Below are 72,089 nucleotides of genomic sequence, written 5' to 3' on the forward strand. Positions count from 1 at the left end.
AGAGAGAGAGAGAGAGAGAGAAAAAAAAGATGATTGTGGATGTGCCCATTGTGTAGGAGTTTACTGAGGTATTCCCTGATGAGTTCTCAAGGGTCTGACCCATGCGACAGGTAGATTTTCACATTGACTTGGTTCCTGGTGCCGCACCTATGGCCAAGGCACCTTACCGGCTACCCTCACCGGAAATGAAGGAGTTGTAGGAGCAGTTGCAGGAACTCTTGGAGAAAGAGTTCATCAGACCTATTTGCTCACCGTGGGGAGCCCCGATCCTCTTTATGAACAAGAATGATGGATCGCAGAGGATTTATATCGTTTATCGCAAGCTAAATAAGCTTACGGTGAAGAATCGATACCCTTTATCAAGGATTGATGCCATGTTTGATCAATTGTAGGGGGCATCATGGTTCTCGAAGATCAACCTAAGGTCGGTTTATCACCTGATGCATATTACGGATGAAGACATAGAGAAGACAATGTTTCACACATGCTATGGTCATTATGAGTTTGTGGTGATGCTTTTAGGGCTCACCCACGCACCTGCAGCCTTCATGGATCTCATGAGTCGGGTGTGTAGACCGACATTGTACCGTTCGGTGATAGTATTCATCGATGATATTCTTATCTACTCGAAAACAATGTAAGACCACGAGGTGAATCTACAGGAGATGTTGGAGACACATTGGAGGGAGAAACTTTACGCAAATTTATCTAAGTGTAAGTTCTGGTTATGAGACGTTCAATTCCTTAGAAATGTCTTGGACCATAAGGATATTATGGTCGATCCTGCCAAGGTTCCGACAATGATGTAGTGGGAGGTATCGAAGACTCCTACTGAGGTTCGGAGTTTTCTTTGATTGGTTGGGTATTATCGCAGATTTATCCAGGACTTCTCCAAGATAACACTAACTTTGACCCGAATGACAAGGAAGACATCGACTTTTAGTTAGGGTAGCAAGCATCAGGAAGCTTTTGAGGACCTACGGAGACGATTGTGTGAGGGCCTGATTCTGACTGTACCAGACGAGATGGAGGATATAGTATTTTATTGTGATGCTTCGCATCAAGGCTTGGGTGTCGTGCTTATACAATGCGGTAAGGTTATAGCTTACACTTCAAGGAAGCTGAAGCCCCATCAAGAAAAAAATGAAATTTACCCAACACATTATTTGGAGTTCGAGGGGGGGAGGGTAGTGGTTTTTGCCCTCAAGATTTGGAGGTGTTACCTTTATGGGATAAAGTGCACGAATTTCATTGATCATAAGAGTTTGAAGTACATGATGGATCACCAGAATTTGAATATGCGTAAGAGGAGATGGTTAGATGTAGTTAAGGCCTACGAATGTGAGATACTTTACCACCCAAGTAAAGCAAATGTAGTTGCAGATGCTCTTAGCCAGAAGTCGACTAGTGATCCGATTCAGGGGATTTATCTGCGAATGTTGGTGGTTACTCCATTGCTTGAGCTGATTGGCAACGCTCAGGAGGTGGCAGTTCTATATAAGAATGGCAAGCATGAGAAGGTTTCAGGTGATATTTTGATATTCTCCTGATAAATTAGGGGTTTATTGACCCGTTATGGATGAGTATAGGTTCCTTTCACAAGAGGGAACATGCAGATACTGATGGACGAGGCTCATAAGTCCAAGTTTTCCATTCACCTGGGGGAAAAAAGATGTATCGGGACCTTTGGGAGAATTATTAGTGGACCTGATTGAATTGGGATGTTGCTAGATACGTGGAGAAATGATTGACGTATAGGAAGGTTAAGGCAGAGCATCAAAGGTGGCATGGTAAGTTGCAGCCTTTAGAGATTCCCGTTTGGAAGTGGGAACACAACATTATGGATCTAATCACCAAACTCCCAAGGACATCGTGAGGTGTTGATGCGATATGGGTCATCGTGGATCGATTGACCAATAGTGCCCACGTTTTACCTATTCTGGAGAGCTCCTCGGTGGAGAAGCTGGCAGATATTTATCTGAAGGAGATCGTCGCCAAGTATGGAGTTCCAATATCTATTGTCTCTAACTGGGATACATGTTTCACCTCCAAATTTTAGAAAACGTTTTAAGAGAAACTGGGTACTCAGTTGCGCTTTAGTATAACTTTCAATCTGCACACTGACGAACAAAGTGAGCAGACGATCCTGACGCTCGAGGATATGCTTCGAGCTTGTGTCATTTACTTCGGTGGCAGTTAGGATCAATGTCTCCCATTGGCAGAATTTTCATACAATAAAAACTTTCATTATAGTAATGGAATGCCGCCATTTGAGCTGTTGTATGGTAGGAAGTGCAGGACGTCTGTTTGCTGGCACGAGGTTGGCCATCGAGTCTTGGGGAGCACAAAGATAGTGCTTAAGACAAATGATTTGATCCAGATGGTGAGAGAGACATTAGCTACAACACATAGTCGGAAGAAGAGCTACACCGAAAAGAGACGGTCATATTTAGAGTTCCATGTGGGAGATTTTGTACTCCTGAAGGTCTCACCATGGAAAGGGGTGATCTGGTTCTGTAAGAGGGGGGAAGTTGGGACCCCGACATATAGATTCTAATAAGGTCATTGCCCGGTTTGGTAAGCTAGTGCATCAGTTGTAGCTACCAGAGGAGTTGATCTTGATTCATAACACTTTCGACATATCCCAGTTAAGGAAGTGTTTAGTAGACGAGATAGTTGTAATCCCTCTAGAGGATATTCAGATTGATGAGAGACTTGACTACGTGAAAAATCATGTTTCCATTTTGGAAAAGAAGACAAAGACACTGCAAAACATAAAATTGGGTTGGTGAAAGTGCAGTGGAAACATAGGAAGGGCTCTGAGCAGACCTGGGATCCGGAGTCAGAGATGCGGATACATTACCCTGAGGTATTTACTAGCAGTGACTGCGACGATAAAGTTTGATTCAAACGAAGGAGAGTTGTAACGCCCCTATTTTTGGTACGTAATTACTCATCCACTTCAAATATTTAATGCATTTTTATAAAAAAAACAACAATAACAACAACAACAACAACAACAACAACAACAACAACAACAACAATAACAACAATAATAATAATAATAATAATAATAATAATAATAAAAATAATAATAATAATAATAATAATAATAATAATATTAATAATAATAATAATAATAATAATAATAATAATAATAATAATAATGACAATAATAATAATGACAATAATAATAATAATAATAATAATAATAATAATAATAATAATAATAATAATAATATGAAGACTTACATCATTAAATCCATTTTTGTGTGCAAAACTTTTGAGTCTTTGGGAAGGAAGTGCCATTATGTGAATGTGGAGGGGCCGAAGTGTAAAGTTGTGTAAAATAGCCTTGTGGCCTATTTTAGGCTCATAGACTGATTCTTATGAGGCCTAACTATTTAAGAGTACAAGCTAACCTAGAGTTCAAAAAAAAACTTAAGAGTTTTTGCTTTGGTGTGGAAAGGCCGCAAAAAGAAGAAAGAGGGAAACGAGGGAGACACCGACGATCAAAGGAGAGAAGAAGACTTTAAATCAAGGGATGAAGAGGTAATAGGAAGTAGCTAGAAAGATCAATCAATTAAGCACCCAAACTCTCACTATTTTCTTTTCTTTTGGCTCGAAAATCCTTCTCCTTTTCTCTTCATGTGAAACCACAACCATCACCAAGGTGGTGGCAACCACTGTCAACCACCACTGTCATGGTGGCAGTGGGTGGTGGTGCTCCAAGTTTGTTGGGGTTTAGGTGGTGATAAAGGTTGTTCTTGTGCAAAAGCCCTAACCCTAGTTTGATGATTTTACTATCGAGGCATTGTACTCTGTTTTGCCCTTTTAAAGCAATGTACTTCAAGCTAAGGGTCAAAATTCACTATAGAGGAGGCGTCGGCAGTGCGTAAGATGGTGACATGTATATTTTACTTACGTGCCTTATTTGCCCTATCTTGTTAGACTGTGATATGTATGCTTCGCTTGTTATGTGATTATGTACTTTCCTATTCAACTTTATACCTGCCTTAGTGTCATTTTATAGTAGGGCTACTCACTCGTTCGTATCTTATGCTTTTGGTGAGAGGTTGGGCCGTGGTGTTGAGAGCCTAGGAAATTCCCTAGTAGTTAATATTGTAGACGATAGGACAATAACAGTCACCCGAGTTTTCAGGGGTTGTATGATAGAGGTATGTGGTGAGGGGTTACCAATTGATTTGATTCTGATCGTGATGTGGGAGCTATGTGTGATAGTAAGGATGGACTGGTTTGATACATACGATGTGAAGATCATTTCTCGCCACAAACAAGTGTGGGTTCAAACCCACAGCCGGGGAGAACTACTGACTCAGGGGGATTCCCCTAGGCAGAGTATGGCGATTTGTTCAACTGCGAGGGCTCAAAGCTACTTTCAGCGTAGTTACCGGGAGAGCGAAGACGATTGGAGACATGCCCATTGTGTAGGAGTTTACCGATGCATTCCTTGACGAGTTGTCGGGGGTCCCACCTGAGCATCAGGCATAGTTTTAAACTGAATTGGTTCCAGGTGCCGCACCGGTAGCCAAGGCACCTTACGGCTAGCCCCACCGGAAATGAAGGAGTTGTACAAGCAGTGGCAGGAACTCTTGGCGAAAGAGTTCATCAGACCTAGGTGCTCGTTGTGGGGAGCCCCGATCATCTTTGTGAACAAGAAGGATGGATCGCAGAGGATGTGTATCAATTATCGCGAGCTGAACAACCTAATAGTGAAGAATCGATACCCTTTACCGAGGATTGGCTACCTGTTCGATCGGATATAGGGGCATCATAGTTCTTGAAGATCGAACTGGGGTCGGGTTATCACCAAATGCGTGTTAGGGGTGAAGACATAGAGAATACGACGGTTCTCACGTGCTACGATCATTATAAGCTTGTGGTGATGGCTTTTGGTCTCATCAGCGCACCTGCAACCTTCATTGATCTTATAAATCAGGTGTGCATACCGATGTGGGACTGTTTAGTGATAGTGTTCATCAATGATATTCTTGTCTACTCAAAGACAAAGGAGGAGCACGAGGTACATCTATAGGAGGGAGAAACTTTACACGAAGTTCTCCAAATGTGAGTTCTGGTTATGAGAGGTTCATTTCCTTAGACATGTCGTGAACCAGAAGGGTATTATGGTCGATCAGGCCAAGGTTTCAGTAGTGATGTAGTGAGAGGTACTGAAGACTCCTAAGGACCTTCGTAGACAATTGCAGGAGGCCCCGATTCTGACTCTACGAGATGGGATGGAGTTTAGTTTATTATTTATAATTAGAACATAAAGTACTTATATTTTAAGACAATGTTTTGTATTGGAGCAATGTATGTTTTAAATTTGGCATGTCTAAATATATATATATATATATATATATATATATATATATATATATATATATATACATATATATATATATATATATATATATATATATATATGTCTCATTTAATTTATTAAATAATTGATTATTTATTTAATCGTTTTTCATACTGATCACCTTCATATTCTGTAATGATTAAGTTATGTTTCTGAGGACTAGATCTTTTAATAGAATTATAAAGTAAATATCAATGTTTTCTAAGTAATAAGTTCTATCAACAAACACTTTTTACTCAAGCAGAATTTGAATCAAAATTATTCAAGACATTGTTATCTTTATTATATAAATGACATACACATATTCTAACTTCAGGAATTTGATTTTTGAAGGAAAATAATGTAGTTTATTTGACATATGTGAATATTATTTATATATAAAAGATTACTAATTATATTTTCACTAAATAGTACAAAAAATAATTATTAAGGAACCATACGTTGTGATGTATGACTTCCTTTCTAATGAATGTCTAGATTTAGTACAAGATACCTAATCCACTTTATTAACAACTATAGTCGTTGTAATTATATTGTACATGTTAAAATATAATTGTGAAATCTTTTGAAGTTTTCAAATATAAATTTGAGATACAAATCAGTAGAACCATCTAAATCCTTACATATAATAAAGGATGGCCTAAAATTTACTTGATATGGTTTACTTTTAATTGGTAGAAATTGTCTTCCTTTATTCTTTTACGATCTTGCCTTGGATTATTTTATATAAACCCACCAAGAATAATTCTTCTTATTCCTATAAGAGTTGAGTTATCAGAAAGTAAGCTTCTAGTGACAAAGCAAGTGCGGGGAGCACACAACTCGAAGTAACTCAAGAACCATAGCTTAATGTAGCAATAGTTGGCACTGGTTTTTACAAGAACTTGTTAAACATGGATAATAGTTATTCATAAACACAAAATGTGTTCATATATGGTAGAGATCATCTACAACATGAGAACTATGGAATCTCTCATTGATGAGTCTTCTTAATGGTTTCTGGTAAATCTATCAACTACCAAAAATGATATATCAGATCTTGAACATGATCAATAACTTAGAGTCATGAACACTGAGAGGTAATCCATGTATAATAATCAATTTTGGGCTTGATTAATATTCATCCATACAAGGCTAAAAGGAGTAAGTTATTCTTTTAGAAAGAATACATACATGAAGATCTATACACATTTAGCAAGACTTGTTAAAAAAGGCTTTAATCATACTCATGTTAATGACTATGATCAAACCTTTTGTCAAGTAGCTAAGATAAGATCAACAAGGATATTATTTACCACAACAACATATTGTGATTATGAGATATGTCAAATAGATTTTGGGAAAACCGCTTTCTTAATAGACACCTACTTGGAAGATGTCTATATATTTTCTCCTGTAGGTTTTCTTAATCCAAGTTATCCTAACAAAATGCATAAGCCTTAAGATCCATTTGTGGATATAAAGCAAACATCTCAATGTTGGAATCGTCATTTTAATATGAAAACACATGGTATCCTTTTAAATCAAAATGAAGAAAACATTTGTGTTTACTAAGAACTAGTGAAAGCATAGTGATATTCTTAATCTTGTATGAATGAAATATACTTAATCATTTGAAATTGCATTCCGACTATGCAAGGTCGTTTTACCTTGACTCGAGAAGTGTTTCTAAAATGAAAGACTTAGGAATGACAAGATATATTCTTGGAATGTAAAATCTACAGATATAGATAAAGGTGAATATTAAAATTTTAAATTCTTTATGCTAAAGTTGACAATATATTGAAAGAGTTCAAGATACAAGATTCCTTTGGAGGACTCTTAGTATTGCCACATGGCACCAATTTTCAGCTAACCTCAAAAGGACCTAACACTTAGGTTTGTGCTAGATAAAATGATTTATATTCTATTTTCTTTGAAAAACGAATCTATCATTTGTAACATATTATGCACAATACTAGGTATATGATTATGCTATGAACATATCATAAGATACCAATTGCATACAAGGGTAAGTCACTGGATGACTATGAGAATGCTCTAAGAGTAATTAAGAAGAACTTAAAGAATGTACATGAAATAATCATTTTAGAATAAGAACTTTATGTAAATGAGCTACATAAGCTGCTAACTTCAAAAAAAATATAATTATGAATTATAATTGGATTGACTTCATTATGGAATGAATAGTAAGTTTTATTGTAATAAGGTCTAAGCAAAACGTAATTGCACAGTCTAATACATAATTAAAATACCATGATAATTCAATAGTTGTAATCAAATATGATTGGATAAATAAGTTTATTTAAAAACTAGGTTGAATCCCTCCATTCAGGGATAACATAGAAATCTTTTGTAACTTAAAGAGTATACTTAATCAAGATAAGAGACTCTAAATCACATCAAAACACTAATCATATTCTCCAATATATTTAACTCTACTTAGAATAAAGTCAAATATGGAGATGATAGTATTCACAAAATTCACATAAATTAAATTTAGTGAGACCTAATAATAAAGTCTTTCATTTAAGCTAAGCATGAATGGTCACACTTGAGCTGCAAGATTTGTGATTCTAGAAATGGGACCAAGCGTGCAAAAAAACAAACAGTAGGGACCTTCCGAGTTAAAAAAATAAGTTAGGGACCAAACGTGGAAATTACCCCAAACCATAGGGACCATTGTTGTAGTTTACTCTAAAAACAAATATTATATTGTTTTGATATATTGAGATATGATCATCACATTACTTGTTGTGTTCTATATTAACATGTTGAATCCATGAATAATCTTATTATTCTAAAATTTCATGGTCGATTAAAATTGTGGGAACAATTATGAAGTAAGATGAATATGAATTGGATTGGTTGAATCTCACAACATTAAAGTTGGCAAGTGGTTGTAACCAAGATTCATAGGCACTTGTTTGAGAACTGGTATTGGACAAACCCACATCAAGATCACCTCATGGATCGTTGTCGGGAATGATACTTGATAAAAGGTATTATATTTGTATCCTTCATACCTGAGATACATAGTGGTACTTAAGTATAGGGAGCGTTGTGCTTTATATGGTTAAATATTGATACTTAACCGAGAAATTATAAAGGCCATTGCCAGGTATGGTGTGAACTATGCAAGAGGCTTATATACTCAAGATGGGATTTCTTCCTCTTATGTGTTAAGAGTTAGACATCTAAAGCGCGTTACCCAAAGTTGAACACCAAGTGAGAATGATTGTGATCCAAGTTTCATGTTCAACAGGAAGTCTGTAGCAAAGGGATAACTAATATAACTTACCTTATACTTCAATTGAAGCTTTGAGCTTTTTGGAATCAGATGTTGTTAGATGGCACAAAGTCATATATTACTAGTGACACTGAAATGTTACTATACGTTCACCACTTATATAGGAATCTAGAAGGAGTCTTGCGCAAGTGGGAGATAGAAAAATCTATATGCTCAATAGTCATTATAGAATGATATTTCTAGATAATTTATGATCCTAAAGGGTCACACTAACAACAACTTGATGCAAATATATTATTTATAAGAATTTGATCATTGATAAACAAATATAACTCTTGTAATTAATTAGAAATTATTTATTTCATGGAAATATTAATTTTCAATGTTTCGTATCAAAACATATCATAATATATCATAAGGTATGATTTATCATGACATGTACATCTTTTTGGACTAGAAAGACTTTTGTCTTTTAGCTAAAAGGGTAATGCTTTAAATCTTATAAAAGACTTGAAGATTTTTATAAAATCTTCTCTTATTCTTTATAAAAAAACATGAGTTAGTCATAGTGTAAGAGAATGCGGTCTTTTGATTATAATATTCAAGGGGACATTCTTTACAAGCATGTCTTGAAAGTATTATTAAGATATATGTTTTAGAGGCATGTTGCTAAAAGTGTTAAGACTCATGGGATAAATATTTGGTTAAACGCCTTAAGAAAGGCTTTCATTAGATGATTTAAACTAGCCAAATTTTGTGGTTCTCATGATACACTCTCACTCTATCTAAAAGTTAAAGGATTAAAAGTTCATGATACTTGCAAACTCTCTTTAAGTCATTACTTTGTTTTTCTTTTTTACTTAAAGCTTAAGAATGTTATTATTATAACAAGAAGGACTTGCATCCATACCAAGTTGACAAATTGTTGGTGGATATCTAAAGTAGGGTTCTATTCTACATTCTTCATGGTTGTATTCTTTTCTTCCTATGGTTGTTTTAATCTTTCCATGTTTACAAAATGATCATTAGTTGGTTAAAATGGTTATAAGTTTATTAAACAATTTTAAGCTTCCATTGCCGTTTTTAGTGTTTTTAGAAACCTAATTTTTGATTAAAACCCAACATCATTTTATTTTAAGGGTTTGATATGCAACGACCTGAATTCTCCATTCCTGCATCGAGGTTAGTTTTTAAACTATCCTTTTTCATTTATTAAAGTTTAAATATGAGGGCCAAAGTGTAATAAAATGATTCGTGAATATGTACATGGGTTTAGGAGTCATTTTGTGATACTTTGATGGCCAATTATGGAAGTTATAGGGTGTTTAAGTGAAATTTCTTATATTATTTTTGTTTGATTCAAGTGAAGAAGTGTTGTATTTTTCAAGGATTTTGGGTGGATTTTGGTAGTGTAGTGATTGACTTCATCTCTCCATAGTGTTCCTTTGTGTCACCCTAAAGTTTTAGGAGCTAAGAACATATTTCTCAACTCATTTTTCTATGTTGGTTCAATGGGAATTGGAGTTTTTGAGTTTATGCACAAATATATTGATTTTTGTCAAATGTTAGAAATTTGGACAGAATTTTAGACCTGTCTTGTGAGGACCGTTGAGGTCATTCTATTCCGACTTAAAAAAAATCACTACATGAACAAAGTTGTTGGATATCGAGTCTAGTTTATAGAAATTCTTATGCCAACAAATTTGGAGTTGTAGATTATGTTTTATGCTCAAAACACTGAACATTGGTCAAGATGGGAAATTCTAACACTCTAACATAAAGCATAGATCTAATTGTAATATCAAAATTATATTTGTGAAGTTAGTAACTTGAAAACACCTAGTAATATGATTGTTTGTGTTGTATCAGGGGAGGTTGTGATAAGGTCAAGTGTTTATGAGACTTGAAGTGGGAAAGAGTGTGTTTGTGACTATGGTGAGTCAATCCTTATAGCAATTCTATAACATTATTGGGGAAAATTCATACACTTGGGAAGAATTAATTGATTTTATATTGATATGTTGTAGTGCGTTCCCTGTTTGTGTATGATATATGCTTTAGAAATGTTAATACCCTACTGTGTAAAAAGTATTTAGGATGAATTACATGCTAGATACTTTGTATGTATTTTAGTATGAAATGTGTTGATAGGTTCATCCTAGTCTAAGGGATATGAATTGATTGTGTCGTGTGATGTTATGCATGTTATGTTTTTACTGTAAATCAAGTTGCATACAACGATAGGATAATGCATGCTAGTGATGTGATACGCTTTAATATTATGATGATGTATTATGCATGTTTGCATAGTGATGAGAAAATGATGAAATATGAATGTCCCTTTGTATGTAAATTAATAACAAATTAACAATAGGGAAAACATACTTTGAGGGGAAAGGGTACTAACCTAAACTTAGGGGCGTATCTTATCCGGATATTGTGATGACCTAATAGGTGTAAATAGAACCTATAGGAAAGAACTTAAGCCATTAGCAAAGTCGAGTGATTTTGTAGACGTTTATATCAGTACATGGTTCTTTTATGTGAGGACTGTTGGGGTACAAAGTTTTCATTGAATGACTTTGTAAAACCCACTTGCATGTGGTGTATTAGCCTTGTGACACATGAGAGATATAGAGTGAGAGAGAGACATGTAAACACCTCTATATAAGGTGGGTTTAGTCCACTTGTAGAGGTGTGCTTGAGAGATGTAAAAGTGAGTGTGTAAGTGTGTGTTATTTATGTAGTCTAGATCTAGATCCTTTTTGTGTAACACCATATACAATCAATACATCTCTTGAACACCCAAATCACCATGTTCATTGTGCAATCTTTAATTCCGCATGCCAAAACATGTTCTTATGTCACAACAATTGGTATCAGAGCGGGTCTTCAAGATCAACGTGATTTTTGAAGAACGATTCTCGGTTTGGCAACATTTGTCACAATTGGAGCACTTTTTTGTGAGTCTCTCTCTATGATCTCTCTTAATTTCATTGAATTTGTGCGTTGCATTCTTGATTTGTGATCGTTTGATTCGTTGGATCAAATTTTTCTTGAAAAACCCCCTTGATGATCCAATAATTTTTTTTTTGATCAAGCCAAATTAAAAGTTGTATATGTTACTATTCATCAGATTAAGTCCAAATAATGAGTATGTTACAATTCTCGTAATCAAATGTTTGGGCCCAATATCCAATTCATTTACTGTTCTTCTTGAATTCAAAGCCCAAACTAAATCGAAATCAATTTTATCAAATAATGTTCGGATACTGTTCATGATAAATTTTTGAGTCCATAAACAAATGTGGTTGATCCGATATCCTAAATGATTGAGCCTATATCAAATTGACTTGTACACCAGCTTTATCTGTTGTACAATTGCATTCTTCATCGTTTCTTCAATTACACATCTGTGTAAAATCAATTTCTTTTCGTTCTATTGATTTCATTGAGTCGTTCTAATAATTGATGATTTGATTCACATCAAGAAAGCTCGTGATTGAATTTAAATCTAAGATCGATATAGTTGATTTGATTTGTGTTGACTTTCTGAAGTCAAAATCGGTGTTCTTGAGAAATTAGAACTGGAGTTGATTAAAAAGGAAAATAAATCTGATTTGTATTTGATTTCGAAATCACACTGACGATTGACGAATTGATTGTTAATGATGAAGGATTAATTTCGTTTTTCAAAAGTTGTTGCTTGAAATTGAAATCAGTCGGTGGTGTCGATGGATGTTGGATTCATTTTCAATGGAAGATTATTTGATAATCGAAGTTGTGTTTGGTTACACAAAAGCGAAGCTAGATGAATGAAAAACGAAATCGATTATGTATTGGTTTATTAGTTGAGAACGAATCGAGTGGTCAAAAGTTACTGGGAGTCGATTGTTTTGAGGTAAATGTTTGGGTTCGTGTTTGAAAAGCGAAGTGACTGGAATCGATTATTTTGATTTCGTTGATCGATGGTTTGGGGATGAATATACAAGTTCAATAGCTTGAGGTCGACTTTGGAGTCAAGATTCGAAGGATTGATTTGGAGTCAACTATTGAGGATCGATTAGGTGTTTAATGGTTGTTCGATAGTTTGGGTGTCTGTGATTCTCATTATTTTCGATTGTTTTGAAAATAAGTGAAGATTTTGGTTTGGGAAGAACTGTAAGAAAGAAAGTTGGAATTGATGGATTAGCAAATAGCCGTTAACGATGAAGTGAAAAGGCAGCTATCAGATTTTTTAATCGATGATTTTCTTTGTTATCTGGGTTTGGCTTTTGAAGACTAGATGGGTCGATTTCTTCGAAGATTTGGGAATCGATGTTGGCTAATGTTGTTTGCTGTTGATGATTTGGGTTGATACTTGAACGAACGAAGCCTTGGTTATTTGATCGATGAATTGGAGAAGAACTGTAAGGAACAAAGGGATAAAACGAGTAGTGAGTTAATTCGATTCCGAGGATGGATGATTAAAAGGTTACTGTTCATTAAGAGGCTTCGTTATGCTTCGATTTCGTATGAAAAATTTCGTATGCTTTGTATGTTGAGAAATTTCTTTTGATTGGGGAAGACGAAGTTTCATACGAAGAGGAGAGATAAAATTTTGGGTGAAGATGATTTTCGTACGAAGGGGAGAGAGAAGGAAAAAGTTTCGTGTGTTTGGGTTGCCTGATTTCGTGTGAATTGAGGACAAATAAAGCAATGTTACGTAAATGGCCCCTGAAATTTCGTTAGTCTAACACCTTTCCAAATTTTCGTATGAAGAGGAGATGCTTTCGTACAAAATGTTGAAAATTTTGTATGTTTAGAATGGAAAAGCAAAATTTTCGAATGTAGTCCCTCAAGTTTCGAATGGTTGACAAATGGAAAAAGGCTTCGTATGAATGATCAACATTTCGTATGTTTTGATCAAAAAGCAGAACTTTCGAAAACAGTCCCTGAACCTTCGAAAATTTGGCACTTAGAGAATTAATTGAAGTTTCGAATGTTTGACACTTTTCACCAAAATTCGAAAATTTTCTGAAGCTTCGAATGTTTGGGACAACTCTTCGTATGTTTGGTGCACAAAGACAGAATTTTCGAAAATAGTCCCTGAGGCTTCGAATGTTTGGCGGTTCATACCCAAATTCGAAAAAGGACTGTTTTTGCTGAAAATTGAAGAAAATGCATTTCAAGCCCCTGCAGTTTGTGCAAATTGACGCTTTCTACCCAGCTTTGAAAAAGGGGGAGAGTTTTGCATATTTTGCTGTTTTGGGCGCACCGGGTCACTGCAGAATTTTGAAATTGACAATTTCTACCCATTTTTGAGAAATTTTGTCAAAGGTGATCCGTGAACGAAGCTAAAAATTGATTATTTTTTGGATTTTCCGGATTGAAGCACAAAGTTTATGCCACATGTTAAGGGGGAGTTTTGACACGAAAAATTCCGAATAGAGCACGTTCTCTTTCCTTGAAGGTTTTATAATCAAATTTCGATTATAAAAAGGGGAAGAAATTTATATGGAAATTCGAACTTGAATTTTTCATATTACGCGGATTTGACGACCGAAGTGACCTTGATTTTTGAAGAATACGAAATGATGAAATTGGAAGTTCGAAAATGATTTATTTTTTAAATGGGTTTGGTTTTATTGAAGATTTTTGGGGTGTGTTTTTATGCTCAACTTTTGGTGATCAATTTGGAGTTTGAGAAGCTCATGATCATTCGTTGATGCTCGGTTTGTATGGTCTCACATCCTAGAGCCCAAATTGAAGAATCATGGAAGAATTGAAGATTGAAGTTCATTTCGACATGTGTCACCCTTGAGGCTCAGATCGCGTAGTTGCTCGATTTTGGAAGATTTGAAGTGGGTCATTCATTCCTAACTTTGAGGGGGAGAATGTTGGGGTACAAAGTTTTCCTTGAATGACTTTGTAAAACCCACTTGCATGTGGTGTATTAGCCTTGTGACACATGAGAGATAGAGAGTGAGAGAGAGACATGTAAACACCTCTATATAAGGTGGGTTTAGTCCACTTGTAGAGGTGTGCTTGAGAGATGTAAAAGTGAGTGTGTAAGTGTGTGTTATTTATGTAGTCTAGATCTAGATCCTTTTTGTGTAACACCATATACAATCAATACATCTCTTGAACACCCAAATCACCATGTTTATTGTGCAATCTTTAATTCTGCATACCAAACCATGTTCTTATGTCACAACAAGGACTGGAGCGGTGTTGGAAATTGGAGGATGCTAGTACAAAGATCAAGTTTGAGTGAGAAGTATCTAATGATGGAAATGTATCGATAAGTGCCATTATTGAATGAAAACACATTGTACTTATACATGTATCATTGGAGTATCAAATGTAACAAATCAGGGGAAATGTTATAGGTGAGAGTCACATATCACTTAGTGCAAATTTTCGAGTCGGTTATGTTATTGGTGAATGGATACTTCCTTTTGGGTTGGCTATAAACATTAGGATCCATAATATTGATGTTAAAAGATGATAAAGAAGATTAACATTTAATATATTATACTGATGAATAATGATGAATAATTACAAAGATGAATACTAGTGGGTAATTATAACGAAAATTAAAATGAAAATTAATATTAACATAATATAGTGATGTTTGTATGGTGTATGTGATGATATGAAATGTGTGAAGTTGTATACACTATAAGTGATGAATTATTGACCCATTTTGGGATATTAATGTTTTCATTTAACATTGTACTTTTGATTGGATCACTTTGCCTTAGATGACACTTACTCTTTGCTTGTTGTGTTTTCCTTGCATTGGTTCAGGCACGTTAGGAGACTGCTGGTGAGGTTGGGTTTCTTTGGATAGTTGTGCTTTTGGTATATTTCTTTTGTAGTCGATATCACCTTAGGCATGTTTTGATTGATCACTTACATTTGGTTTTGAAAAACTTAACTGTTTATGAAGTTAACATAATGTAGGTAATGTTTTCATATAATAATTAAATAATACTTCTATTTAATTTTCTATTAAAAATATAGGAAAAATTGAGGTAAAAATCACGATGTTACAAGTTGGTATTAGAGTCATCTAACTGTTCCAGTTTTCGTTTTTAATTTTTAACATAAATCAGTTTTCGGGTTTAGATCAGACCATACCCGAAATATGCGATTTTACAGGGACCGTACTGAAAAAAAAAAGTTTTATTTTTGATATAGAGCAGCTTATCCCTAACTCCCTTCACTTTGTCGATTTTTTTGAGTTTAGCTCCTTCTTCTATTCGATCTTATATTACGAACACACCAAAAAAAAACCCTACCAATCTCCTACTCTTTATTATCGACTACACACTTTCCTCCTAAACCCTCTTATTTCAAAAATCGATTTTAGTAGAGAATCTTCAATGGTGATTGAAAATGAGATAAAAATATGTGATGACCATGAGCGTGGACAATTCCATTATAAAAAATACAATTGCTTATACTATGTCCTAGTACGAAAAAAATAAGAACTAATACTTATATTTGGTCATAGTATGTCTATCATATTTATCTCAAAGTTAAGCTTTTATTTAGTAGTCTTTGTTGTTATAAAAAAATATAGATAACAACTATTGCTTATATTTGGCTTTGGAACAATTTCTTCTCTTCATTTCATATGTAATTTATATTTAGATATTATTATAAAAATCATTATTAGTTTTCATTATCAAAACAATTATGACCTAGTTACTAATTCACCGTATTTTGGACAACTTCTAAGCCATGTGACATATTTGTTTTATAAAAAAATAAACCAATAACTTAGTCTATAATATATTTGGTAAAAGATGCCCAAAAAATTGAATATATGAATCATATGATCCAACAAGTTATATGAAGTCCAACAAATATTTAGGCCAACAAATTCAACAATTCGGTCCAAAACCATAACTCAGTTTGGGACCCTGAACCAGCATAACCGAAACTCGGGGCGAAACACAGTAAAACGGTCTGGTTTTCGGTGAACGATATTCAAGAATTTCAGGTTTTGGGTTTTCAGTCTCTGGGCCGATTCAGTCCGGGTGTGGCATATTGCTCAACCCTAGTGTAGATTGGCTCAATTAGGTTGCTCTAGTCTTTTAAGGGGGAGGGTGTATGTTGAGAGTGATAGGTTATTTGTTATATACATGTAGGACTCTTATTCTTCTATATATTGGAGCATCCTCTCTTCTTTCTCACAAATCTTGTGATCGGTAATATCTTTGGACTTAAATGAAAATATTTCCATCTCAAAGGAGCATCGGTCTATGAGGGGAAGGAAGTGGGTTGAATGGACAAAAATGATAGATGCGGGTTGCATTCCCAATGCCTCAAGTTGCTTGTCACCCACAAGCATAATTATCTTTGAGCGTCCGTAGTTCGAGTAGTGTTGCACGCATCAAGGAAATAAAGGATCGTCTTAGGGTGATGCTTGGACTTTGATGATTCAGTAGGCCTTGCAAGCTGTTGTTTTGTCATTGGACAATGATAGATCGGGAAAAGAACCTTTAATAGTCTAGGAATACTAGCAGAGTATGCAATTTGAAAACAAAATAGGTGCACGAGTGTTTAACCTAAACCAGTGAGATACGAGACTTCGTGGTAATCCTAGAAGTATATGTATATATATATATATATATATATATATATATATGTGTGTGTGTGTGTGTGTGTGTATATTAACAATAGTATTGGTCCTATACTATCATAAGCACAAGATATATATTTGGGCATGTAGGAACCACGAGGAAACCCGAGGACCTGGTGGACGGTACTCGTAGGTGGAATAATGGTATGTATGGTGGGTCTTTTATGTCATTGCCTTTTGTGCTTGTTTTATGTTACCTCTAATTCCTCTAAGATCAATGCTAGATATTGAAATAACAGTAGGGGATTCTGTTCTTGTTAAAGGTAAAGTTAGAAGGGTGTTCTATTGTGATGAATGGACACACTTTTCCTCTAACTTTGATTCTGATCGGGATCAATTCGTTAGATGTTGTCATTAGTATGGATTGCTTTCTGCCAACCGAGTTGAGATTCTTTGCACAAAAAGCATGTGAATATTCCATTAGTTGAGGGGGTAGGGGGACATGTCTATATACATCGGGAGAAAATTCTAGGGTCTATTCTATCATTTATGTGATGAAGGCGCACAAGTGCCTATCGGAGGTGTGTGAGGTCTTCTTGGCTAAGACAACGGGGAGTTCGAGGAAGGTGTTGGGTCTCTCTGATGTAGAGGTTGTTAAGGAATATATCGATGTTTTTCTTGACGAGTTGTCAGGTTCACCACCACTGTTGGGTTTTATTCAAAAATAGTCTAATTGTAGTGTCGAAATTGTGTGATTAGCAACGGAAGCATTTTAAGATTTGAATAAACTTAATTCCATTTTAACCCACCAAGGATCACTTTTGTAAAACATGAAAAGATTAAATCAACCATATAAATAAAAATTATTACAACCTTTGAAGACTTTGATTCTCATGGGAGATTGGAAGTTGATGAAGATGGTAAGAAGCTCCAAAGTAGAAGCTTTCTAGAGGTATCCACCGAGCAAGAGTAAACCATTATAACATGCTAGTCTTCACTTGTATATACGTTGTTCTTAAGCCTTAAGACATATACCAAATAAGTCTTAAGGAGAAGCAACTTACAAGATCTTAAATCCAACACCAAAATTACAAGACAAAGAAGAGGGAGAGAGAGAGAGAGAGAGAGAGAGAGAGAGAGGATATACTCTCGGTTTTGGCAGCCCAAAGAAGAGAAGAATAGGATAGAAAAACTAGTCTTTTTCTTTATCCCATGTATATTTATATACTCTCATACATGGAGGTAAGTCCTTTCCTTATTTAATGCATATGTATGGTCTTGTAAGTAAGTATGGAACTAAGCATTAAGTCAGCAAACAAGCTCTAACCTCTTACATGAGGTTGAAAGTTTTAACAAGGAGCATGAGAGGATTATGTTTCACTCACTCTAACTTACTAACTAGTTATTTACATACTAACTATATGATTACTCAAAGTGTCCAAATAACTTGTGTATAACATATATATTCATACCATATGAATATAACTAGTTTTTGTTCTCTTTTATTATTGTTTCCTAGAAACAACAATTTCCAATTAGTTGTTAAAATATTATTTTCATGAAATAATAATTTTCCAATTAAATACAAGTGTTGATAATATTTATTAATACTAAAATTAGTTTAATAAATAATCAATTAGTAGTAACTTGCTATAAGGTGTGACCCTATAGGATCATATGTTATTAAAAAAATATCATTCTATAATCATTCTTGGGTATAAAGATCTTTCAACCACCATATCAGATAAGGTTCCATATTGATCTTATTCATGGTGCGTCTCCAATAACCAAAGCACCTTATCGGTTAGCTCCTTCGAAAATAACGAAATGTTGTCGCAGCTTCAGGAGTTGCTTGGGTGGGGTTTCCTTTGACTGAGTTCCTCGCCTTGAGGAGCTTCGGTCCTCTTTGTGTAGAAGAAAGATGCTTTTATGAGGACGTGCATTAATTATCGGGAGTTGAACAAGGTTACAGTGAAGAATAAGTATCCTCTCTCGAGGATTGATTACATTTTCGATCAACTTCTGGAAGCTTGCCACATATCAACGATCGAGATGAAATCGAGCTATTATCAGTTGCATGTCAGCGAGAGGGATGTTTCCAATACAATATTCAGACATGCTATGTACACTATCAGTTCTTAGTGATGACCTTTGGGTTAACTAATGATTTGATAGTTTTTATAGACCTGATGAATCGGGTATGTCCTATATTTTTAGGAAATCATGTATAGTTTCTAAAAATTCCAATACTAACCAATTTCGAGGTTTAAATTATGTTTTATGCTTAAAACACTAAACATGGTCCAAGTTGGGAAATTCTAAAACTCTAAAAAAATAAGCATAGATCTAACTATAATATCAACACTATACTTATAAAGGCAGTAAACTTGAAAGTACCTAGTAATATGATTATTTGTGTTGTATTAGGGGAGGTTGTGATAACCTCAAGTGTTTACGAGACTCGAACTGGGAAAGAGCATGTTAGTGAGAAAGGTGAGTCAATCCTTGTTGTAATTCTAGAACATTATTGGGGAAAATTCATATCTTAAGATGAATCAATTGATTTTTGGTTGATAGGTTGTAGTGTGTGTCCTGTTTTTGTATGATATATGTGTTAGAAATGTTAATACCTTATTGCGGAAAAAGTATTTATGATGTATTGCATGCTAGATACTTTGTATGATGTTTTCATATGAATTATGTTGAGAGGTTCATGCTAGCGTGAGGGATATGAATTGATTTGTGTTGTGTGATGTTATACAAGTTATGTTTTATGGAAATCAAGTTGTCTATAATGATAGGATAATGCATCCTAATTATGTGCTAGGTATTAATATTATAATTATGTATTATGCATGTTTATATAGTGATGAAAAAATGATGAAATATGAATGTCCCTTTGTATGTAAACTAATAACAAATTAATAATGGAGAAACATACTAAGAGGAACAAGGGTAGTAACCTAAACTTATGCATCTATCTTATCCGGATATTGTGATGACCTAATAGGTTGAAAGAGGAACTATAGGAAAGAGCTAACCCATTACCAAAGTCGAGTGATTTTCTGGATGATTATTTACGTATATGGTCCTTTGATGCAGGAACTGGAGCAGTGTTGGCGGTTGGAGGACGCCAATAAAAATATAGAGTTTGAGTGGGAAGTATCTAATGATGGAAATATATCGGTAAGTACCACTCTCAAACGACAATATATCATACTTTTACATGCATCGTCGAAGTAGCGAACGCAGCAAGTTGGGGGAAATGTTACGGGTAAGAGTCTCGCCTCACTTAGTGTATTGGTCAAGCGGTTACGTTACTAGTGAATGAGATATTTACTTTTGGGTTAGCGATGAACATAAAGACCCACAACAATGATGTTAAGCGATGATAACAAAGATGAATATTTAATATTTTATGGTGATGAATAATGATGAACAATTACACTGATGAATAGTGATGGGTAATTATAACAAAAATAGTGATGTTTGTATGATGTATGTGATGATTTGAAATGTGGGAAGTTGAGTACATGATAATTGATGATAGATTTACCCGTTTTGGGGTATGCATGTTTTCATTTAACATTGTACTTTGGATTAGATAACTTAGCATTTGATGGCATTTTCTCTTTGCTTGTTGCGTTTGCCTTGCATTGCTTCAGGTGTATCAGGAGACTATCGGTGAGGTTGGGTTTCTTTGGGTAGTTGTGCTTTTGTTTTTTTGTAGTAGATACCACCTTCGATAAGTCTTGATTATTCACTTACATTTGGTTTTGAAAAACTTAAACTGTTTTGAGGGATACTTTTGAAGTTATCATGATGTTGGTGGTGTTTTGATATAATAATTAAATAAGACTTTCATTGCATTTTTTTGTTAAAAATAAAGAAAAAAAAAACTTGAGATAAACATGAGAAAGTTACAAGATAGAACGAGACAAAGACATTTGATCAAGAGAGCTAACTTAATTGTGTATGTAGTATTAGGTGAAGTAATTTTGAAGCAAGAAAAAGGAAGTATTAAATACATATCCTCTTACAACAAGAAATGGTGAAACTCATCAAAATCATGTTTAATTTTTTTTTATGGGCAAAAGAAGTAGTCTAAAGATAATTACTAATTTCTTAAGAAAAGAGTAATTCAAGGAAAGAGAATGTTTAAGAGTTTCTAGAAAAAGAAAGTTTAGTCAATTATATGGAAATTCAAAATGACAAAGGTACACAAGTTATGAATTATTGAGAAGGATTAGACAATACGAAGAATAAAGCAATGCATTGAAGTTTAGTAAAAAGGATATCCAAATTAAATATTATTTGGATGATTGTAAGAAATAAGATCAAGGTAATGCTCCTAGTTGTACGATGAATGAAACCAAGTTGATTCAAGAAATGAATTGATATGGGCTTATTTAGTCATAGAAATCATTCATTATCTTATTAATTATTGTTGATTTTATATCATTTTATGGACAAAAGGTACTTAATTAGCTTAATATTTCAATTTCAGCAATAAAATACATGCTCGGGTGGAAAAGGAAGCGGAACTAGCGATTGGAAGCTTGGATCTTGGATTTTGAAGAAAGAAGGATGTTGCTGGGCAGCTTGACCCCTTGTCAGTGTTTTGGCCATATTTCATGAACCGTAACTTCGATTGACGAGATTCAAAATGTTCTGAAAACTAGACACAATTTCGGACGACTTTCATGTTTTGAGAAAATGCTAAAAACACAAGGTACTCGGCGAGTAGGGTCGACTACTCAGCGAGTCGTATCGAACTTTCGCGATTCTGGACGCGCTGACTTGCCGTACACGGGTTTTAAGTGACGGACTCGCCGAGTAGGTCACTGGACTCGCCGAGTAGCCTCTGTTTTGTGAAAATCTATATAAAGGGACTTTCAGATCGATAACCTAGCATATAGAGGAACCCTTGGAGGCTAAGATACGATTGAAAGCGCTGGTGAAGCTCTGGAAAGTGAAGAATCAACCCTACATTCGAGTTTGAGGAGAATTAAGGCAAAATCAAGTTTACTCTTTACCTAATCTCTTGTTTGAACTATGTTTTTACCAATTGATTTCGTTTTTGAGTGTTTTACTGCCTTAATCATGAGCTAAAACCTTTTAGCTTCTGTTTGGGGAGACAATGTTGAAACTATGGTTTGATTAATGGTAGGATTGATTTAATATTGGTGATTTTGTTGATTCTAGCTTGTTAAAGAACCTTATGTGTGAATGATAACTATTTTTCTGTTAATAGGAAGATAATTAAATAGTATGAACATCTTTTAATTATCAACCCCATATGTTTATGTGACCACTTTATCATATGTCTAGGACTAACGAACGTGAAACTAGAATTAATAAGAAAAATTAGGTAAATTCATGTGTGAGCTTGTGTGATGACCATCAACAAGAGGTTAACTAAAGGACCAAATTAGTTAACCATTACAAGTCTAAATTAACCCGAATAAATAACCTAGTGAATTGAATTAAATTAGACAACTGGCCACTGTTTGAGTTAGTTTGTTCTCTAAGGATTAGTGCAGCGAACGTGAATCTAATCACTTGAATCGGTAGCCAATAGAAGAATTAATTCATTGCACTATTACCATAATATCAACCATAGGATCAATTGAGTTGAACTAAACAGAAGTTCCCTTCGTTATTGAATTTAGTTGAATCTTTGCTTATCTAGTTTTTAGTTAAGTAGTCTAAGTATTAGTTGTTTAAGTTTCTAGTCTTGCAAAACTAGAGAAACCCCCTTTCTATTACTTGTTTTATTTAGATAATATTAGCATTTCTTTTAATTGTTTACCGTTCCCTGTGTTCGATACCCTACTTACCTGAACTAAACTGCTAATCGATAGGTACACTGCCTTTCGTGTGTTTATTTTGTGTCTAAGTTAGTAGGATTAAAACTAGTTCGTTTCACACACATCAAGTTTTTGGCGCCGTTGCCGGGGAACGGTTCAAATAGTTAATTTTATTTGCTAATTGTTATCGTTTTTATTTTATTGATTAGTTTTTTTTATTTTAATTTTTATTTATTATGTATTTTCCAAATCTCGATGCTCTTGATGCTTTTCTTGAGGAAGTAGTACAGGAAATTAAGCAAGAAGATGAGGAGTATGACTCAGATGATGATTTGAAGGAATTTGGAAGATGGTTAGATAACATCTTGCCTAGTAAACAAGAACAATTTGAGTCACAAGAGCTAAAGTTACAAGATGAAGAATTTAATCCAGAAAGAGATTTGGAGGAGCTGGAAAGGTTGCTAGCAGAGAGGTCGGATGAAGAACAAAAACAAGCTGAATTGCGGAAACCAAGCCGTGGTTTGACCATTACCACGACATGGTCCCCTGTTCTTCCGGTTTGTGTTTCGAAGCATGGGGTGATGACTCCAACTTTGGAGAAAGTTCTGAAGCACGATCCATTTATGATTAGTACCCGACCGGTCCCAACCCTTATCAAGATTCTTGGGTTTTATATATTGAAGCTCGTTTGGCCAATTTTTGAAGCAAAGAGTCGAATTTTACAAATTGGTCCAAAGAAAATATTTAATGCAATGGATGGATGGGCATCGAATTTATTAGAAGTTTATTAAGTTGGTAGTCCAGCTAAAGACTCGCACAAAAAGAAGCGCTTGCGGGAGGCAACCCGTCATTAGAGTTTGCTTTTTTTTTTCTTTTTTAAACTTCTAGTTTATTAGGGTAATTTAGGAATTTAATTTAGATGTTTGTTTTCCTTTTTCTATTACTTGTGTGTTGTTTTGATCTTTTCAGTTTGAAGCTTAGGATTACATGTGAGGGTCTAGAGTCAAGGCTGACGAAGCGAGAAATCGAGTCTAGGCGAGAGAGGAAACGAAGTTTTGAGTCAAGCTATGAGTCCAATTGATAGAAGGGTTATAGAGTATTTATTCACTGAAGAAAAATGAGGGAAAGTATTAGTTTATATAACCCCCATACATCAGAAACGGACTTGGGCAGATAAAATTTTCACACAGCGGTCTACTCGCCGAGTGCATCTTATGGACTCGCCGAGTCCATGTGAAAATTCACGATTCTTCTGCCATTTACGCTTCAACTCGGCGAGTCTACATACTTACTCGACGAGTCGCTCATTCTTCTTACTTTTGAGCTGAAGATTTGATGACATTTGATATGGGCATTGGTTCTATTCTTTGAATATCATTTTCCGAGCATTTCCAAGAGTTTTTCTCTTATATTTGGAGCTTTTATAAAGACTGTACCACACGAGATGTTGACACCCAAGACATGGATGAGTTGTTCCCATGTCTAAAGTCAGTTGAAGATGGAGCTGAAGAGAAGAGATATCAACCTCGCCACTACTATCCCAGGGGAGTTTGTTCCAATTCTCTCCTTGTTTTTATTGTTCTTTATCATCCATGATATGCAATGGGGACATTGCATAAATTAAGTGTGGGGTAGGGGGTTGGTTACACTAGTTAAATTTTAAAATTTTGCATAAAATTTGCTAGGATTAATTTAGAAAATTTTGGTAAAGCAATCAAGGATCATGCTAGTATTATATTTGATGATTCTATGAAGACCCAAATGTTTAGTTGAGCCAATATACGTTATAGTGCATTTGTGGCCTCCTTTATTCTAGTGAAATCATGGGACAAAAACACAACGTCGCTTAGTTTGAGGGATGCAATATGTTTAGCATCGTCTACTTGAAATGTATCCAGGAAAATTGTTATCATTAATCAATAAAGGTTGAAGTTGAGCGCCCCTGCTTAAGCATGTAGGTTTTGAGTGAAAAAAAAGTGAGTTACATGTTAAAAAAAAGAGAGAGAATTACAAGAAAAGTTTAAAGAATTTTTGGAGCATCAAAGTTAAAGTGTGAGATCAAAAGATCAAAATTCCGAAGAAATTCAAAAGTGAAGATACCAAAAATCAAAAGGTGGCAAATTTGAAGAAATCAAAGTTCAAATTATCAAGAAAGTGAAGAATTCCAATAGCTCCATAGTGGTATCGAAAAGTTGTAATTTTCTAGATTATGTATGCTTGGGTTGCTTGACCAAAAATACCTTGAGGCTAGGAAGTTTTCTGCGGATGGATTCGGAGGGATGCATAAAATGAGCATTGTTCAAAAGAAGTGGGCGAGTGTTTATGAGGATTGTGAGTATTTAGAATTAGGGGGGTCCTTAGGAAAAAATTTAGACACAAATGCATGCGTTGCGGTCTTGGCATAATGGCTGGGTTCAATTGGGATTGTCTTATGTGATATTAGCGTGCTAAAATTCGGTTTTGCTTGGGGGCAAGCAAAAGTCAAGTGTGGGGTATTTTGATATGGGCTTATTTAGTCATAGAAATCATTCATTATCTTATTAATTATTGTTGATTTTATATCATTTTATGGACAAAAGGTACTTAATTAGCTTAATATTTCAATTTCAGCAATAAAAGACATGCTCGGGTGGAAAAGGAAGCGGAACTAGCGATTGGAAGCTTGGATCTTGGATTTTGAAGAAAGAAGGATGTTGCTGGGCAGCTTGACCCCTCGTCAGTGTTTTGGCCATATTTTATGAACCATAACTCCGATTGACGAGATTCAAAATGTTCTGAAAACTAGACACAATTTCGGACGACTTTCATGTTTTGAGAAAATGCTAAAAACACAAGGTACTCGGCGAGTAGGGTCGACTACTCAGCGAGTCGTATCGAACTTTCGCGATTCTGGACGCGCTGACTTGCCGTACACGGGTTTTAAGTGACGGACTCGCCGAGTAGGTCACTGGACTCGCCGAGTAGCCTCTGTTTTGTGAAAATCTATATAAAGGGACTTTCAGATCGATAACCTAGCATATAGAGGAACCCTTGGAGGCTAAGATACGATTGAAAGCGCTGGTGAAGCTCTGGAAAGTGAAGAATCAACCCTACATTCGAGTTTGAGGAGAATTAAGGCAAAATCAAGTTTACTCTTTACCTAATCTCTTGTTTGAACTATGTTTTTACCAATTGATTTCGTTTTTGAGTGTTTTACTGCCTTAATCATGAGCTAAAACCTTTTAGCTTCTGTTTGGGGAGACAATGTTGAAACTATGGTTTGATTAATGGTAGGATTGATTTAATATTGGTGATTTTGTTGATTCTAGCTTGTTAAAGAACCTTATGTGTGAATGATAACTATTTTTCTGTTAATAGGAAGATAATTAAATAGTATGAACATCTTTTAATTATCAACCCCATATGTTTATGTGACCACTTTATCATATGTCTAGGACTAACGAACGTGAAACTAGAATTAATAAGAAAAATTAGGTAAATTCATGTGTGAGCTTGTGTGATGACCATCAACAAGAGGTTAACTAAAGGACCAAATTAGTTAACCATTACAAGTCTAAATTAACCCGAATAAATAACCTAGTGAATTGAATTATATTAGACAACTGGCCACTGTTTGAGTTAGTTTGTTCTCTAAGGATTAGTGCAGCGAACGTGAATCTAATCACTTGAATCGGTAGCCAATAGAAGAATTAATCCATTGCACTATTACCATAATATCAACCATAGGATCAATTGAGTTGAACTAAACAGAAGTTCCCTTCGTTATTGAATTTAGTTGAATCTTTGCTTATCTAGTTTTTAGTTAAGTAGTCTAAGTATTAGTTGTTTAAGTTTCTAGTCTTGCAAAACTAGAGAAACCCCCTTTCTATTACTTGTTTTATTTAGATAATATTAGCATTTCTTTTAATTGTTTACCGTTCCCTGTGTTCGATACCCTACTTACCTGAACTAAACTGCTAATCGATAGGTACACTGCCTTTCGTGTGTTTATTTTGTGTCTAAGTTAGTAGGATTAAAACTAGTTCGTTTCACACACATCATGAATCAAAATCAGGAAGGAAGATGTATAAGTACGGAACAGGGCTGGCCTTATTGTTTGATGAGAAAAGGTAGGGCTTAGGGCCCCTAATTGTAAGGGTCCCCATTTTCTTTCGATCCAAGCTTAGTAGTTTCCACTTTCCAAACAATCACGCATAGTTCTGATCGATTCTTCAAGGCTTCAAGCGACGAGTACATACGGCCATTAAACTTCCGTTTTTTTCTCCATTATCGTTCTCGATTCTAGGCCTTCTCCAATCGTTTCTTCTACTAATCTACTCTTTTGTTGAGTCGTTGTCTCGCTGAATCATTGCAATGTTGTTCTTCACATTCTTCTTCCTTCTTCATTCTCGGTTTCTCCATTGACCATTGCTCAAAAATCATTGATTTTGATGATCCGATGCTATTTTGTTGTCATTGAAACGGTAATATGCTTGTATTTTCACTTTTTAGTTTTGATTTTTCTATTATCTCTGATTATCTAATTGGGGTTAATAGCCAATAAATTAGGGTTAATATTTTCACAATGGACATGACACAATCACGGATGTCATTTGTTAAAGGACTGAAGAATCGATACATACATAGAGAATTTACAAAGTCGGACTTGTAAGATCAGTAGTTAACTAGTTATTAATCCACTTGATTTCAGCCAGAAATGTTGACACTGAGAGACTACATATGAATGATTTTTTTTCATAATAAATTAACCTTTTTTGCAATCTAATGAATGGTTTGTTTTTTCATAATAAACTAACATGTGATAGTATTGGACAATGTTTTGTTCCTGATTAATGAGAGAATCATGTGGAATTGCATGTGAGATTTCAATTAGATTGTATATAATTGATTTTATTAGAAATGTAGCATCCAAATTAGAAAAAGTTTTTAATTTAGATTTTTGGTGTCACATAATCGTTAACTTGATTACCTAAAAAGTTTAAGTTGTTTGGCCTCATAATTTGGTTTTGTTTTGAATGAGATTCTTGTTTGACATCCTGTTATATAATATATTCTGATTAAAACACAATGTTTTATTATTAAGTTATGTAATTTGTATTTTAATTGTTTTTGGATTTATCCAAATGGCATGAATGATCAAAGGTGTTAATCTTTTCAATTTTATGATTTTTGATTTTAGATTGGCAGATTCCATTGTTCATTGATTCCAGATTGGCAGATTCCATTGTTCAAAGAGCCCCAAATTTTTGGTTCGCTTAGAACCCCCAAACTCGTTGAGCCGGCCCTGGTACGGAATAAGAAATACTCCAAGACTTAAAGTTTAAAAGTTGAATCAACAAGAAAGGAAGTCTCAAGAAATTAGATATGTTAGGTGTATCGAAACCAAGTGAAGAAAGAAAAAGAAAAGTAACGCTTGAATATGAATATTAGTTAACTCAAAATCTTGTGCTAGAATTGAAAAAGGAAGGAATGCAATTATGATAAAAAAATAAATGGAGTAAAAGAAGTTAAATGATCAGGATAAGGATAATCTAATGGTTAGTCAAATTAAAGGAAGGGTTTGAAGAAACATCAATTTTTAAGATTCAGTCATATTTCCATTGATATTAGTGATTCCGAGGACAAAATCCTTTTATAGGTATTTATAACATCCGAAAGTTTGAATATAAAGTAAGAAAGTAAAAGAAATTGAGTTGGAACATGTAAATATTGATAATGAGGGTAAAAACAGAAGAAATGAAAAAAAAATGATCATTTTACATTGCTAGAAAGGTAATTAATTGTAATCACTATCATTCCAAACAATTATATGATTACAAGTAGCTATAGATGTAATTGGATGGAGTTAAGGGAATAAATGGAAAAGCTGTGAAAATGGAATTTCATATAAAAGGTTAAAGAAGCAACTTTGGAGCTTTTGTAAGCCATAAAGATATAAGTATAAGAGGTCATGTAAGGTAGAATGCAAAATAGATATAGAACACTAATGAATGCAAAAAGAAACAACTTAATTGGTTAATAAATCAACAAGTTACAAGATTGCAAATTTAGCATAGCTGAGGTAAGTAAGGGTGTCGAACACATGGGGAACAAATATGTTCCACCATTGTTAAATCTGACTATCAACTATCCTAAAAAAGCATATAAAGGTGGTTTATGATAAGTATCACTCATAAACAAGCAAATTAACTAGTAATTAAACAACATAACAACCACTGCTAACTTGTAACATCCCCCTCTAACACATATCACAATATTGTCCGTTTTAGGCTCCCGACACAAAAGCTTCCCGTGGGTCACCCATGTTGGAATTGATCTCGCCCGACACACTTAACTGTAGAGTTCTTATAGGATTGGCTTACTTCACATCTTTAAAACACGTTATGACAGGGAAGGTATCCACTCCGATACCATTTGTAACATCCCCATCAAACACATATCATAATATTATCCTATTTGGGCTCCTGGCAGAAAACCTTCCCTCACGACTTTAAAAAACGTTTGTGATAAGGAAGGTATCCACACCCCTTGTAAGGAATTCTTATTCCAACTTCCCATCCAATGTGGTATCAAGTGCAGGTCGCCATCCCCTAGGAAGTTTTTGTCTTGGGAGCACCCTTCCTAGAAATGCTCTTGTTGCATACACTATTGACTCAGTTTCTCAGCGTGGACAACTTAATATAACAATCTGATACACGATACATAATCTGAACTAAATCATAATATTATGCACTCAGTTACATAGACATAATCACATCAATATTAATACTCGTGGATCTTTAATCAAGCAATCATAATAAATTAAACAACTCTCAATAACTAAATATCAATCAACATTAAAACTAGGCTTTCATAAATATCAAATACTCATAAAGGGTTTAATTCCAAATCTTGAAAATAAATGTAAGAGATCAAATAGTTGACTAATTATACACAAAAATGTAAACAGTTGGATAACCTAATGATTTCTTCTCCTGATCTTCATATTTCAGCAGCTATATCAGTTTATCAGTTGATATAGCATAAGGACTCTTAAAGCAGCCGTTCTTGGCCGACTCCTTCTTCCTTTTATGTATTGCATATTCTTCTGGTGTGTTGTTTATTGTATGTTTTTAGGTCGAAATCAACTCTATATTTATAGACTTCAAGACCTACAATGCACGTGTATGCTTCTCTATCACGTGTGGGGTAGCTTCAGTATTCTCCAAGCTAGCTATTTTTGACGCGCTTTCCTTGTTTTCAACGACGTGTGGATTGATCTTTGCGGTGCGTGGAAAGATTCCAGCGTATTCTTGAACTTCAAGTAATCCAACTTATTTTCACTTCTTTTCAGCATCTTTTTAATCAATGCACCCGTTTACCTGCAAAATACAAATATGAAGGAATTAAGTACCTTTTGATCTAAATCTATTATTAAAATGTCCATAAAAGTACATAAACTGTCCCTAAAATATGTATAATTTGGAACACATCATACATTATTTCCCTTGTAGTTTTGTTGGTCACGAGTAACTTGTTGTTTGTTTGACAAAACTATTCATTCCATGTGTGGTATTTTCATCAAAAAGGTTGTATTGTGTGTGAAAAATGTTTACTTATGTCTGTATAACATGGCCTTCTGAGTTTTCTATCAAGATGTTTCCTTTCATTTTTTATATTACTAGGCAATATTCTACGCGTTGCGTAGTTACAATTAAAATATTGATAAATATATTTTATTAAAATAAGTATATATTTGCTAATAAATTTAAATTAACAATCTTACACTAATTTATTATAATAATTCAAAATATTTTAAACAAATGATAACATATAAAAATATTAAATCTGCATTATCTTAATAGCAGCTATATGTGTTGTGAATGAAAATAAAAATAAACTCAGTTTAGATAGACATATTTTATGGTGATATTATTTTAATGAAATGAATCTATAGATTATGTGTGAATTTGCAATTTCAATTTAAGTTTTATATTTAATATTTTATTTAAACCTTTTTTATTTTTAAATAATTTTAAAACTATCTTTTAATGCATGTTTTATATTTAACATTATACTTAAACTTTTATATTTAAAAAAAATTAACTATCTATTTTGAAGGAAAAAAATAATATTAAAAAAAGTAGTTTTAATCAACTTTTTTGATAATTATACATTTTGATTTAGGTCTTATATTTAAAAATTTTAACTATTTAGGAAACAAAATAGGTTTTCAATATTTTTTTAAACACAAAAAGAAGTTTTTGATCAATTTTTTTTGTTAATTTGGCATTTTGATTTAGGTATTATATTTCAACTTGTTAACTACTTAGAAAAAAATAGGTTTTATATATATTTTTTCTATGTTTATCTAAAATTTTGATTTTTGTTTTGAATTTAACATCATATTTAAATTATCAAATTAAGTATATTATATTGAAAATAAATAATTAATATTGCAATTACGTTAATAATGAAATTAATGTATTAATTTAAGACGAAGTTGAAAAGTTTGAGGTTTCAAATGAATGTGGTGATAGGAAAATGGCCTCTATTATAGTATAGTATAGATAGATAGATAGATTTTTAGGCTTCATATTCCTTGTGCTTGTTTGATGTATTTGGTTTTGATGCCATTATTTGTCCTTATTTTATGTGTGTTTGTCTTGACGATTTATCATTTTGGTGGGTTGTATGCTTATGGTAAAAATGTTTGTTGTCTTGTATTTTCTCATATGCTTTTTCCGTGAAGGCGAATTTTCAAATTGTGTTGCTTCTTGTCTAACCATCTACTTATCTTATCAACTTGTTTGGTTTGTTAATTTTGATGCTTGATGGGGTTTATGGTAGTTTTTATTACTTTTTGTAGGTTGGTTGGGTATCATTTGTATCGGTTCCTATCTGTGTAATCTTGCTTGTGGATACGATTGTCATTCCTCATAACTTATGGAGGTTCTTATCTAATTGTTTGTAAGGGATCTCCAAATAATCATTATATTCGGATTTTCTTACATTTTTGGGACATAAGTAATCGTTGTGTTTTATGTAGTTTGAGGTAACTTGTATTATCTTCTCATCTGAAATACAGGTATATGGTTATACATTTGTTTTATTTGATGGGTATCCTAATATTTAGATTCTTATTTTGGTTGTATTTTCTTTGATAGAAAGGTATTTGGCATGTATTTTCTTGCTACTGCTTCAAAATGTTGCATGGCTATTCGTCCGAATATGACTTTCTAGGGTAATGGTATGTATATTATACGAAATCTATTTTCTTAGTAGCACTTTTGCTTTGGGAATGGTCTGTTAATATTAAAGGTAATGAAACAGATCCTCCTGGCCATACGATGTGCCCAGAAAACTCATTATGTGTGATGTTGGTGGTATTAACGTATCCTACATATTCCTTTGTCGTCCCACAAAAAAGTGGTTATACTGCATTTATGTAGAGTTTCCCGTGCCGAAGTACATCTTGTTGATATACGCTACATCAATAAATCTTTCCATGAATTTGTTGTTGTGTTGTAACATAAAGATATCTCCTTTCATTGTTATTTTTTTCTCTATTCTTTGGTGGTGTGATGATTTCGGATTTCTTCTTTTGTATCGCTCTGATGAGGTCTTTCATTTGTCCTTATCGAATTTTGGCTTCAAGCTCTCTTTTTAACTTCTTGCATTTAATTGTGTCGTGTCATGTGGTTCCATGTAATTCACAGTATTTTTTGTTATCGTGTGGTGGATGCTTCTTGGTTTTCATTTTTTCATTGTTTGTTGCTTGTTTTTTGTAACTAGACATCTAGTTTCGATTTCCTAATATTTATCCGTGTTGGGATCTTTGAGGTTGCCCCGACTTTCCTGGTCGTTGGTATTTATTGTTTGGGTGCCTGGACTGGCTTGACTATATGATACCTAAATTTCTTTTGTACCATTGTGATTTACTTTGTCAGCCCCATCTTCATTATCTTCTCTAATGTTGTCTCTTCTTACTTCAAGAACCCTAGGACACTTTCTATTAAGTCTCTCGGTCAATTTCATGGCATTCTAACTAGTTTGTTTAACAAGGTTCATGGCCTTAGCATGTACATGAATGTTGTGATGATCATATTGTCCACTCGCTCTGGCGTATTAAGCATTGTCGTATTGAACTTGTGTACATACGCCTGTGAATTTTCATAGTCCCTTTTTCTACAACCCATAATGGCTTATGTGCCTACTGTGTATTTTATCTGCTAGACAAAATGGCTAACAAATTCCTCTTTTATTTTATTAAGATTTCTAATGGTATATGACGGTAGACTTTTATACCATAGTCGTGCTATACTATATAAAGTTTTTGGAAAGAATATGCATTAGTACTTCTCGACTAGGTGGTATGAATCCATTGTCAACTTGTAAATTTATATGTAATCATCTGGCTCCCTGGTGTTGATTACTTTGTTATTTATGGTAGGTGTGTTCCAGTTTGTAGTTGGTATTCTCGTAAGCTTCTTACCAGGAAAATTTATCAGATCTTGATATTATATTTTGATTCAATAGTTGTGCTCATTAGCGTTCTTAATCAATTGGCGTAGAGCTAGTTTGTTGACATTGTATTGGTTGCAACAGAGGTTGTTTACAAGCTTGTGTTCATAAGAAATTGTTTGGTGCGATGGGTGGCAAAATGATTTGGTATTAGATATATGTTAAGGTGATACCATTGGTATATATGGTTGTACCATGTGGTGTGTGTGTGTGTTTGGTGGGCATGACAAAGTTTGGAATAACAACGGAGGTATAACATTGATTCATGTAGCTTCTTCGTTGTTCTGGTGATTTTGTATCTTGTTCATTTGTCTAGCGATACTTCCATGCTTGGTGTTGGAGCTGTTACTTGTTTCGACCAAGCCTAAGTTTGATCGTATGTTGGGTGTGGCATGGTTTCTTAATTTATTGTTGTCGCTTGATTTGTTCTATATTTTCATTTGGTTGCGGATGTTTTGTGTGTTTCCACAACCGGAGTCTGAAGTTTACCTAGAGTTTGTATATATAGGTGATTGTTACTCATTTATAGGGTTTTCACAAAGCTTGGCATCATGTTAATTGAGCTAAAGGGGGTAGGTGGTAAGTTTTGTAGTTGTCTTTTTTCTGACATTATCTTCAAGGACTTCAGTATAATGCACGGACGGAGCCCATCATGCTACGTCATCTCCACCAGGTTAGTTTCGGTGTTGCTAGAAGTTGTAAGGTCATAGGAGAGTCGACAACATCCTGGAAATGATAAGACAATATGGACCAAGAGTATCATTAGGAGGGCTCCTGGTAGTGCTATATGATTCCAAAGTTAGAACAATCAGGTCGTGGTATTGATATATGAATGAGTTAGAACAATTTTCTAACCTTGTATGTGCTTTGTGTTCTTCTCCCTTTTATAGGATTGTGAGCTTGCATTGAGGGATACATATAATACCATTTCTAATATTTGTTTATAGGTAGAGCTTATCCTAGCTTTATAAGTTTCTTATTATATAATGTTGCCTTTAGTCCTTTGCAGTAGATTTATTGGATATGATTAGGCTTGTTGGGATTTTCTTGTCGATTAGGTCTATTCAACTTGTCCATCTTGTACTATTGAGAGTATGTGTCATATTTTGGTGATCAGTACCTATTTTCCATATCATGTTAGAGTTTGTCCTTCTGTTATTCTACTAAGGTTTCTTGGGTGGGGCACCATCTAAATAACAAATAAATTATAATAGTAGCCCTAAAAACACGTAGGACTTTCTGTAAATGTTAAAATTTTAATTAAATTTTAAACATTGAATATAGCATAACTAAACTTGTATTGCATAATACACATATTACAAGTCATATAATGTATCTTTTCGTCATAACCGACATGAATTATCCAAACCACTGACAACCAACTACAACTTTCATCTGAACCTCTTTTAACTGGTTCTTCGTTAGTGACCTTCACTTAAACTTAAGTATTTGATCAATTTAAAGATCATTATAAATGCCTTGTTACCAGACGTGGAGGGTACAATTGTTAGAGGCGGGGAGAGTAATGTCTTTTGTTTTTTGTTTTTATTTTTTTGTTTTTTTTTGTGGGAAGGGGATGTGAAATAAAGGGCTATTGTTAGTTCGTTACCGATTAAGTGGAGAATACTGTTGTTTGTGTTGTATGGTATTTGTCGTTTGTCGTCTGCAATGCATTAAGGAAAACGAGTTTGAGGATATTAATGAGATTAAGATGTACAAAATAATTTTTAGTTTTATAGATGTAGTTTCGTTAAATTTTGAATGTTCTTTATATGAGATTAAATTTAACAATTACTTAACACATTTTATAAAAAAAAAATAATAGCTAAAGATGTAAGAAGCCTTTAATGACATAATCAAATGCATGTAAAAATGGACTATTATTTAATTGACAAAATTGCAAGAATGGTCATGTGGTTAGGTTGAAATTGCCACTTTGGGCCAAACAGGTTTGGACGAGCACTCATGGTCCAAAGGTTTTCATTTTCTTGCCACTTTGGTCCAATTTACTTTAAATTTTTTAATAATGACCATTTTGCCCTTTGTTTTTACTTTTTTAGTTTTTTTTTTATTTATTCAAATACTTTTATAATTAAAAGAAAAATAAAAAAGAAAAAATGTCTCTCTCTCTCTCTCTCTCTCTCTCTCTAACAAAATGGAAACTTTTGTTTTAATACCAAGAACTCAATCCAACACCATCATATTCTTCAAAACCCAACTCCACCCTTTTCCTTTCTCACCCAACAGTCCTCTCTCCTAGCCCAAACATCTCCGTCGAGCTCCACCATCCACGAGACCGGAGCGCCGGAAAAAACAGATCGGTGGTTTGACTACCACCAACATCTTCGATACATTGTGTGTGTGTGTGTGTTTGCTTTGGCGTGTGTGACTCTCCAGTTCATATCTTCAAAATTAGTACCAGCTCTATACAGGTACTGTTCATCGTCTTTTCTACCTTCTCATCTCCTTTTGTAATCAATATCTTCTGCTTCATGGAACTGGGTTTATTGGCTTCCCGAAATAGAGGATGGAAAATATGATTTTTGAACAGATCTGGGATGTTCATGGCGGCTAGGGTTTCTTGGTGGTGATGCATCGTGTCTGCTAGGGCTTGCTTTAACATCTGATTTTTGCATCTAGTTTTGAAAACTGATTTGTGAATGTTCTTGGATAGATTAGTGCTTTTTGTTATATGATTTTGAATGTTTTGTCTGCTTTAAAATCGATGAACATTCAAAGATAGATTGTTGATTTCTAATTTGATTTTGGTTATCAATGTTTTATATTTGATGATTCATAGTTGATCAACTTTTCTTTTACAAGAAGATAAAACAAGAAATAAAAATGATTTCTAATTTTTTATTCATTTATAATGGTGGAATCTGATGGTGGTGGTGACAGGAGGGATGGTAGCTGTAGGTAGTGGTTCTGGAAAGAGCATTGGAGGGTGGTGATTTAGATACTCGGAGTATGCGCAGAGAGTTTCAGGTTCTAATGGAGAGAGAGAGAGAGAGAGAGAGAGAGATTTTTTTCTTTTTTATTTATCTTTTAATTATAAGAGTATTTGAATAAATAAACAAAAACTGAAAAAGTAAAAACAAAGGGCAAAATGGTCATTATTAAAAAATTTAAAGTAAATTGGACCAAAGTGGCAAGAAAATGAAAACCTTTGGACCATAAGTGCTAGTCCAAACCTGTTTGGCACAAAGTGACAATTTCGACCTAACCACAGGGACCATTCTTGCAATTTTGTCTATTTAATTCTATCAACCCAACAATTTTTTGCCAACGATTCAAATGGTCTTTTTGTGCATACATACAATTAAAAAAACAAATAAATAAATAAATAAAAACTAACCGTTGGGTGACTCCACTCTAACATTATTGATTCAGCAATAATATCATATGTTCTTGCATTCATTATTCTACCTTTTAAAAATTATATTTAATAAACTTATATGATATTTACCTATGAATGATTATTTATTAACATTAATATAAAAACACCCCAAAAGTTGATTGATAAGTAGTCTTCCAATGGAAGGATATTAAGTATTTAATACGCTATGTTTCAGCTTTCACCATGAAATGCTCCTATGATTTTGTGGGAATGTGCTTGTGATCATGTGACAGAAGAAGTCAAAAACTAACCTTTTTTTGAAAAAAAAATATATATAACTAAATAAGTATGATAATGGTATATTCTATATAACTTTTTCTAATATATTTTACATACATAAAAGTAATATATAATCTTCCTTTATCTTCGATAATGTAGTTTTCTTACTTTATGCAAAATGTTAACTTTTCCTAATATATTTTACATACATAAAAGTAGTATATTTGGTTTATTTTAACTTATTGACATCTATGTGCAACATGAAAACAACATAGTCTTCCTCAATTATACTTTTAAAAATGTCAAACCCACTAAAGTAGTTAACAAGTGGAAGTGAAAAAAAAAACAATTAGAAGGATTAATAGTGAAAACGTAACTATTCATAGCTCTTCAGTCGAGGATTTCACTTTACATTATTTGTTGTTAAGACAATATTAGGATTTGGAATTTGATACTAGAAATTATTGGAATGGAGTTTATCTATCTATTGTATTGTGGAATGGTCAACTAACGACGTCGAGGATTTCACCTTGCATTATTTGTTGTTAAGACAATATTAGGATTTGGAATTTGATATTAAACCAGTTTTAATACTCAAATATAACAAACAAAAGTAAAGAGCTAAATTAAAACAAAAGATAATAAGTACTTCCAATAGAATGTGAAGAATCATGTAAGTTTCTATGTTTGATTTTCTAAAATTGCAATGGATTAATGAATTGGTTACCGAATTATAATATGACTAGTTATTTTGGTCGGATTTCCTAGCGTTAACAATTTATGAACTAATATTACAATGATCATGCAATAAGTGAACACTAAATTGATATTAATATTTTCGGATTATGAATGATATGATCTAACAATTTCTTATCTATGATCAAGACAATTAATCAAGCACTTAGCATGATATCTAATGCTCTCTCTAACACATATAAATTTACTAATTAATACCACCTAACCCTAGGATTAGTTTAATCTCTAGATCTAACAACTTAATTATCATTACTAGTTAAATATCAATCTAATGTAATTGCAATGGTCATCTAACTACGCATAACTCGCAGATAAATGATAAAAATAAGAACTTTAACATGATAGGTAGTCGAAATATCGCACACAAGTAAAAGCCAAACTCAATTAATCCTACTAACGAAATCACATCGTATCAACGAGGGTTTATTTACATCTAGTGAATGTAATGGTTTTTACACCATAATCGGTAAACTAAACATTGTTAGACACGGTCATTAAGCAAACCCAAAGTGAAATCTCGATGCAATTAGCGCTTGAAGCTTTAAATACTTGCTCCAATCGACTCTCTAGCTTCAAAATCGACCCCTAAAGAATTTATGGATGTCAAAACGAAGTAAAAGTCACAGCTCAAAGCTTCCAAATGGTGCACACCGATTAGGGTTGGAAAACTCGTATTTTTATAGTTTTTACGACACCACGACGTGGTAGACGTCTCACCACGTCCTGGTGATCGGGTTTCCTTTTTACCCACGAATACGTAGGCCGATACGTCAATTTTTGAGATTTTTCTGGATTACTTTGCACGCCTAGGAAAGGGCGTGGTGCGCCTAGGAAAGGGTGTGGCGTGCCTTCAGTCTGCTTCTCCGGTTTTGCCGATTCTTCGACAGTTTCAGCTTCGTTCTCCTTCTTTTGCCTCACAACTCTCATTTTAACTATAATTAGACATTTCAAAGCATATTAAGTATCATATATTTTAAAATATAACATTTTTAATCAAATATATTAAGATAATGACAAGAAATATATAGTTAAATAAGGTCATATCAAAATACCCTACACTTATCTTGTACTTGTCCTCAAGCAAACTACATTGTTATTATGTTATAATATCATAACTTTGTTCACCAAAATCACATAGAATAACCCAATTTGAATTCTCAAATTATGTCTCGCCTCAATGCATATATTTGTATCTAATCTCCTAAATATTTCTCAAGTCCTAAATACTCACAATCGTCATAAACGTTCCCCACTCGTTTTGAATAACATTCATTTTTGCATCCCTTTGAATACACCTTTCAAAAAATTTCCTAACCTCAATGTATTTTTGTTAAAAATTTCAAGCATACATACTATAAAATAACCTAGAAATAAAAATACAACTTCACTCATAAGCCTTTGGCTTTTGTCAATTTCCCTTCTTCTTCGCTTCTCATGATCCTCATACTTTGCAAGTTCTTATTCACTCAAAAACTTTTGACAACTTTTTTTCACAACTTTTTTCACTTTTTTTTTCTTTTTCATAACTCCTTTTTTTCTCTCAATTAAAAACCTAAAAGAAAAACATATGCTTAAGCTTGGAAACTTAACATCAACCTTTATTGGTAAAAGATATTAGTCTAATGTGAAATTCCTTCATAAATTTTCCTTGATGTATTTCAGTACATGATGCAAAACTTTTTATTTCCCTCAAACTACACAACTTCACATGTTTGTCTCATGATTTCTCTAGAACTGGGAAGCCAAAATATATTATAAATATTGGCTCAACTAAAATTTTAAATTTGCATTAAATTATCCCACATAACACTAGCAAAGTAGTTCTAACACAATAATATCAAAGCAAAATTTTTAAATTTACTAGATTTTCTATTTAGACCATTTTTCAAGTCTATTTTTTTTAATTGTTTCAGTCTAGCATTTTATCAATAATTTTCAAAATCTAGCATGCTTCTTTTTCCTTAAATCGATCCCCATACTCTAGAAATAAATTATACAATGCCCTCATGATATATAATAACATTTAAAGCATATAAAATAAAAAAGCGAGAAAATGAACGAACTCACATTGGGTATGTGGTCACGGGATTCGATTGACTGTCATGGGTTGCTTATCAATACTAAGCTTGAATTTCTTTGCTAGAATACTTATGGAAGTGAACATCCTTGCTAAAATTGGTGAACTCTTGGAAAATAAATATGAGGCGGACATCTAAACTTTATAACTTGAAAAAAATTTGAATGGGGGTGTTGCCACATTGTTGGCAAGTGGTGGACCACGACGTGGTCTCTGGAACTTCAGACTCGAGAAAACCACGTTGTGGGTTAGCTAGGCTCGCAGCGCGACATCATGAATAGTATAATCCTAAATCGCTAAAAATAATCGACCAAAAGGTGAGCATGCTCTTTAAAAGTAATCGACCAATCAGAAGGTGATCATGTTATCGACTAGTCTCTCATCTTAGTATCTTCCCATATGCAACATTGATAGCTTCATAGACTCTTCGGTTTTACTCTAAGTCGAATGTGTACCCCACACTTATTTGTGTGTCACGCCTTTCTCCTTCTCTTTGTAGTAATCCAACTTGCTCTTGTATTTTAACCCATCATCAATTTCTTAGCTGAAAATTTATTGCAACAAAAATAAGAATCATCAAAATCACTTTTATTCAAAAATAAACTAAAAATAAAAAAAAAAACGAAAAAAGAAAATGGGAACTATTGGGTTTCCTCCCGATGTGGGCGAGTCTTGAGTTGTACTCCCAACTTAATAAACTTCTAAAAACGTCGTTGCCAATCTATCTGTTGCACTGAATACTCTTTTGGATCAATTCGTAAAATATGACTATTTGCTTCTAAATTCAACCAATCTAGTGTGAATTTATAAAATCCCAGAAATTTGACAAGGATCAGAATCGGTTGGACACTAATCAAAAATGGATCGCACATCAGAACTTTCTCCAAAGACAGAATTGCCACCCCACGCTTCGAAACACAATCTGGAAAAATAGTAGACCGCGACACGATAATGATCAAACCGCGTTGTAGTTCCTGTTTTTCAGTTTGTTCTTGTTCTTCATATGAGTCATCTATTAGCAATCTTTCTAGCTCATCCAAACCTTTTTCTGGATCATATCTCTCATCTTCTGCCTCTAGCTAATGTACCACTTCGCCAAGAAAAGCATCAACATTTGTAAAATTCATAATAACAAATAAAAATATAAAACTAAACTATATATGAAATTTAATCAACAAATAAAAACTCCAAACTAAACGTAATTGTTCCCCGGAAACGGCGCCAAAAACTGGATGTGTTATTTATGAATTAGTTTTAAATTTATAAATCCTGATTTATCACGTCTAAACTAATATACACACCAGACAGTGAACCTAATCATATATTAGTATAGTGGTGGTAAGAAAATGTGTCGAACACTAAGGGAACGAGAATGGTTTAGATTAAATAATTCAAATTTTAATTAAATCTATAATAGTAAAGTAAAAAATGGGGTTTTTGTTTAAAATAATTAAACTAGTTTTAATTCTCAAATAAAGCAAACAAAAGTAAGGAGCTAAATTAAAACAACACATAAAAAGTACTTCCACTAGAATACAAATCATCCAAGTTTCTATATGTGATTTGCTAGAAGTGCAATGGATTAATGAATTTGTTACCGACTTGTAATATGACTAGCTGACTCTTGGTCGGATTTCCTAGCTTTATCAATTTATGAACTATTACAATGAGGATGCAACAAATGAACACTAAATTGATTTTAATATTTTCGAACTATGAATGATATGATCTAAAGATTTTTTATCTATGATCAAGACAGTCAATCAAGCACTAAGCATGATATCTAATGCTCTCTAACACAATTAAAGTTACTAATTAATATCACATAACCCTATGATTAGTTCAATCTCTATATCTAATAACTTAATGATCATAAATAATTAAATATCAAGGTAATGTAATTGGAATGGTCATCTAACTACACATAACTCGCTGATAAGTGATAAATATCATAACTTTAACATGTTAGGTAGTCATTATATCGAACACGAGTAAAAAGCAAACTCAATTAATCCTACTGACGAAATCCCATCATATTAATGTGGGTTCATCTACATCTAGTGAAAGTAAAGTTTTTTACACCAAAATCATTAACTAAAGCAAAAGAAACATCACTAGAAGATTGCTAGGCACGATCATAAAGCAAACCCAAAGTGAAATCTCGATGCAATTAGCGCTTGAATCTTCAAATTTTTGCTCCAATAGTCTCTCTAGCTTCTAAATTGACCCCTAAAGAGTTTCTGGACGTCAAAACAAAGTAAAAGTCGCAGCTCAAGGCTGTCAAAGGTTGCACACCGATTAGGGTTGGAAAACTCGTATTTTATAGGTTTTCCAACACTACGGCGTGGTAGACGTCTCACCACGTCGTGGTGATCGAGTTTCCCTGTTACCCACGAATACATAGACCGACACGAAAACTTTTGAGATTTTTCTGTATCTTTTATAGGGCGTGGCACGCCTTTAGTCTGCTTCTCCGGTTTCGTCCGTTTCAGCTCCGTTCTCCTTCTTTTGCATTGCAACTCTCATTTTAACTGTAATTGAACATTTCAAAGCATATTAAGTATCGTATATCTTAAAATATAACATTTTTAATCAAACATATTAAGATAATGGCCTAAAATATATAGTAAAATAATGTCATATCACTAGTTTACGCAGATTAGGTGATTATGTAAATGCATATGCTTATCTTGTATAAAGGAAGAACTAGTATATGAACTTTCTCTTTAAGAATCATTCACGATTCAATAGGTTGTATACATAGTTGATCAAACTATTGGTTCATTTGAGTGACGATCTGAGTAAAGATAGATTGTGTTATAAGAAAACCTGTGAATAGAGTTTCAAATTAGCTAAAATGATGATGATTTATTAAATGAACCAAAATTGTTGCAAAATAAATTACCAATTAAACGTGATACAACTAACACAATACTAAACTTCTTAAAAACATGAACACTTATCTAGTTTCTTGTTTAGCATGCATAATAACATAATTTATTATTCTCATTACATTGCATTGTAGAAAGAAACTTTTTGAAACTAAAACTTTCAAATTTTTATTTGCGATCTATCATGTTTCATAATAGATTAAACGTTATGGCTTTTATTTCAATTGAGCACGAGTTTTTTGAAAATATTAATTATATATGAAAGTATAATAGATTAATTTGCTTCTAAAAATGTTAGATGATCGATGTTTAGAAAATAACAATATATTTATTGTTTGCTTAATTTTGAAAGTTTCTTCGTAATAATTTTGATTTATAATTAAGGAGTGAACACCAATATACGGTTTACATGGACTTATTTTGATTTTCGTAGAAGACCGGCATGTTAATCTTTTTCCTTTTTTCAAATATATATATATATATATATATATATATATATATATATATATATATATATATATATATATATATATATATATATATATACAGAGAGGTTTATGTGAGACTATCATATTTTGTGAGACATTGGGACGCAATCCTAGCCATTCATTTTGGAGATCAAAAAAACTTTAAATGCAAAATAAATGAAAATTTTCGAAAAAAAAATTTAAATATTATTTTCGTCATTTTTTTATCCAAAAAATAAAATAAAATAAATAAATAAAATACCATTTTTTTCAAAATATACGTGACATTCTAATAGAATATTATACTGTAATATATTCAAATCGAATTTTTAGAATTTTAGAATATTCTACTAAAATATTAAACTATAAATATTCAAAAAATTCTAATAAAATATTTGAATATTCTAACAAATCTAAAAATTCAAGTAGAATATTAGAATATTTTAATATATCCACCAATTTTAATAGAATATTAGAATATTCTGATATTCTAAAATTTGGATTTGATTATTTATAATGTAATATTCTATTAGAATATTTCACTTATATTTTGAAAAAAAAAAACGGTGATTTTTTTATTTTTATTTTTTGGATAAATTAAATAACGAAAATAATATTTATTTTGCATTTTATAACTTTTTATTTTATTTTTATATTCTTCAAGATGAGTGGCTATGATCGTGTCTCTATGTCTCACAAAATTAGCATTATCTCATCGAAAGAGAACAGATACGGTGACTGATTCACATCTCCGTCTCATCTCCATTGATCTATTAACATCTCCGACGACAGGTTCGTGTCTCCACCTCATCTCTGTTGACTGATTCACATCTCCTCCTCATTTACTAAATCAAATCCAACCTTTGTTGTTCTATCGATTCGTTAAACCTAGAAACAATCTTCAGATCGAATCCTTTGATCACTTCGAACTGACACGATGTCCACGAACGACTTCCACCTTAGCCTGCAATAACAAAAGAATTAAGGTATTTCTTCATCCAGTTGTTAAATAGATATCTTCAAAACTCGGACATGTCAGTGCTGCTCTGTTACGAAGTATTTCAATCAATGACATTAATTACCAACAAATCACTTTTATCCCTTAAATTTCTAAAGTTGCAATAATCACAAGTCAAGAAAATGGATATATCGAATGTGTATTCTGGTAAAAAAGGAGGGAGAAGAAAAATGCACCAAAGGTGCTAGATGAAATGCATGAAAGAAAAAATACCCAAAATTTTGAAGTACATCATCACCTACCCATTTATGTTGACTTTCTACGCTCCACCTACGATAATCTACACTTTCTCACTTGTTATTTCTAGTTTCCCCTTAAGTTTAAGATAGTTACACCCTTAAGTTTTGGTTAATATTAAACTGATTATATGATAATTTCTCCATTCATTTACTTGATTGGGTTGACATAAGTAAAGTGATTGTTGAATCTTTAATTTTCAGAGTACATCAGGAAATAAAGCAAATGAGGATCTTGCTGCAACTACAGGTGTTGTGTAGCTCTGTCAACATTCAGTGTTTTGTTGGTAATCAAGAATTGTTTTTCACTAAGTTTTATTAAAGAGCTCATTGATATGTGTTATTTTTCATCTAAATTTATACAGTAAAGATATCCTACAATCAATGAAGACTTCCAATCCGATGTCCTTTAAATTACTCTGATATCTTCAAAGGTTGAGAGTGAGAGAATGTGATGTTCAAAAAGTGAAGATTCTTAAGGTATGTTAGTTTTTTCAATTTTGATCTGAATTCTTCTTTGATTGTGACAAATACTACTTATTCGTGTCTAATTTTCTTAATCTGGAGATTTTCTTTGATCAAAATTTTTTTAATTTGGTGAATTTGTCACAAAACAGTTAATAATTTTTTTAGCTTAAACTACTCTATTTTATTGGTAATCTCAATGAAGAACCTGAAAAAGTTGAATTGTTTATATAATGGTTTATGGAAGTTGGGTGGTTTTTGTAACTATATCATCATTTTATAGTATTTAGTTTATTTAAGTCTTTTTTATGCACTTGAGAACAAACACTAGAAACTGATTATTGCGATAATATAAGGGTATATAAGTAATTTCATTTCTGTTTTTTTTTTTGCCAGATTAAATTAGGCGACTCCGAGTGGAAGGAACGGTATTATGAATAGAACTTTTCAACTAAAACTATTAAGGAGATGGATGCAATAAGGAGAGATGTTGTAAGTCTCTAAAATTGTTAAAATCTACGTCAATTATTTACCATTTTATGATGTAAAATCATCGTAGACATCATATAAAATATTTGTTATATTGTTAATTTTTTATTTAAAATTATTTGATGCAATTCTTTATAGGTTCTAAAATATACAGAAAGCCTATTGGGTGATGCACTATTAATTTGAAGGTGTGGTTCATGACAGTGATAATTTTTCCACTTTAAGGTGTTTATTATTGTTTTTCCTTTTCAATCAGACATATTTGCATTATATAAGGTTTTGTTATGTTTTTTTTTCATTTTTGATTTCAAACTTTTTTGTTCCAGGTTTTATATTTACCATTATGCATCATTTGCTTCTGATCTCAAGGATCTTAATAAGTTAAATATAATCTATGAGCTAGGTTCGCCTTTTAAACCGTTTAATTAGCTGTTAGGGGGTTTTTCTACTGTAAGGTTAATTTCGTCATTTTACCTTTTAACTTTTCTCTTTTTTCAAGATTATTTTATATTTTATATTTTCTAACTTTGTTTATTGTTTTCTTTTTACCTTGAAAATATTTGTAGTGCACATGCACTTCCAGAACAATATAGAAAATTAGTGACAGATCCAAACTCGCCAATTGTTGATTTTTATCCAACATGTATAAAAAAAATGAGCATTTTTGTACTTTATAAATAGGTTTGAAGTTTTTTAAACTTAAATTTCTCGATTAATTTTTTTTGTTCATCAGATTTTGAAGTAGACGTGAATGACAAGCGGTTTGCATGGCAGGTTTGTTATTTCAATATTTTTAATATGGTCATGAAAATATTGCTATTAGTCTAGTAATTTTTTTTTTAAATTAAAACAAAATACAACTTGCAACCTTTCTGATTGTTTTATTTTTTTTACTCAAAAAAGGTTTGAAAATTTGTTAAAAATTAGTACTTAATGGGAATAAAAAAAGCTTTCTTTCGTTGGCTTTTTGTATTATTGTATTAAGTTCTTTCTGAATTAAGTCATAAAGACACACACATATCTATCTTACGGAATTAAGTTTGGTTCTCATTAAGTCAATTAAGTAAAAATAAAAAATAAAAAAAGACTCATATATAACTTATCAAATACACTTATTACATGTGATTCACATATGAATCACATGTAATCCGCATGTAAATCACAAGTGAAACACATATGAATTATATGTGATTCACATATAAATCACAAATGAATCACATATAAATTACATGTGATTCACATGTAATTCACATATGTAAAACACATATAAATTACATGTGATTCACATGTAATTCACATGTAATCCACTTGTGATTCACATGTAAATCACAAGTGAATCACATATGAATTACATATGATTCACATGTAAATAACATGTAATTCACATATGATTAACTTGTGATTCACATGTAAATCACAAGTGAATCACATATTAATTACATGTGATTCACATGTAAATAACATGTAATTCACATATGAATTACATGTGATTTATATGTAAATCACATGTAATTCACAAATGATTCATTTGTGATTCACATGTAAATTACAAGTGAATCACATATGAATTACATGTGATTCACAAGTGAATCACATATGAATTATATGTGATTCACATGTAAATCACATGTAATTCACATATTAATCACATGTAAATCACAAGTGAATAACATATGAATTAGATGTGATTCACATGTAAATCACAAGTGAATCACGTATGAATTACGTCTATATGCACACATGTATTTTGTGTGAGTATTTTTCGTTAATTATTTTTTAAGATTTTCTTATGAATTTCACATTTGAATCTTAAAAGATACAATTACATGTGAATATCATATTATATAATCATATGTGAATCTTACATTATATAATCACATGTGAATCTTACATGATATATACATGTGCATTTTTGTGAGTGTTTTTGCATTAATCGATTTTTTTTTTTAATTTTCTTGTAGATTTTGAAGAATTTGTGGAAAATATTGAAGAGGTGAAAAATAATAAATTGAAGAAAATATGGAAATCTTGATATGAAGAAATGATAACACTGTGAATCTTTGTAGTTTTTTTTTATTTTATTTGTATCGAATAAAATACTTGTAGTATTATGTTAATGAATTGATTAATAAAAATAAGATTTTTTATGATTTACTTACGAATATTTTAGTATAAGAAATATGTATATATGCATTTGAAAAAATATGCATATACGCACCTAAAACGTTGATTTTTTTTTGTTAAAAAATTAGAGAGTTTTTATATATTCTAGTTTTTTTCTTTAATTTACTGATATTTAAAATCTTACTTTTTAAAAAAAATTGCAATTTTTTTTAAAATGATGTTTTTTTAAAAAAAATTACTGTTTTTTTTAGATATAGTTTTTTTTTAAATTGCAGTTAAAAAAATGCAGTTTTTTTTTTAAAATATTTGTTTTCAATTTTTTTTTTAAATTCATGTTTTCTAAAAAAAATTAAAAAATCTCAATTTTTAAAAAAAAATTGAAATGTTTTTTTAAAAAAAATCCGAAATTTAATTTATTATGTCAATTTTTAGAACTTTTTATTAATATTTCCAATAACAAAAAAAATTAAACATTAAATGAGATTGGTAATGTGACGATCATGCCTTTAATGAATTAATTTTGATCTAACGCTCCAGCTTTAGTTCTCATGTTCTCGGAAAACTATGAATTTTCAACGGATCTCACCCCTATATATATATATATATATATATATATATATATATATATATATATAGGCTGATGTTATTATATTCAAAGTAATTATTGTGTTATTGTATGCATAAATGTTGGCCAATCATTTTACTTATTTTAAGAAAGTGATTAATACATATTATTGAATTAAATATAATTGAAAAATACCATCAAATTTAACTAGAAGGGTATTTTAGTCAATTAATATAGATTTAACAAAGGAAATTTGCATATTTTAAGGGATCATAGATTCTATTATTTTTAAAAATCCGATTTTACGAATTATAAGGTTTTTAATTCGGACATTCTGACAGAATATGTTTGAGTATGTTCAAAAATAAAAATATTCTAGAACCATAAAATAATAAAAATATTCTTGAACATATTTCTTGATCATGACTTTAAAAATTTCTTGTAGAATAACAAATTCTTGAACCAGCAATTGAAGAATTAAAACAAAAATTACATTTTTTCTTATAGAATACATGTCACAATTGCTAAGAATTACATTTATTGTTAAAGAATAAAACTAAAAATTTTCAAATCGGGTAAAAAAACATCAAAATCTAACAAAGACACTAATACATTCTAAAAGAATAATGTTGCTAAGAGGCATCGTTCAAATTTCGTGGTCCGTTATTCAAGCATCAGCTTCTGTGGAAACAAATCCAATGAATAAATTAGTGAGAAAATATCCATATTTCATTCCAACATACTTGGAATTCGTGATTCCATTCTGATAGAATTGGAATTCATTTGCCAATAATTATATTAATTCGGGGAATTCTAACAGAATATGTTCATGATTATCATAAAAACATTCTTTTCTGATAGAATACTATAAACGAAGAAATACCATTCAGTTGAAGCATTTTAGCGAGCGCTTGGTATGCATCAAAACAACTTTCAATTTTCTGTAAAAATTAGACAATCAGAACAAATTCCCAATTCACCAAAAATATTACACCTTGAAAGAATTAGACAATAAATCTAAACACATCCAAAATTTCTTTGATTTCTGTCAAACAATCAACCCAAACATCCATTCTATATATTGAAATCAAATCAAATTAAAAAAATCCCTTTGAAGATTAAACTTCATTGTTTACAGTAAATCAGTCAAAATAAGAAGAAGGAGAAAGAAACCTGTACCCATCGACCTCCTCGTCTCTCGTTCTCACCTCACCAGAAAAAAAAGGAAGAAGTGGCAGAGCCGCCTACTGCCGCCGCTGATTTTGCTTGTCCCTGCCTAATCGATTTTGTTGTAATGGAATACACAGTGGTAGAGTGTGTAAAGATCGGAATCAGAGACCACGAAGGGGATTATTTTTATCGGAATCAAAATTGAAGAAGAACATATAATAGAAACTTATCTGATTAGAGGGGTAGGGCACCGATCGATAACTCTCCAATAAGAACAACCACAATAGCTGTCGCGTGATACCACCCGAAAAAACTCTCCAATACGCTCTCTCTTTTCAGATTATCCTTACAGACTATTTGATCCTCCCCAAATGCTAACGAACACGGACATACCCCACCAGGTCCAACCGACATAAAAGTAAAAGCTAAAAGGAGGCGACCATACCGAAGAGGTGTCGACGATGTACATGATCCTTGCTTCCCTCGAACCGATTGCCGCCTCTTCATCTCGTTGATTGAACCACCCACCTCTCTTCCCTTCACACACTATGCCGAAACCGGGAGAGAAGCAGCCGAGAGTTGCTTGATTGTTAAAGGTCGATGTTTTTTGTCTAGGGTTTTAAAGCGGTAAATGTAAACGATTTTGCCTAAATTAAAGTGTTTATCATTTGAATAATTAATTACCAAAATTAATTAAAAGCTAAGATTACAATTTTACCCCTATCTAGGTTTTTAAAATGATTGGTCCACATTTATATGCAATAACACAATAATTACTTTAAACACCTGAATATCTCTCTGTCTGTCTCTCTCTCTCTCTCTATATATATATATATATATATATATATATATATATATATATATATATATATATATATATATATATATATATATATATATATATATATATATCAGTGACAAACATACATGCAACGGCAAGAGTCTTTTCATAAAAGAAAAAACGTCTATTAAAATTGTAATTATTTAAAGTTTAGACACTACAAGAGAAAGATAGAAAAACAATAATAATAATAATAATAATAATAACAATAATAATAATACTTAATATATATATATATATATATATATATATATATATATATATATATATATATATATAAATCAGTGACAAACATACATGCAACGGCAAGAGTCTTTTCATAAAAGAAAAAACGTCTATTAAAATTGTAATTATTTAAAGTTTAGACACTACAAGAGAAAGATAGAAAAACAATAATAATAATAATAATAATAATAATAATAATACTTAAAATCTTTAAACACCTACCACCAAAATGTGTTTTTTTTAAGTTTCAAAAAAGATGGTCAAGCACGCAAATACGACCGCAATAAGTTCCCTTTACATGGGAACTATCTATATGCCTTTACAAACTTCATTGGAATTTTATAAAAAAAAAAAAAAAAACTTTATGAAAGGTCTTCGTAGTATTTTAAAATCTGAAGTTTAGTTCCTAAATTTATAAAACATTACAGATAGTTCATGTGCTTTCAAAATTTTTGATGTTTGGTCCTTATACTTCACTCCGTCAGTTTTCAACTGTTAAGTAAATGACATTTTCTTCATTTCACTAACCGAATGACCATTTATGTGGTTTTCTCTATTTAAAATAAATAAATAAATAAAATATAATTCTATTTAATAAATAAAGGTTGTTTTGCCACTTGTCACACTGTCATTCAATTTGCCAAATATCATTTTGTGGTTATTTTCAATTAATTTTTTTCCACATTTCATTTTATAAGTTTTTCTAATTTCATTAAATTTCACATAATATTTTAATATAATAATTGTAATAAATGTAGTAACAAATGGATATCAATTTCATTAATAAACTTACATTTTAATTTCAAAATTCTCAAAATTAAAGCTTATTAGGTTCTTTTATTTATTTAAATTTAAAAGATAAAAACACATTTCCATTATAATAATTCATTATTTTTCTTATTTTCTTATAAATTCAAAGTTCTCAAATATTTTAACCTTTATATTTTTTTTAATTAACCCATGTAATACATGGGTCTCACAACTAGTTATTTAATATAAAAGAGTTCCACCTCTCTCTCTCTCTCTCTCTCTCTCTCTCTCCCCTCGTATCTACGTGTTTCTTGTGTGCTTGCGTGTGGGGGTTCTGCCATGGCGGACCAACCTGGTGACACAAAAATGGAGAAATACACTAAAGACGCCACCGATTCATCATCGGATGAAGGTGGTAACGTTGACCGATTGTCGCGATGCCGAATTGTTCACGAGATTGTTCTTGGGGTTAGAGCCAGAGACAACAAGAGTGACGGTGAAGCGTCAAAGCGGAGGGGTTCCATGGATCAAAAGCAAACAAAAAGGAAAAAGTATCGTGGGGTCCGAACGAGGAAGTGGGGCAAGTGGTGTTCTAAAATCCCCTTTTTTTGGTTTATTTCATATTTGAAAATTGAAATTGCAATTGGATTTCATTTTCAATCAATTTTTTGGGTTTATTTCATATTTCCTTTTCGATTTCAGTTTCTTTCTTCAAGACCCATATGAATTTTAAGATTTCTTTTAAATTTAGGGCATACACACGATGAACACCTTCAAAAGGGGTTACACATATGAAGAAAACCAAAAGAGCATCTACTCGATACCTCTCTTAACCTGTTGTGTCCCATATTTGTGCCTTCACCGTCTTCCCCATATTTGACCTGCTACACTAACCTGGATCACCTTCAACACTTCACAAAACACCATGATCTACCATTGGTGTTGTAATAGAGTTAATTCTATTTGCAGCTCCTGAGTTGGCAACAGAAATAAGTATTCCCCTGCTTCCATTGTTGACTAGACTGGATATAGCTTGTGCATCAAACTAGCAAAGTATTTGCTTTTTCTAATATTAACAAAGAAGAAAGAGTTGGAATAGTTTGTACATTTGTACTTGTGCATATGATATCTCTATTTTGGAATCAAATTGCTAACAGTAGTGTGCATATCTAGATGCTATTATCCTTATCAACATCCAAATGCATGAATGAGTTTGGAATGAAATGTTAAAATCATAATAAACCCATTTTAAACTAAAGGCCGAGATCTTGAAATACATACATGACTGTATGGGAATAGACGTGAGATTCTTCCAGTAATAATTTCAACGGCTCATACCTTTGTAATCTGAGTTTTATATTTTTCACATACAATTAGATTAAAAACGCTTATGGGACTAATCCATGGAGGAGATGCCTTATGAAAAATCATAGTTTGGCCTTGATTAGAATGAGAGAGAGAGAGAGAGAGAGAGAGAGAGAGAGAGATGGTGGGACCATTTTATATTAAATAATTATATTTAACTTTTTCTTTTTCTTTTTTAAAATAGAGAAAACCTCGTAAATGGTACATGTGTTAGTGAAATGACGAAAATACAATTCACTTAACGGTAAAAAACTGACGGAGAGAGGCAAAAGGACCAAACATCAAAAGTGTTTAAAGCACAAAGACCATTTGTGAGGTTTTTTAAGCTTAATGACTAAACTTCAGATTTCAGAATACCACAGGGACCATTTATAAATTTTTTCAAAATAAAATAAAAACTAAGTGGCCGGTTTATATTAAAAAAAACAAAATGCTATAGGACAAAAGTTACAACAGTGGAATCGTATAAATATAACAATTCTTTTTAGAAGAGCAACAAATTTATTAAAAAACATACCAGCATAAGTACAAGGATGGATTCATCTCTGCCCCTTTGCTTCTCCATACCCAATACCACAATTGCTTCATTCAACCTCCAATCTCCATCTACCGATTCTCATTTACAATGTGACCGGTCAACACCACCTACCAATTTCGCCATCCATTCCTCTAGTTTGAAAATCGGGAACCTTCTCCTCCCTTGCGTCATGACTTTCTATCGGTTTCCTTTTTCTCAAAGGAAAAAAAAACATTTAAATTAAACACCCTTTTTAAATCCATTAAAGGAGTATACAAAGAGCTTCGCATATGATTCCATGGAGAACATTTGAAATATAATACTAGAAAGTTGATGGGTTTTAGGTAAAACAAATAAACTAGAAAAACAATTCCTAAGTTCACATGCAACCTACTTTGGATCTATGTTTTAACTATTGAACATATAACTTTGAATTGCAAAACAAGAACCCTAAGGAGAGAGGCTATTTTCGAAATTAACCAACTAGGATTTTAGAGTTACATACCTTTCAATTGTTATAGCAAACAGTTGGTAATCCTTTGATCTTGATCTTCTTGGAAGCCTAGCACCACAATTGTAATGACTCTAATGGAATCGCACCCAAGAGCTAGCAAGAAGGAAACTTGTGAGGAGAGAGGTTAGGGTATGCAATTTCGGCCTAGGTTTTCTTCAAGGGAAGGAGTGCCAATTTTGGGAGCCAGGAGGCTCCTTATATAGCTGAGGTATCTAGGGTTTAAGGAAAACCCTAATGTTCCTTTGCTTAGGGCCTAAGCTTATCCAAAGGCCTTATCCAAGCCCCTTGGACGAAATCATTAAGGTTTCCCCTATAGATTTCGTCCACCCCCTTCCAAGGAGGTTATGGAACCTTCCACTCAACTATTTGATAATTGCAAACTAGTCCATGCACTTTATAATTAATACAATTAACCCCAAAATCAATTCTAATTAATTTCTGGCTAACTATTAATTAAACATTATGATTTCAAATTAATATATTAACCTTTTAACATATTAATAAATCATTTATATTAATTTATTAATCTTATAATAAATCAACATCTCTCCTTTCATAATTTCCTTGTCTAGTTGCTAGGTTTGAGGGAAACCCAAAAGGATTGTGCTGCTATCAATTCAAGTACATACCAATTATAGTTATGGTCTTAGACACCTAATCCAACAGTCTCCCACTTGGATAAGTCTGTAACTATAATTGCTAGTATGACTTCTAAATTCGACTAGCAAATTATAGCTTCCAAAAGCTACTCCCGAACTCTGACCCAGTCAGTTATGTGTCCTAAGATAAGTGATCATATAATCCTTAGTTCTGCAAGATATCCCCAGACATAAGACATGGAATGTAATCAATCTCTTTGTCTAGAATCTATGTTTCCCGATTTTTGATTTGTGATGATATAGGACTTCTAATTGAACACATCAATTTAGTCCTAGTTGGGCTCATCACATAGGTCAACACCAAATCATCGAGGGGCCCACAGCTATCGCTTTTCCCGTTAGGGCAAAAGGAGCGAATAAACGTTGACTCATATACTTGTATCTTTTACTCATCAAATTATACATGACAATACGTTTTATAACACAAGTTACTGATGCGTTTTCGTATCACCAATGTATAACCGACTTGCAAATTACAACTCATATATCTCCGTTTCAAGATTATAAGATATTATCGTCTCAATATTAATCGTGATGAATTCCATGAAGTAATACTCTGAGCGAGGGTTTATCCAATACTCAAATCTCAATTTCTGAGTACTCATGAATCATTGCAGCAATTCTATTGCTATGTCTATCCTTAGACAATCTGCAATCCAATTCATGGCAGTCTTAATTCACTACTTACTTCCAAAAGTACGGGCGACTGTGGAGTTTGAACAATCATATTATTCGGGAAGTAAAACATGCAAAATATGAAACATAATAATAAACAATTGACAAAAGGCAGTAAACAAACTCATAAATAATACTTTATTATTTAATCACCAAAAGTCAATTTCATTTACTTTGTTACAAGTTTCAGAAAACTAATCTAACTACTAAAACTAATATCATCCCTCAGTCCAATGCTTCGAGCATGTTGAATATGCTTAACCCTACTCTGACCCTTTGTAAGGGGGTCTGCTGGGTTATCCTCAGATGATACCCTATTTACAACAAGATGCCCTTCTTCTACTCTATGTCTTATGAAATGGTACTTTCTGTCGATGTGTTTGGATTTACCATGATCTCTGGGTTCCTTTGTTAAGGCAACTGCTCCTTCGTTATTGCAGAATACTTCCATAGGCTCTTGGGATGGTCGGAACAACTCCGAGATCTTCGATGAAGTTCCTTAACCAAGCCACTTCTTTCGACGCTTCACTTGCTGCTATGTACTCTGATTCACAAGTAGAATCAGCCACCGTATCTTGCTTGGAACTTTTCCAAGTAACTGATCCTCCATCCAGTAGAAATACCCAGCCAGATTGAGAACGAAAGTTATCTCTATCCGTTTGAAAGCTGGCATCACTGTAACTATCTATTCTCAAATTATCTTTGCCACCAAGTACAAGGACCCAATCCTTTGTCCTTCGCAAATACTTGAGTATATTCTTAACCGCTATCCAATGAGCTCTACCCAGATTTCCCTGATAACGACTGACCATGCTCAGAGCAAAGGCTACATCAGGGCGAGTACATGTCATAGCGTACATGATCGATCCGGCAGCGGAATCATAAGGTATACGACTCATGTTAGCTATTTCCTCATATGTACTCGGACATTGAGTCTTACTCAATTTAGTATTGCTTTGGATAGGTAGCTCTCCCTTCTTGGAATTTTCCATACTAAACCTCTTTAGTACCTTGTCCAAGTATGTGCTCTGACTAAGTCCAATTAGTTTCCTTTTTCTATCTCTCAATATTCTAATCCCAAGAATATAGGTAGCTTCTCCAAGGTCTTTCATGGAAAAACACTTTCCAAGCCAAGAATTAACATCTTTCAAGGTTGGAACGTCGTTACCAATGAGTAATATGTCATCGACATATAACACCAGGAAAGTCACTATACTTCCACTAGCCTTGATATACACACAAAACTCATCTTCACTCCTAGAGAGACCAAACTCTTTGAGTTTCTCATGGAAGCATAGGTTCCAGCTGCGAGATGCTTGCTTCAATCCATAAATGGATTTCTCAAGCTTGCACACTCTATTGGGAAACTTTGCAACAACAAAACCCTCTAGCTGATTCATGTAAACATCCTAAGCCAACTTCCCGTTAAGGAAAGCAGTCTTGACATCCATCTGCCAGATTTCATAGTCATGAAAGACAACTATGGCGAGCAATATCCTAATAGATTTAATCTTAGCTACTAGAAAGAAGGTCTCATCATAGTCAACCCCTGGGGTTTGAGTGAAACCTTTTGCAACCAGTCGAGCCTTGAATGTGTGCATATTTCCATCCATGTCTGTCTTCTTCTTGAAGATCCATTTGCACCTAACTGTCCTACGACCTGGTGCAATATCAACCAAATTCCAAACTTGGTTGTCATACATGGACTTAATCTCACTGTCCATTGTCTCTTTCCACTTGGAAGCCTCTGGGCCTGCCAGTGCTTCATTGTAAGTAACTGGTTCGTCTAAATTTACCAGTGTCCTATCACTAATGAATGTGTCACCATCTGAAGTAATATGAAAACCATACAAATCAGGTGGAACACTCACCCTAGTCGATCTTCGAAGAGGTAATGAGTTATCAACTGGTTCAACAAGAACTGTTTCCTCTGGTTGAGTGCTAGTGTCATCTAAGCTTCCTTCATTGGCTAACTCTTGAATTTCTTCAAGGTCAATGGTGCTCCCACTGTCCTCTTTGAATATGAGCTCTCTTTCTAGAAAGACTCCTCTTCGTGCCACAAAGACCACGTTTTCACTAGGTCTGTAGAACAAATATCCAAAAGTCTGTTTTGGGTAACCAATGAAAACACATTTCTTACTTCTAGCTGCTAGCTTGTCGTGAGTCTCTCGTCTTACGAAAGCTTCACAACCCCAGACTTTAATATGTGCTAACGAAGGAACTTTCCCCGTCCACATTTCGTGAGGTGTTTTGGCAACCTTCTTTGTAGGGACAAGATTGAGGATGTGGGCGGATGTCTCTAACGCATACCCCCAGAAGTGAATAGGAAGCGAAGCACGACTCATCATAGAACGAACCATGTCTAACAAGGTCGGATTACGCCTCTCAGCCACACCATTTAACTGTGGTGTCCTAGGAGGAGTTAATTGTGAAACTATTCCACATTCCTTTAGATAGTCGTTGAACTCGATACTAAGATACTCTCGGCCTCTATCGGATCTAAGTACCTTTATCTTCATGAACAGTTGATTCTCCACTTCATTTTTAAACTCTTTGAACTTTTCAAAGGTTACTGACTTATGTTTGATCAAGTAGATATAGCCATATCTGCTATAATCATCAGTAAAAGTCACATAGAATCGATTAGCATCCCTTGTGGTTGATCTGAAGGGTCCACACACGTCAGTATGTATGAGGTCCAACAAACCTTCACCTCTTTCACAAGATCCTGTGAATGGTGAATTTGTCATCTTTCCCAAAAGACAAGATTCACACATATCATCTGATTTTAGGTCAAATGATTCCAACAGTCCATCCTTTTAGAGTTGGGCTATGCGTTTCTTGTTAATGTGTCCAAGACGACAATGCCATAAGCATGCCTTGTCTACACTATTAGACAAGTCAATACTAAATAGACAATTCCCTAGTCTATCAACACAAGTCACTGTTTCATACACACCATGTAATGCCCGTGTTTCTAGGCTAGTCATTAATATTGACATTATAGTCTAGGTTAACCTTTGTGACTCATTTTGGAGAAATGAAAAGGAATTATGTGAATATTATGTGTTTTATGTGTTTTATGCTTAATTATTAGGGTTTAATTAATTAAGAATAAAAATAAGCGTCAAAATTAAAATTTTAGATAAAGCCGATATCTATTAAGAAACTTGTAGTGGGCGTGACAAGGATTACAGATATATAAAGAATGCCGAAATCCGAGTTATAACGAAGAAGTTATGACCTGTCGGAGTTTCGCGACAAACCGGCACGGGGCCGAATGTCGTAAAAAGTGAGTTTTCGATAAACTACTTTTTAGCCTTAGTGATCTAAACGAAACTCGTAGTGTTCGTTAAACCGAGAGTAAGTATAAAAAGAACGCCCAAATCTGACTTTGTATGAGGAAGTTATGATTTTTCGAAGTTTCAGCTTAGCAGTAGACAGCTAAAAACTCGAATTTTAGATCGAGTGATTTTTAGCCGACACGACCTAAACGAGAATCGAAGGTCTCGTCATTAGTAGCTCATCGGTAAAAAGTCTGACGAAAACAGACGTCGGATGAAGAAGTTATGAATTTTTAACGGATTTCCTGTCCCGTTCTGTTAAAAATAATAATATAAAAATTAATATCAAAATTAGCCAACAAAGTCTAAACGAAAGTTGTAGAGCGTAACTTTACCTACGCGTGCATATAAAGAACGTCAAAAACGGAGCTCGTATGCGAAAGTTATGGATTTTAGAAGTTTTTGCACAAAAATCGAGAAAATTCGCATAGTCACGTTTTTGCCACGTCACCCTCGCTTAGATCGTGCCACGTGTCCGAAATTGGTGAGTCATGCGAGCCACGTGTCCGAGCTGCTGAGTCATCCGAGCTGCTGAGTCATCCGAAGGGGTCCACTAGGAGCCCGATGCGTGTCCTATTCCTCGTGTCCGAGTCTCGCAGAAGGAGGCCACGTCCGAAGTCTCAGACTAGACCTCGGTCCAATCAGTGGCTGCCACCGAGACTTCGCACATGCGAGCCATGTGCTGTGCACCCTCGCCCTGCTGCCGCGTGTCCTCACCTGATGACTCCCCCTTCTAAGACCGACTTCGGACCCCCTATAAATAGAAGGGTCATGCGAGCCTTCTCGGATACATTTAGAAAATCACCATCTTTCACCCCTTTCTTCATATTTTCTTCATATTAACATCCCCCAAAGCCCCGGTATCGATTATAACCCTCGGAATACGCCACGAAGAGCCCGAGAAGCCCGGAAAATTTATCTTTTTGGTTTCGAAGCCCGACCCTTGCAGAGCCCGGTTTCTGAATAAAACTCCCGGTTTTATTAGAAACGAACGTTTTAGGAAACGAATTGCTCCCCGATTTTCATCAAAACAAGTGAGTGTATAGTCACTTTCATTTTACACATTAATATGAAGTATCTACCTTATAATACGTGCTATGTGTAAATATATTAATTGTTTATTTGAGGTGACTGTTGAGTTAATGTTTTATACAAGTTTTAAACTGTATAAGTATTTTTATCTACAAATATGTTGGGTAGAACATGGGTAGATAGTGATGTGTGATAAAATAAAAGTAATGAGAGGCCTCGATGTGATTTGTGATTTAGTCATCTAGCGGAGTTTGGATGACGACCACAGACTTTCTAGACAGTCCAGTGGGAAACATTAGCAGGTCCGCAACCTGTAGGTGTTAATGAACTAGAGTGTTCATTCGCTGTACTCCATCCCCCTCATGGTTGCCTTTAGGACATGTATGGCTGAGGAAACCCCTTAGCAGTAGTGTCCATCCCGATGATATTCTTTAGGCTAGGTCCTTTGTGATAAGTGTTTAGGGACGTCAAGTGAGGATAACGGGAACGGGTAATCAGGGTTATTGTTGATTGGTGAAGTTAATAAGTTTATTATTACTGTGGGTTGAAAACCCTATATGCTCACCAGGCTCCCAAGCCTGACCCACTCAGCTTTTTATGTTACAGGTAGTGGACCCCGAGCATAGTCGGAGGACGATGAGAGATTCTGGATTATAGGCCAGTAGTTGTAAATAACTGTTAAAAGGCTTATAATGTCTTGTTTATGCTTTTGATCTGTATCGGAACATGACATCCCGAGGTTTTGATATGAAATGAAATTATATATTTCTTGAAGAAAGGTTTTGACAAACTTTTATTATATTTTGTTTTGGGGACCAATTCCGCAACATCTTTTAAAAATATTTCTCTGATTTTACTTTAAAAAGCATAAATTAAATCGGTCTTTTCTGGCCGAGAAATTAGGGGATGTCACAGTTGGTATCAGAGCATTAGTTTAAGCGAACTAAGAAATTGTAGGATTTCTAGACTCAAAGTTAGAATGCTAAGTGTTGATTGTGAGATGAGTGTCTACCATATTTTAGACACGAGCACTAGTTTATTTCAGGAAAGATGCCTAAAATGCCCTTATGTGCTAAATGTTATGTGTTTGCCATGTGTGCCATTATTTGTTCGGATCTATGGTCTGTTGTCGACCGGATCTGGAAACCTTATGTGTGTAGGATTCTAACCGTACGATTACGAGATTAGAACTAACATGTAAACGTTTCGGAGTGATAAGGGAATTGAAATGTCTAACAAGGATAAATACCTAAATTCGCCTTATTCGGTATATAGATTGTAATGGCAAGAACTCGTAGTGAAGTTGCAAATGCAAACGGAAACAGGGATCAACAGTCTCAACCTCAAGTAGTTAAGCCAGTACCTATTGTAGGAGCTGCACCTGAGCCAATGACGATGGCTGGGGTACAAGCAATGATGCAGATGATGTTAGATCGCCAGATGGAGGAGACAAGGCGATTACTACAACATCATAGGGAAAAGACTACGATACCTGTTGAACAGCCCATATTAAATGAAGGGCAATCAGTAGGAGGGAACTACAGTGGGACTCTTGGTCAAGCCAACCCACCGATAGTTAGACAAAACAACCAGGATGGCGAGTTGATGGACGCGGGTGCAAATACAAAGATTTCATGGCATCTAAACCGCTGTGTCTATCTGGAAGTCCGACACCGGTGGAAGTCATGAGATGGATCTCCGAAATGGAGACGATGTTTGAAAGCTGTGAGTGCAGCAATAAACAAAAGACCGCACTTGCAATTCCTCTGTTAAAGTCTGGTGTGTTGAGCTGGTGGAAGTTACTAGCTGATTCGATGCCCAAGGGAGAAGCTAGCAAGATATCTTGGGATGATTTTGTGGTACAGTTGAAATTGCAGTACTGCTCTGAGCAGGACCTTCTGGAAATTAATAATGAGTTCCAGAATTTAAAGAAGGGAAAGATGAGCGTTACTGAATACGCTGCTAGTTTTACAGAAAAGTTGAAGCTCGTTCCTCATCTAGTTCCAACTGAACTCTCTAAGGTCAACAAGTTTGCCCTCGGATTACTAGCAGACTTTGGTCCGATGGTTAAACAAGCAACCACTTTGAAAGCCGCCATCTGGGCTGCTAAGAATGTGGAGATTCAGATCAGAGAGAAGGGTCTGGAGAGGGCAGAAGTTGGTGAAAAGAGAAAATTTGAAGGAACTTCAGGTTCCAACAAGAAAAGCAAATTTTCTAAGTCCAAGAAGTTTGGAGGAGGAGGAGCTGAGGTGAAGTGGTGTGAGAAGTGCAAGAAAAAGCACTCTGGGAAATGTTGTGAGGAGGTGACTTGCTTCAAATGTGGAAAGACTGGGCATTATGCCAACGTGTGTCCGACCGACAAGAGGGTATGTTTTGAGTGCCATGAAGTAGGGCATGTTTTGAAAGACTGTCCAAAGAGGAAGGATGTAGCAAAGCCCAATCTACCACCAAAGCCAAAGGCGAGAGCCTTTCAGATGACCCTTGAAGCTGCAAAAGAAGAAGTCGATGTCGCTTCAGATGACCCTTTCAGATGTACCTTTCTCATAAACGAATTGCCTGCCCAAATTTTGTTTGATTCTGGTGCCAATTACTCCTTTATATCGCATGAATTTGGTAGAAAACTAGCTATTCCTGTATATAGACTAGTTAATGCCTTATTAGTCGAGATTGCTAGTGGCAAGTTTGTACCTGTTAGCCATCGTATGAAAAATATCCTCATTGACTTGGATGGGAATAAGTTCCACGAGGAATTATTGCATATCGAGTTAAATGGATTCGACATAGTTTTAGGAATGGATTGGCCTAGCGCCAATGACGCCGGAATATTGTGTAGGAAGAAGATAGTAAAAGTAAACCCGCCAGGGAGAGAGTCGTTTATGGTGTATGGAGACAAACACAGAGTAAACTCTGGAATCATTTCCCTAATGAAAGCTAGAAAGTGTTTGGCCAAGGGATGTACATCATATCTAGCGTTCGTGATTGATGCTAAGAAGGAGAAGAAGGAGGTGCAGAATATTCCGGTGGTGTGTGATTATCCGGAAGTCTTTCCCGAAGATCTTCCCGGATTGCCTCCTGATCGACAAGTGGAGTTTCGTATCGACTTGTTACCAGGAACAACGCCGATAGCAAAAGCACCGTATCGATTAGCGCCAACCGAAATGAAATAACTTATGACACAACTTCAGGAGTTATTGGACAAAGGTTTCATTCGACCTAGTTCATCACCCTGGGGAGCCCCTGTGTTGTTTGTAAAGAAGAAAGACGGGATCATGAGAATGTGCATCGATTACAGAGAGATAAATAAAGCGACGATAAAGAACAAGTACCCGTTGCCGAGGATCGATGACCTGTTCTACCAATTGCAAGGTTCGAGCTATTTCTCTAAGATCGATCTTAGGTCGGGATACCATCAACTAAAGGTGAGAGAGCAGGATATCGAGAAGACTGCGTTCAGAACAAGATATGGACACTATGGATTTTTGGTTATGTCGTTCGGATTAACCAATGCCCCAACAGCTTTCATGGATTTGATGAACAGGGTTTGTAAACCATACCTTGATAAATCTGTGATAGTATTCATAGACGATATCTTGATCTATTCGAAAAGCAAGCAGGAGCATGAAAAGCATTTGCGTGAGGTGCTAGAAGTCCTGAAGAAGGAGAAGCTGTATGCAAAGTTCTCCAAATGTGAATTTTGGATTCAAGAAGTCCAATTTTTAGGTCATGTGGTTAACCAAGAAGGAATAATGGTTGACCCAGCAAAGATTGAAGCTGTGATGAAGTGGGAACAACCAAAAAGTCCTACGAAGATTAGAAGCTTTTTAGGATTAGCTGGATATTATCGAAGATTTATCCAAGACTTTTTCTTCGATTGCTACTCCATTAACAACTTTGACCCACAAAGGAGCTACTTATGCTTGGAATGAGAAGCATAAGGAAGCCTTTGAGAAGTTGAAGAAGAGATTGTGTGAAGCACCGATTCTTTCATTACCTGAAGGAGTTAATGACTTCGCAGTCTATAGTGATGCCTCTGGAGTTGGGTTAGGATGTGTTCTGACCCAAAGGGATAAAGTAATAGCATATGCCTCGAGGCAATTGAAAGAGCATGAAAAGAACTACCCCACTCATGATCTGGAGTTGGCAGCGGTAGTATTCGCCTTAAAGATATGGATGCATTATCTTTATGGTACTAAGTGTAAACTTTTCACTGATCATAAGAGTCTTCAATATCTCTTTAATCAGAAGGAATTGAACATGAGACAGCGGCGCTGGCTGGAACTACTCAAGGACTACGACTGTGAGATACTTTACCACCCTGGTAAAGCAAATGTTGTTGCTGATGCTCTCAGTCGGAAGGTAAATCTTGAAAAGAGAAGGCCAAGAGCGTTGATAATTGAAGTTGTCTCGACAATTGTGGAAAGTATAAAGAAAGCTCAGGAGGAAGCTTTAGAGAAAATTGACCAGAAGGAGGAACGTTTGGGCAAAATGTTGGTGTTTGATACAAACGGTCAAGGATTGAAGGTATTCAAAGATAGGATTTGGGTACCTAAGACGGGAGGAGTAAGAGGTCTTCTGATGGAAGAAGCTCACAAAACCATGTACTCGATTCATCCCGGCAGTACGAAAATGTATAGGTACCTAAAACCCTATTACTGGTGGCCGACGATGAAGCTCGATGTTGCTAAGTATGTGGCCGAGTGTGTAACTTGTGCTAGGGTTAAGGCACAACACCAGAAACCGTATGGGAGTTTAGAACCTTTACCTGTACCCATGGGTAAATGGGAAGATATCACTATGGATTTTGTGACTAAACTGCCCAGAACAAGGAACGGTCACGACATGATTTGGGTGGTCGTTGATCGCTTCACTAAGAGTGCACATTTCATAGCCGCTAACGAGAAATGGTCTATGGATAAACTTGCGAATTCTTATGTGAAGGAAATTGTGAGGCTACACGGTGTTCCGTTAACGATTGTATCCGATCGTGACAGCCGTTTTACCTCAAGGTTTTGGAGGAGTCTACAAGAGGAATTAGGTACCAAGTTGTGTTTGAGTACAGCTTACCATCCGCAAACCGATGGTCAGAGCGAACGAACGATTCAAACATTGGAGGATATGCTGAGAGCATGTACCCTAGAATTCCAAGGTAACTGGGATGAACATTTACCTCTAGTAGAATTTTCCTATAATAATAGTTTCCACTCAAGCATCAAGATGGCACCTTATCATGCTTTGTATGGAGAAAAGTGTCGAACACCGTCATGTTGGCTGGAAGCTGGGGAAAAGCAGTTTATGGGACCTGAGATAGTCCATCAACTTGCTAAAAAGTTGAAAGTGATAAGGGAAAGGATGTTAGCTGCTCAAGATCGACAAAAGAGTTATGCTGACAAGAAAAGACAACCGATATCCTTCAAAGTTGGAGATTCGGTTTTACTTAAAGTCTCGCCGTGGAAGGGACTTATAAGATTCGGTAAAAGAGGAAAGTTGAGTCCAAGGTTTATTGGACCATTTAAAGTTCTTCAGAGGATCGGGAATCAAGCTTACAAGCTAGAATTACCGGAAGAACTGGAGGGTATTCATAACACATTTCATGTGTGCTATTTGAGAAAGTTCACGGGAGATGTGCCGGACATAATTCCCATTTCTGAGTTAAGATTGGATGAAAACAAGAGGTTGATCGAAGAACCTGAGGCAATCGTTGACCGTAAGACTAAGAAGTTGCGGCGCAAGATGGTCGATTTAGTGCTTGTACGTTGGAAACATACGAATGGGCCAAATCTCACTTGGGAAATGGAGAGTGACATGATGAGTCGCTACCCGCATTTGTTTGCTGATGTGTGATTCCGGGGACGGAATCAACCTAAGGGGGAGAGAATTGTAATGCCCGTGTTTCTAGGCTAGGCATTAATATTGGCATTATAGTCTAGGTTAACCTTTGTGACTCATTTTGGATAAATGAAAAGGAATTATGTGAATATTATGTGTTTTATGTGTTTTATGCTTAATTATTAGGGTTTAATTAATTAAGAATAAAAATGAGCGTCAAAATTAAAATTTTAGATAAATCCGATATCTATTAAGAAACTTGTAGTGGGCGTGACAAGGATTACGGATATATAAAGAATGCCGAAATCCGAGTTATAACGAAGAAGTTATGACCTGTCGGAGTTTCGCGACAAACCGGCACGGGGCCGAATGTCGTAAAAAGTGAGTTTTCGATAAACTACTTTTTAGCCTTAGTGATCTAAACGAAACTCATAGTGTTCGTTAAACCGAGAGTAAGTATAAAAAGAACGCCCAAATCTGACTTTGTATGAGGAAGTTATGATTTTTCGAAGTTTCAGCTTAGCAGTAGACAGCTAAAAACTCGAATTTTAGATCGAGTGATTTTTAGCCGACACGACCTAAACGCGAAGGTCTCGTCATTAGTAGCTCATCGGTAAAAAGTCTGACGAAAACGGACGTCGGATGAAGAAGTTATGAATTTTTAACGGATTTCCTGTCCCGGTCTGTTAAAAATAATAATATAAAAATTAAAGTCAAATATAGCCGGCGAAGTCTAAACGAATGTTGTAGAGCGTAATTTTACCTACGCGTGCATATAAAGAACGTCAAAAACGGAGCTCGTGTGCGAAAGTTATGGATTTTAGAAGTTTTTGCACAAAAATCGAGAAAATTCGCATAGTCACGTTTTTGCCACGTCACCCTCGCTTAGATCGTGCCATGTGTCCGAAATTGGTGAGTCATGCAAGCCACGTGTCCGAGCTACTGAGTCATCCGAAGGGGTCCATTAGAAGTCTGACGCCTGTCCTATTCCTCGTGTCCAAGTCTCGCAGAAGGAGGCCACGTCCGAAGTCTCGGACTAGACCTCGGTCCAATCAGTGGCTGTCGAGACTTCGCACATGCGAGCCATATGCTGCGCACCCTCGCCCTGCTGCCGCGTGTCCTCGCCTGATGACTCCCCCTTCTAAGACCGACTTCGGACCCCCTATAAATAGAAGGGTCATGCGAGCCTTCTCGGATACATTTAGAAAATCATCATCTTTCACCCGTTTCTTCATATTTTCTTCATATTAACATCCCCCAAAGCCCCGGTATCGATTATAACCCTCGGAATACGCCACGAAGAGCCCGAGAAGCCCGAAAAATTTATCTTTTCGGTTTCGAAGCCTGACCCTCGCAGAGCCCGGTTTCTGAATAAAACTCCCGGTTTTATTAGAAACGAACGTTTTAGGAAACGAATTGCTCCCCGATTTTAATCAAAACAAGTGAGTGTATAGTCACTTTCATTTTACACATAGATATGAAGTATTTACCTTATAATACGTGCTATGTGTAAATATATTAATTGTTTATTTGAGGTGACTGTTGAGTTGATGTTTTATACAAGTTTTAAACTGTATAAATATTTTTATCTACAAATATGTTGGGTAGAACATGGGTAGATAGTGATGTGTGATAAAATAAAAGTAATGAGAGGCCTCGATGTGATTTGTGATTTAGTCATCTAGCGGAGTTTGGATGACGACCACAGACTTTCTAGACAGTCCAGTGGGAAACATTAGCAGGTCCGCAACCTGTAGGTGTTAATGAATTAGAGTGTTCATTCGCTGTACTCCATCCCCCTCATGGTTGCCTTTAGGACATGTATGGCTGAGGAAACCCCTTAGCAGTAGTGTCCATCCCGATGATATTCTTTAGGCTAGGTCCTTTGTGATAAGTGTTTAGGGACGTCAAGTGAGGATAACGGGAACGGGTAATCAGGGTTATTGTTGATTGGTGAAGTTAATAAGTTTATTATTACTGTGGGTTGAAAACCCTATATGCTCACCAGGCTCCCAAGCCTGACCCACTCAGCTTTTTATGTTACAGGTAGTGGACCCCGAGCATAGTCGGAGGACGATGAGAGATTCTGGATTATAGGCCAGTAGTTGTAAATAACTGTTAAAAGGCTTATAATGTCTTGTTTATGCTTTTGATCTGTATCGGAACATGACATCCCGAGGTTTTGATATGAAATGAAATTATATATTTCTTGAAGAAAGGTTTTGACAAACTTTTATCATATTTTGTTTTGGGGACCAGTTCCACAACATCTTTTAAAAAGATTTCTCTGATTTTACTTTAAAAAGCATAAATTAAATCGGCCTTTTCTGGCCGAGAAATTAGGGGATGTCACACACCATCACAAGGTAAAGCTTCAAACACAAAAACACCATTCTTATAAACAGAAATTGAACCATTCAAATCATTAAAAGAATATTTAAAACATTTTCTGAACAATGCATGAAATGAAATAATGTTTCTCGTCATCTCAGACGAATAGCAACAATTCAATAAATCTAATCTAACACCATTATTAAGCAGAAGTTGATAATCTCCGATCTTGGTCACTGGTGAAGACTTTCTGTTCCCCATGATCAAGTTTATCCTCCCTCGCTCCACCTCCTCAATTTCTTTTAGTCCCTGCAAATCAGAACAGATGTGAAAACCACATCCTGTATCAAGGACCCATGAACGAGAAGATAATGAGTTATTAGAAGAAATAGTGTAAATACCTGCTGAAGATGGCTTCACTTTTCCATATTTGATGTCCTGCAGATATTTTGGGCAACTTCTCTGCCAGTTCCCTTTGTCATTGCAATAAAAGCAATCAACATCCTTTGGATCAGAAACATGGGGAATGGTAGCATTGGACTTGGCCTTTGGGCCACTACTAGATGACCCAGCTTGAGCCTTGCCCTTCCAATTTTGCTTAGGAGGTCCTTTCCTATTTGTCCCTTTTCCCTGTCCAATAGCCAAGACAGGGGCACTTGCAGGAGTGGAGGCTATACTTTTACCCTTCATCCCTGCTTTAGCTGTCTGCAACAAGTTGTGCAATTGAGCCAATGTCTGCTAACTATTGTTCAAATGGTAAGTTAGGATAAATTGACCATAACAATCGGGTAATGAGTTCAAGACCATGTCAATGGCCAATTCCTAATCAAAGTGAATATTGAGCTTGACCAAACACTCTATGTAGCGTTGCATTCTTTGCACATGACTAACAACCGACTCCCCATCCTTCATCTTGCAAGCCATGAGTGATTTGACTACCTCAAACTTTTCTTGACGAGCTCGCTTATGGTACTTTTACATAAGGTCCTTGTTCATCTCAAAAGGCCAGTAGTCCTCATAGTACTTCTGCAGTTCTGGGGACATGGTTGCGACCATGATGCATGCCACTTTAGTGGCATCGTCATAGTGCTTCTTGTAGGGAGCATATTCTTCGGGAGTGACTTTGAATTCATCAATTTATTTCAGCTCCTTTTCAAGGACATACTCTTTGTCCTCAAAACGAAGCGCCATTTTGATGTTGCGCATCCAGTCGTTATAGTTTGAGCCATCCATAACGACTTTGGAGCAAATGTCGAGCAAAGAGAAGTTGTGGTTGGAGGATGACTAAGCAGAAGTGTTTCCATGAGTAGACATCTGAAAAGAAAGATAGTTTTAGTTAGATTTCAAGATACCTCAATATAATAACCCAAAGATACAATATTAAGGTTACGATCCAACTATGTTGATTTACAACTTAGAAATGGGATGCCGAGATCCAAGTGTAAATTTCATAAACGTAGGTGAATGGCGATTCACCAATTCCACCAAAGGACGAAATGAAGTGAAATTCCTAATTCTTTTGAGATACATTGAAACTATTCAATGGCATGTTTTAATCTCAGATTATGCTCTTCTATTTGTGACTGGGATACCGAGGATCACAAACAAGATGTGAATAACCATGCAAATGTGATTGGTAACCTGATTGTCTTTATCATTATCTATTGATGTGCTGGTAAACCACACACGCTCCATCAAAATGATAATTATGAGATACCCATTACTACTCTTTATTAGTGCCTATTACTGTGCTGGTTAACCACACACGCTCCACTAACGACCAATAAAGCATAATGTGCAATTTCATGGGTTAGCATACTTTTCACATTTTTCCTAACGTAACTAGAGTTGGGATTTTGTAAAATAATGTTCTAGTACTTCATTAATAACATTATACTTTTAATGAGATTTAGTTGTCCTATCAAATCCGTTCTGCTAACGACCCTCCACTAATCAAGGAAGCGGTGGGTGAGAGTGGACACACATTCAACTACCATTTTATAGGCAGTTTCCTTATACCTCCCTTATAGACTAGATTCGTGAATGAGGCATACTAGTGATTTGACTGACCAATTCTTTTACATATATAATATTTAACTTTTAATTATAATATATATAAGGTGTGTTTTATACTTTTTAAAAGTTTAGGGTTTATATAAAGATTTTGAAAATTAAACCATTAATTTTTAAATTTAAAATAAACCAAAACTAGATTTAATAATTATCTATTAATTAACAATTAATTAATTTATTAAATCTTGTAAAGATTATCTAATGAAATTAAACAATTAATTTAATCCTAATCCATATCCCTCTAGATTTCGAAAATTAGGGTATAGGATAATTTCCTTATTTTTCTTAATTATCCAACTAGGCAATAATTATCCAATAAGGCAATATTTATCCAAAATAAAATAAAACCCTAATATTACAAGCAAATTTCGAAATTAAAGGGAGGAGGCTAGGTTTTTTTCAAAAACCTAACCCTAATTTCGATTAGGGTTCATGGAGGCTAGAGTTTTTCGAAAAACCCTTTGAACCAAAAACCCTAAAAACGAAAAACATGGCCTTTTAGGGTTTAATAGCTATAAAACCTAATTTGCAATTCAATTATTATATCTATTCAATTTAAAACAAAACCAATGGCTCTGATACCACTGATGAGTTTTAGGTAAAACAAATAAACTAGAAAAACAATTCCTAAGTTCACATGCAACCTACTTTGGATCTATGTTTTAACTATTGAACATATAACTTTGAATTACAAAACAAGAACCCTAAGGAGAGAGGCTATTTTCGAAATTAACCAACTAGGGTTTTAGAGTTACATACCTTTCAATTGTTATAGAAAACAATTGGTAATCCTTTGATCTTGATCTTCTTGGAAGCCTAGCACCACAATTGTAATGCCTCTAATGGAATCACACCTAAGAGCTAGCAAGAAGGAAACTTGTGAGGAGAGAGGTTAGGGTATGCAATTTCGGCCTATGGTTTATTCAAGAGAAGGAGTGTCAATTTTGGGAGCCAGGAGGCTCCTTATATAGCTGAGGTATCTAGGGTTTAAGGAAAAGCCTAATGTTCCTTTGCTTAGAGTGTCACAACTAGCATCTTTGCTAGGAAATTCTACTCTCATATAATCATTCAACCAGTATAATAACTGGTACTCTAAGCGAATATCATACTCTATGCTCATTCAAATACATTTCTCATGTTCAACAAAGAGTTTGAAACTCTAAATATTCCGGTTCAAGGCTATTATGGTCTAGGACATTCTTATTAGGCCTAATGGGCCAATAAGTATCCAAACCGACTATTTTGGACTTAGAAATCTTAATGGGACTCTAAGTGGACCCACATTCATAAAACATAGCATATTGGGCCATGTGGAATTAAAATGGTTCATGTTACCCTAATGGGCCTTATTGGGCTATAATTGATTTAAACTAACCCTAAAGGACCATAAATCCATTTCTCCTACAATTTGGGCCGAAAACCTTCTTAATGGGCTTCATATTTTCGAGCAAAACCAAGAATAGGCCCAAATCAATTCATTTCCTCCTTACAAACCCAATTCTAGGCCCATATTTAAAAAAAAGAGAGATAATGTGAGATCTTGACACCTCATCTTTGCTTAGTGGTAATCTAAGTAAAGGAACTCACATGTAACAAAACAAAATCCTCCTTAACCATCATGCATTAACCCCTTTGATCTTATCTCTTCCTTCTCTTTTAACTAGGGCCGAGAATTACAAACCCACACCACCACCTTCGTATTTTTACAAACACTCTCAAAATCATCTTGAAGACACTCTCTTATCCTCAAAAAAAAATCACGTGGGTTGTTTGTGTTCCAAGAGGTTCTTCAACAAAGTTCATCACATTTGGTAAGTTTTAGTTAGACTTCATAGTTTTAACTCCAAGTTACACCTTAAATCTCTTTTTAACCCACACCATTTCATGATCCATACCCTAGAACTTCATATAACTCGAAATCTACTCAAGGGGAAGTTTGCAAGAGCCGAAAACTTCCTCTTTTCTTCACTAAAACTGAAATCAACAAGCAAGGTGATTTCATACCCCCTATTTTCGGTTTTTACTTTGTTTTGGGGGAGAATACAAGTTGTCTTGTGTAGATCTATGTGTATATGCATGACTATGTGTGTTTTTCATGATTTATTTGGTGGTTATGTGTTATTTACTTCATAAATCTAAAAGTATGTTAAGAATATTAAGTTTATCACTTGGATCTACATGAAAACTTTGAGAAAAGTATGTGTTATCACATATAATGCATTTAAACTAGTAGATCTGGGATTTATACACTTAAAATAGTAAATATGAGTGTTGTACTCCAAGATCTATAAACTAAACTCAAAAATCAGCCTTTCACAGGAACGTTTTGGTCCAATCTCGAACTATTTTGACCACCTAAATGATAATATTTTTCAAAACTGTTTTACATGATAAAATTTCAGGTTTCTACCTTTAAAATGACTACTCACACGTTTTCATATGATTTTTCTACAATTTTTGGCGAATTTTACAAAACGGCCTATCAGATTTGAGATAATTTCGGACCAGCCTGTGAAGGTGAGTAATTTCACACTTG

The sequence above is a fragment of the Lactuca virosa genome, chromosome 3 (genome assembly GCF_052849685.1).
Source record: "Lactuca virosa cultivar CGN04683 chromosome 3, Lactuca_virosa_CGN04683_v6, whole genome shotgun sequence".
Taxonomy (NCBI): Eukaryota; Viridiplantae; Streptophyta; class Magnoliopsida; order Asterales; family Asteraceae; genus Lactuca; species Lactuca virosa.